At 37.5% G+C, this 72,089-nt stretch overlaps 4 protein-coding genes across 4 annotated transcripts; 2 read left to right on the forward strand and 2 right to left on the reverse strand.

The window, feature by feature from the left end:
* Positions 1-2,557: 2,557 nt before the first annotated feature.
* LOC107830359 (uncharacterized) lies at positions 2,558-5,360 on the reverse strand. Its single transcript, XM_016657888.2, has 3 exons — positions 5,082-5,360; positions 4,888-4,951; positions 2,558-3,170 (listed from the first exon to the last, which is right to left on the reverse strand). The coding sequence occupies exons 1-3, from the start codon at positions 5,153-5,155 to the stop codon at positions 2,883-2,885; spliced, it is 426 nt and encodes a 141-aa protein (XP_016513374.1). The 5' UTR covers positions 5,156-5,360; the 3' UTR covers positions 2,558-2,882.
* Positions 5,361-10,337: 4,977 nt separating this feature from the next.
* LOC107766570 (uncharacterized) lies at positions 10,338-52,342 on the forward strand. The gene is made up of 8 exons (XM_075241737.1): positions 10,338-10,696; positions 48,431-48,661; positions 49,377-49,885; positions 49,937-50,059; positions 50,255-51,276; positions 51,442-51,564; positions 51,652-51,973; positions 52,128-52,342. The coding sequence occupies exons 1-8, from the start codon at positions 10,338-10,340 to the stop codon at positions 52,340-52,342; spliced, it is 2,904 nt and encodes a 967-aa protein (XP_075097838.1).
* An 11,259-nt stretch (positions 52,343-63,601) lies between these two features.
* Positions 63,602-65,978, forward strand: LOC107766568 (uncharacterized). Its single transcript, XM_016585368.2, has 3 exons — positions 63,602-63,814; positions 63,924-63,987; positions 65,380-65,978. Exons 1-3 carry the CDS (start codon positions 63,741-63,743, stop codon positions 65,665-65,667), a joined length of 426 nt encoding a protein of 141 aa, XP_016440854.1. The 5' UTR covers positions 63,602-63,740; the 3' UTR covers positions 65,668-65,978.
* A 600-nt stretch (positions 65,979-66,578) lies between these two features.
* Positions 66,579-67,826, reverse strand: LOC107766567 (ribulose bisphosphate carboxylase small subunit, chloroplastic). Its single transcript, XM_016585367.2, has 4 exons — positions 67,533-67,826; positions 67,305-67,439; positions 67,096-67,148; positions 66,579-66,950 (listed from the first exon to the last, which is right to left on the reverse strand). The coding sequence occupies exons 1-4, from the start codon at positions 67,707-67,709 to the stop codon at positions 66,773-66,775; spliced, it is 543 nt and encodes a 180-aa protein (XP_016440853.1). The 5' UTR covers positions 67,710-67,826; the 3' UTR covers positions 66,579-66,772.
* Between the last annotated feature and the right edge of the window lie 4,263 nt (positions 67,827-72,089).

Consider the following 72,089-nt stretch of genomic DNA (forward strand, 5'->3'; position numbering starts at 1 on the left):
TAAAAATACGAAAACTAACTTTAAAACTGTGCGACTCAAAAATTACATGTCTACAGACGATGTGGAATTCTTACTACAAACGTGTCAGAGTCCTTCAACGGGTTATTGAAGTCGGCAAAGGGATTGCCCGTCACAGCCATGGTGCGGATGTCGTTCAAGCAGATGGCGGAGAGGTTTGTTGAACGGTCTGCAGCTGCAACGGAATTGATGGAGAGGGGTGTTGAATTTATGCCAGTGCCTATGAAGAGATTTGAGAAATACAAACGGCGAGCACATTGGCATTCATTTTTGCAGTATGATAACGAAAGAGGTATTTTTGAAGTTCGCACCGCTATCCATAATAATCGGGGTAATAATATACATACTGTAAATGAATCTGCAAGGTTATGCTCCTGTGGGAAATGGTCCATCTACCACATGCCTTGCTCACATGCCATCAAGTGTTTTCAATTGGTTATCGGTTTATCGATTTTTGTCGATTTTGATTTCGAAATTTTCCTTATCGAGTTATCGAGTTCGATTTCGATTTTGTCCTCTTCGGTTATCGGTTTATCGATAAACCAATAAGATATACTAATAAGACAAATATACCCTTATTCTATAATACCATTTCCTTTACCCTAAGTCCCAAACCCTATTATGTCCTCTACCCATTCTTCAGCGTCGCTTTTACTTTCTCCCTCTCTCCCGCGAACTGCAAACCCAGCAGAGAAAGTGAACTCCGGCGTACTCTGGCGTACTCCGGCGACTTCAATAGTACGTTTCTCCCTCTCTCTCCGTGCCTTTGGTGGCATACATTTGATCCCTTACTTTAGTTTCGTTGCATGTGCTTGTTGACACAATTTTTATGTTATAAACGGTGTTCGTCTTATTTTAGCTTCTTTTTGTCCATATCAGTTAGGCGTGTTTATAGCGATATATTTTCCATGAAATCCCGCAAATTTTCTTATTGATGTAATCGATAAGCCCCAAAAATCGATAAATCGAAACCTTATTGAAACGATAACGATAAGCATATGTACAAATCCATAATCGATAAGGATCAAAATCGATAATCGATAAATCGAATGTACACCCCTATTTTTAAGTATTTCCTTTTTTACAAGAATTTAAGTTACATATACAGATAATGTAATGAATTTTTTGCACAAGTACTGTAATTTAACTTAGTATAACATGTGATTTAACATTTGCTCTAGGTTATTAAATAATGTTATTAAGAAGAGTAAATTTTAATTACTTTTTAAATGACCTGATTGTGTAAATATTTATTATAATGTCAATACTTTAGAAAGGACAAATTTGGAACTGTCTCGAGGCAATATATTTAACTATTGAAATATCTTAAACTTTTCTTGGCCACGTACAATTGTAGAAATTGCAGATAAAAAGGATAAGAATTCAAATAATTTCAAATCAAATACTCATATAATATTATATTACTTGAGCACATTATCCAGAGAAATTTAAAGTGATGCAAACTACAAGAAATTTGAAGGGCTAGATAGGTAAAGAACTAAAACAACAAGTTCTTGGACTTGCATGTTTGAGAGACTCTAATAAGAAGAATAGCTCTCCAATTCATGAAACTCCAGCAATTGTCACAAAGGGTCTCATTTCTCTTTAGCTTGCACAGTGGTATTTATTGCGAAAATAAGTAATTACCAACAAGAATTGTGGTGAAGTAGCAAGTAATCATTCATCCTTAATCAGAGGTCTCGGGTTCGAGCTCCGGATAATAAGTCACATTTGTTAGGAAATGCGATATCCTTCAATGTAGGACTTCTCGATGTGGATCTGAATTCACGCGCACACCGGATGAAAAATCAGAAGAAAAAAAACAAGCGATTGATCCTGGGCAGCGTGGCGTCGATCTTCTTTATTTCACACTCTGAGACACAAGGAGATAATCTAGTAGCTTGTATTTAAGAAATGTGTTAATCTTAGTTAAGAGTTGTACTTGAGTTTAACAAAACAGAACTTTCAATTCAGCTACTGGCAGAGGCGAATCTAGAATTTTAAATTTATGAGTTCTACAATGATCTCAAGTTAAAATACAATGATAATCGAACCAATGAACCGGATTTCAAACTAAATATTCTTATACATTTAATGAATATTTTAGTACAAATATAGGGTCTAAACCAAAAGTTACTGATTTACATGGACGCGTAATGTTTGCACTAGATCCGCCCCTGGCTACTGATGCTGTGGTGTAATGATTATCATGTTGGTATTACACACTAAAGGTCCTCCAATTCAACCCTGGGCAGCATCATGTATGCTCTTAAGCTTTGTTTCTACAGTCTACACCATCTTTCTGGTCATACATCAACTTGGGATTGAGACGTAGCATCAAACAGAGAATGTTTTAACCATGTTTTTGGTAACACATCTACTTAGAATTGAGGCTTAGCATGAAACCGAGATTATTTTCAAGTCAAGCACGAGACTCGTGGAACACAAAATTGATCGATTTTGTCTCTCGTTTCCTCTCACCATTCTACACAAGTCTTTAGAAACTAAAAACACCAAGAATCCAAGATAAGGGAAGAAATGAAATGAAAATCACCACTTCCTATTCAAATTTCACATATATACAATACTACAAGTTTTCAAATTGTCAAAAAGTTTGTGGCACCAAAATCAATTGAGAGCATTTACAGACTAGACCCGAAAACAAAATTATCAGCTCTCAACCACCTTATTTCAAATAAATGTGCAGGAACCACATCGTTGCACAATAATATTAACGAAAAACCAGGACTTTCCCCTCTAACAAATCGCTAATTATACTCCAAAATTTTGTTGTTGTTTTCTAGTCAGATATTCTATATACAGTGTTGAACTGTCGACTTTATATACTGCTCAGTAAGGAAGATTTAAGCCATGGCAGCCATGCGAGCGTTTTGGCAGTCGAAGCCCTCTATTCTATTTGGTGATTGAGTTTGCCCAAGTCTTGCCCTTGAACACCTTCCTTTACAACTTGATGAAGGTGAAGATGAAGCTGAAGTAGATGATCTTGGTGATGATGAAAAACGGGGTTGCTTTTCGTTTGTAAAATGAGCATCACGGATTAATGGATTCATAGCCCTGCAAGGCGGTGAACCAGAGAAGAAAGGAGGGGATGATGACAGATCAGATGTGTATTGTGCTGCAGCCACACCATCCTGTTAGACCATGAAGATCATTTTAAAAAATGGCAGGTTGAATCAGTGGCACATTTTTGAGATAAAGCAACAAAAGAAACAGCCATGTGTGTACATGGGTCACATAGACAAATTGACAGTTGAATGTGATCAGGAGAATGGTCAAATTAATATACAGCCCAAATCAGTTAAACCAACACACTAACAAGAGCATCATACCGCTCCACCGGAGTCAAATTTGCTAAGTGCATTTATCAACATTGCATTTCCAACATATCATTAAACAACACAGAAAGAACAAATAACCAACAAATTAAAAAAATTCTACGTTCTGCAATTGGCATAAGCTAACTTGAATCTATTGACCTTTCTATTTTTTTCATCGGGCCTATTCAAGAATATGTGGCATGGGATTAAATCGTGGTACGCGCTAGGAGAAAGATCGTGCTTTGGGATTGAATTATGCTAGAAAATGCACAAAATCATAATTGTGTTTCCATACGGCCCCTTTTAGAAATATTTGCTAGGGCACATTAAGTATTCTCATAAGGACCTTTTGATATCAAGATGGTTAAAACAATTATGAAGTAAAATAATGTATGGAATGATCGGGGCAGACCTAGCTGGCTGATAGAATATTGGCATGTATTAAAGTGGGATAAACAGAACGACAGGGGCATTGCAATCATTTACCAATTATCATTTGATTGGAGTTTCAACTACTCTCAACTTTCAATTTGTCTCATGAAAACATCAAAATGAGATTGACAAAATTGCAACATGCTGAGAGTGTAAAATTGTGTTATGTCGCTTGGAATTCTACACACACTGCCGGCGATGAGGATGATTTTCATAATGACAGTATGCGAACCGTCTAAGATAATGCAAAGCCAACTAACTCAAACACTGCAAGATTTATAATATAAACATCCTTCATGAAGGCATGAAGTTTATGGGTTTGGGATGCCACTGAACCCACTAATCATTAAGTTACTGGGTTCGAAATTTAATATTTCTACATATTTAGTAGATTTCTTGATACATGAAAAGGGTCTGAGCGCTAAAACTACTTGGTTCGGCCAAACTTGTAGCTTTAAATATACATCAGCTGCTTTTATGTACAGATTGCCATAGATCCTGAAGCTTTGACAAACAAGAAAATGTTGACATCACTACATGCATAAAAGCTACATCCTTGAGAAGTTAAGCCAATTCCTATAGAAACAATATAATTCTACTCAAGCAACTTAGCCCGAAACTAGTCGCGTATCGGCTACATGAATCCTCTGTGTCCATTCTGTTCTATATCATGTTGAATCTAAAGGTCTGCACCTCATGGCAGATTCATTATTCAAAGATTCATCGTAGTTAAGACTATTCCTACATTCTCTGTTAACCTATCCCAATCTTTGCCGGAAAATTATACTTGTGTACACAAGGTCAATTTTCTTTTATATATATATATATTAGATGTTGAATCCCCTTGGCTTTTGTCGCATGTTTACTCTTTTTATTTTTTAAATACTTTTGGTGAAAATACTGCCTCTGTCACTACCACAACCGTCCCCATTTAAAAATACTCACTTTTTGCTTTGATTTGAGCAGGTCTCATATTCATTTATAAAGAAGAAAAAAAATATCTTAAGTAATTAAAATATCCACATAGATTCTCGTCATTGTACTGTGGCTAGATACGTAAACAGGAACAAGGTAAACAGAAATGTGAAGGGAAACATACCTCTTTGAGAATGAGATCAATAAGTTCAGCTCCACCTTTTGAAACAAAGGTCTCAGCTTGATTTCTTTTCCACCATCAAACCAAAAACAAAAAAAACAAAACAAAAAAAAGACCCATTAAAGAGAGGATCATGAACATTAATGGGTCATTAAAATCTTGAAAAATTGGGATTAACAAGGATTAGAAATAATTACCTCAAGGGAAGGCAGTTAGAATGGCTAATGGGATCCCCAAGACGACGAGGTTTGGGACAAATGAGCGAACTCATTGGATTAGTGCCGCAATTCAGTGGGCGTGAGTCGGCTACAACCCAATTTTAGTCCGCACCAAGGGAATGGGAAATCCCTATCACCTCTTGAAGGTGGCGCCGGAAAGAGGAAAACAACAGCTACTATTATTTTTCTCCCTACAATTATGGCAAATGGCCTATTTTCCTGAGATTATTAAAGTCCAGGATTCACAGTATATATTTCCATGGCCCTATATTTACCTCCGTCCCATTTTAGGTAAATATTTATCACAATTTAATGTTAGTACTTAAAAATTAAAGTAACATATCTTGCATTAAATACTCTTTTTGGATTTAATAAGTTTGAACTCAATTTATTATTTTCGGGTCAAGTAGATAAAATTTAAATAAAATTTTATACATAGAGAGAGATCAGAGAAGTTCACTAATTTCTTATTTGATCATGTTTTTGGGAAATCAAAAGTGCTTATTTTTGATAGAACTATAGCTTGTTAGGTCGTGCTTCTTTCTGGTAAAAAAATTTTCGGCCAAAAGTATTTTTATCCAAAGTTAGAGTGATACGTGCGTTGCGCGTGTACCTATATTAATGAATACATAATTTTTTAAAAATTACGTAAATATTATCAAACTATGTATTTGACTAATATGAATTATATAATAAAAGTTAAAGAAATATTCTAGAAAATGCTGAATGTTATTCCCATTTCGTTGGCTCAATAAATGAAGAAATCATGTTCGACATAAGTTTTTAGATGTTTTATGGTGATTTATAAGGAAATATGTGGTCTTATGAAAATTATTGTTATTTTAGTGACTTAATATTGAAAACAAAATATAAAAGAGAATAAAAAAGTTGGTCTTATAGCTCCCAAAAAATTAATATTGAAAATATAAAGTCTAAAAATGACTACCGTTGAATTAATCTTACAATAAATAATTTAATATAAAAAAAATATAGTGAGGCGTCATCATTTGTTGGACTAAATGCAAGAAAAGGAAAAAATGACAACTTATTTACAATACATTTTTTCCCTACTATTTCATCCTTAAATTCTTACAAAAATACATATGATTTATTAGTATAATTTGGATATGTAAATTTCAATATCTTATTTATGCTCATTTAATCTGATTTTCAGACCCCATTTTGTGGAATTTTACTGGATCGTTGTTGTTGCTCACTTATCTGATTGAGTTTGTGCTTTAACATGTAAAAATTCGGCAAAAAATTAAAGTACATTATAGTTATTATTACTATAACTATTATTTTCAAATGTAGTCTTATTATTTGTAAACTTATTTATAGATAATATTTTTACTCGTCCTAATATGTTTATAGCTTTAATTTACGATGTATTAGGAGACTTCAATAGTTGTGAACTTGAAATTACAAAGTCTGAAAAATATTTACGTTTGGGTTAGTATTTGCGATAAATAGTTTAATAAAAAAATATAGTGAGGCTATCATTCATTTGACTGAATGCCAGAAAAGGAAAACATTAAAAATGATGACTTATTTATAATATACTTTATTTTCTACTATTTTATCCTTAAATTTCTTATAAAGAAATACGTACAATATATTACTATTAATTTAGATATATAAATTTCGGTATCTTATTTATGCTTTAATTATCTATTGGGTTTGTGCTTTGATATGTATAAGTTTAACAAAAAATTTAAAATACATTATCATTTATTATTACTATAATATAAGTATAATTATTTTGAAAATTATATTCCTGTCTTTTGTAAACTTATTTATAGATATATATTTTGCTCGTCATGTTACGTCTATAGGTTTGATTTATGATTTATAGGTTTGATTTATGATGTATAGAAAATTTCAATAGTTTTTGAGTTAAAATTAAATCTATTCTTTTATTGGTAAATTTTAATGTACATGTACCCTTTAATTATTTTAAGTTATTTGTTGTAAAGTCGTTGATAGTGAATAACCTTTGGAATATTTACACTGAAAGAGTGACATTTTGAATTTAAGAAAAAAAAAGAATAAGGAGTTCTCACGGCAGGAGACTTTATTTGCTTCCCCTGCTTATTCCCTTCCATTTAATGTCACTTTATTTTTACTAAAATAGTAAAATTCTAAAGAATTAAAGGAGTCCGACTTCTAAGTACACGCTAGCTTCCTACTTTGACTTTCCTAGTATTTCTTTTACATATATGGTATATTATATAGTTAAATAAGGAAAAAGATAATATAAAAAATTTAGGTGATTTTGAAGTCCTTAATATTAGAAAAATAGTTAAATAACTATTCTGTCTAGTGTGTACTCTATTTTTAAAGGTTAAAAAAAGCGAACGACATTTCGCTAAGGGCCTTTGTGCTTTTAATATAGTATAGATTTTTTTCGGCCAAAAGCATTTTTACCCAAAGTTAGAGTGATTGATCAAGCTTTTAGAAGATTAAAGAAAAAAGTTCTTTTGAATAGAAACAAAAGTAGTTTTTAAGAAGCACAAAAAATTAGATTGTCCCAAAAAGTATTTTTCTTAAAAATTACTTTTAAGAAATAAACTTAAAAGCACATTTTAAAAGCTTGGTCAAACATTAATTGCTGCTTAAAAATATTTTTCAAATTGATTAGCGAAAAACAAACTGCTTCTCGCTAGAAGTACTTTTTTGAAAAGCACTTTTGAGAAACACTTTTCGCACAGTCAAACAGGCTATTACAACAACAACGACCCAGTAAAATTTCACAAGTGAAGTCTGGAAAGGGTAGTGTTTACGCAGACCTAATGTAACACCCCGTTAATTCGTCTTAGGTGTGAATGTGTTAAATGAGTGGTAAGGTTATACCTTGAACATGTAAGGTCCCATCGGGATGATTATGGGTGAAAATAGTTATTTCAAAATCAAGATGGAAAGTGAGATGTATAAGATTTGACAAAATCGACTAAGTTTGCAGAAGGTTCGTATTCCAGCAGGTTTTAGTGAAAATAAGTAAGGAATTTGGGAAAACTTAGAGCATGAAAGTTGTAGGCCTTTGAAATAGATTTCCAACTATATATTATGGAGCCCGAACGGATCTCTGTGCAAAAAGTTATACGCGTTCTACAGAACAGTATGTGATATGCGCGCCGGTAGCGCGGCCGCGCTAATTTTGAGGCAGTGTTACTGCCGTTTAGCGCGGGCAGGCCTCCAGATACACGGGCGTGCTAGTGGAGGGGTCGTTTTAAAGCTATATTTCGTCCCCCATACCCCCAAAACATAAAAACTTGCTCTAGAAAGAGGAACTCTCAAAAACCTAACTTCTTAAGGGTCCTTCCACCACCCAAGGTAAGTTCTAATGGTGATTCTAAGTTAATTTTAATTTACCAACATCTTATTAACATGGGTAAACCCTCCATATCATTAGATATTCTATTGGGACATCATTGTCGAGAGAAGGAAGCCTAGAACTCGAATTCAAAGGGTTTGAACTTCAAAAAGGTAATGTCTTCACCCTCTAATTGATTCTAGCATTTGTTTAATGATTATAAACCCTAGTTCATGAGATATGAGTTGATGAGTTTGATAGAAAAGCATGAACGATTATAGGATTGGGGTGTTGAGTGTTGATTATTGGATAAGGGTGTTGTTTACATTATGGGTGATGAAGAATAATGTTGATATAATCATTTGAGACTTTAAAATTTATCTAGGAATAAGAGAATGGGTTGTTTTGTGTAGAGACACCATTAATAAGGACTATGAAGCTTTATTTTGACCAAGTGTTTGATAAAATGCTTAAGTGACCAAAACATGAGCATCATAGCTAATATGGAATCCCTTTGACTTGTATTGCTATAGATTAAAGTTGAAAGGGTTGACAAACATTGTATTACGCTCAAGGGCAGGAAGTTAAGGTATGTAAGGCTAACTCTTTACGTTTGGGAATGTCCATGATTCTCCCTACGTCCCATTCATTATGACCATTACCAGTTTCCTCAGAAAATAACTATGCCTCAGCTCCCTGAATAGTAGTAGAACTTCTATTCTCTAGATGGCATAGTCTCATAATCATTCGATATTCTATGAGTTTCAGTTATGATAAATCAACTTATTATGAATACTCATCTCAGTCAATCCTATCACTAATCCAGTATCATGTAACTTGGTATGGCTCATTATTTCAGTATCATGTATTGTAATATGATTCTCAGTTCCTGATTTTATATTCTTGAATGTTGAACACCTGTATTTGGGCCTGAGGTCACAGTTTATGCTTTATGCATTTTGGACCTGAGGTCGCAGTTATGCATACGTATACATGGGCCTGAGGCCGCAGTTGTGCATATATATATATACATATTGGGCCTGAGGCCGCAGTTTAATATTCAGTTAAACAGGTTGTTCATTATTCAGAAGAGGGAGTATTCACATCCTTACTTCCTTATTCAGTTATCACTTTATCAGCCAGCAGTTCAGTTTCAGTTTCAGTATTTACAGTTCTTTTGTTCAGCTATTTTACATACCAGTACAATTCAAATGTACTGACGTCCCTTTTGCCCGGGGCCTGTATCTCGCGATGCAGGTAACGATTTTTAGGTTGACGATTCTGCTTGCTAGGACATCGTATCAGCTATTGATGAGCCCCAGTCTTCTGAGGCCTTATCTCTCTTTTGTTTTAGTCATTATAGTATTTCAGTTAATAAGGTATACCGGGGACCTTGTCCCGGTAAACAGTTAGTATTTTCAGTATATCTTTAGAGGCTTCGTAGACTATAACCCAGTCAGTCAAATATTAGTAGGCTTTCATGTGTTAGCCTTGTCGGCTACTTGTTTATACTGGCAGACCTTTCAGTATTTTCCGCATCTATGGTATTTCAGTCAGACTCCTTAGTAGATTACCATGTTTTATATTTACCTCTAGCTCATAGTTATACCACATGTTGATCCAGCCATGCAGTTGGTTCGCTCGGTCATATGCAGTTAGGCACCGAGTGTCGTGTTACGCCCAGACCATGGTTCGGGGCGTGACAAAGCTTGGTATCTGAGCCCTAGGTTCAAAAGTCCTATGGATTCTATGAAGTCGAGTCCAGTGGAGTCTCTTTTATGTGTGTGTGCATGCCATGCATGTAAATAGTTGACCACCAAGACATCTAGGATTGTTCCATTTCTTTCATACTCTAGATCGTGCAGTTAGAGCTATGCTTTTAGGAATCTTTCTAACCCGTGCGAATTGCGTATTTCAGAAAAATGCCTGCTAAAAGAAAGTACACCAGGAGGGCCTCAGCTACTAGCCAGGGGCCCACAACTAATGCTGCTCAAGAGGAGGACACTCCGGCCCAGGGGGTTGCACCGGGCTCAGTGCCTAGTGTTTCAGACATGGATGTCAGGGGAGCTATCCAATTGCTCACCCAAATTGTTGCTACTCAGGCTCAAAGGCAAGGAACAAGTGATGTTCATGAGACAGGTAGTTCCAGGTCTAGGGAATTCCTCAACATGAAACCTCCCGTCTTCACAGGGTCCAAAAAGGATGAGGATCCGCAAAACTTCATTGATGAGGTTCAGAAGATATTTCGAGTGATGCATGCTACAGACACTGAGGCAGTAGAGTGTCGACGCCCCCTTTTTCTCTAACCGTGGGGTCAGAAATCGAATATACGATATTAAGAGGACAACTCTATTCCCTTTCGAGAATTGGGTTTAGAAGTTCAAGAGTCGCCACCTAATGATTATAGTGCATTAGGACACTTTTTAGAAGAGCTTGAGTTGGAAAACTAGAGATTAGGGTAAGGGCTAGAATTATCCCGAGGGGAAGGTGTTAGGCACCTCTCAGGATCCACAAGTGTGGTTCTCGACCATGCTACAATTGTGACTTTAAGAAGACAAGTAGAAAAATAAAGCAAAGGGCTTCACATAGTTTTGCAAACAAGTTTAAGAGTTGAAGAAGTAGAGAGTATAGAAAATTAGTTTTAAAAGAAAGCTTAAAGATTAACAAGTAAAGGGGAAAGGGGTCCTAGGTTTGTGATTAATATGGATCACTTCAATGCAATACCCAACAATCACTCCTCAAAAGAGGGGTCGCACGTGATATTAACGCATCGGTCATCATCTCCATATTCTACCCTTACCATCCCGTAAAGGTTATTTAAACGCGTGATTGGATCACAAAAGCTTATTGCGTGTTGTACCTATCCCATCCTATAAGTCCTAGAGGGTATTTAGGACCACTATTCCTACGAGGTAAGGACTAGGCTGAACCCTTAGGTTTAAAGGACAAAATGCTAGGCGACATACATAACAAATAGGACTACACATAAAGGAATCATACAAAGGCGAATAAGTGGCTCACAAATCCCTCCACAAGTAAACATGTAATTAGCATGCCTCAAACACATTTAAGGTCTTAAAGATAAGAGTTTAAAAAAAACAGGAATTGTCGCACCTCCTTTTTCCGCGCCCGCGAGGGGCGTAGGGAGTTTTCTCCAATTAAAGGACAGTCGAAACGGGATTTGTTTGTTTGTTTCAGAGTCGCCACTTGGGATTTTTAAGGCGTCCCAAGTCACCAATTTTAATCCCTGAATCGAGAAGAATATGACTCTGTTTATTATTCTGCGAACCAGAAATCCTGAATAAGGAATTCTGTTAATCCGGAAGAAGGTGTTAGGCATTTCCGAATTCCGTGGTTTTAGCACGGTCGCTTAACTGTTTTTATTCTTGGCTTAATTATCTCGATTTTACATTTTTATTGCATGATTTTGTTACCGCTTCTGTTTAGATTGTTTATAATTAAAGACCATTCTTCGAATCGAATCACGCGTACGTGTATTCGTTTTATATATTATATATTTTTTAACGTGAAAAATCGTGTCACGCGTACATATACACAATGATATTGATAATATAATAATTATTTTTTTCGAATTTTTTTATTATAAAAATAGACTTAAGTTCGAAATTGTGCTTAAAATAAAATTAAGAACGTCTGTCGCTCTTGTATGATTAAATAGTGAACTGCACATCTCGGGTTATATGAAATTAATATTGATATTCTCCGATGAGCCCCCTTTTTATTAAATGTTCGCTCGAAGTTGCGCGAACGCATAATCCGAATTGCTTTTAGAAATATAATCAGGTTACGCGAACGCATCCCTAATCACGCAAAATATTCTTAATATTAGTATAGATTTTCCACAAATTGTTGAATGTTGACCGCAAATTATATTTTTTTTGCGTAAGAATTATATTTCTCCAAGCCATTCAAATTTAAAAGGGTAGAAATAAATGTGGGATTAATAATACTATTTTTCCGTAAATACAATATATGCATACCCAAAAAGTGAATTGCATATAAAACTAGGAAAAAGAATTAATTTGATAAACAAACTAACAGTTTTCGAAGAAATTATATCTCCTTCTCATCTACTTGTTTTTAGTCCAAAGTTATAATTATTCGGTTAATATGCTTATGATGACAGATAAAATCAAACCAATTTTTATTCTCGGCCTACGCATGCTATTTATAGTCACTAAATGTACCTTTGATAAGAATTATTGACATTATTTTTATACATTATTTTTTAAGAAGTGAATTAAAATAGGAGGACCCTTTGTTGGTAAGAAAGAGAATTATTCTACAAGTCGATTCAATAAAATGACATCACATGCAACGTAATGGAAGAAGACGAACCATTCATCATATTCCAAAATCATAAACGGGACGGATTATATCAATTCACATTTCTACCATGGCTATTCATATAACCGTTATTATGCCGTATCTGAACGAAATACCATTAACATTATCTAGCCTTAAACAAAATCTGATATTTGACAAAATAGGCTAATAATATAGTTTTTGATATTTCTACACTATTCTTTACTGAGCTAATGACATCCCAAAATAAAATTAATGGCCAACTTTCTGCCATGTTCCCTATTTTGACAATTCAAATATAACTATACTAATGAGATTTCGAAATGGATAACATTATTACAAAGCTTTTATACGAATTTCAAAATAAGACAATTAACTTATAGCCATCGTGTCGAACTCACTACTAGTTAACCAACATGAAACAAAGCTGAAATTTAAACTAACGAACTTAAATGAGTAAAAGACAAAATTACAATTCGACTTCATTTATTTGTCATGTAGAAAGCTTTGCATGACATGAGTTTATAGATATATACCTGATATTGGAAGGAAAAGAAAATGAAGATGAGAATCAGCAATAGTAATAACAGTACAACAGCAACAACTGCCCAGCAACAGTAACAACCTAGTAACAGACCGGTGGAGTAGTAATCCCAAAAATAAAAGCTTTAAGCTTTGAATGAAACAACAACCATTAATACTAATTTCAAACAAAGAAAGAAAGCAGAAGATTTTTTAGTTTTTATTTTTATTTTGAAAGCTTAAATATTTTTCGGAATTTTTTCTTTCTCTTAAATGTTCAGCTCTTTTTTTTTTCTCTCTTCTATTCTCGGTCCGTTTTTCTCTCTATCTGTATGTGTATTTTTTCTTGTCTGTCTCCCTATTCTGATTTCAAAACTTCTTATAACCCATCCCATAAATCTTTCAATTAATTAAAATCAATACTTTTTCTCTACCCAACCCATTATCTTCTCACTCATCCCCATTACATTAAATAAACATATCACACCACCCCATTATATTTTGTCCCCCATGCCTAACATAAAATAATACAAGATTCCTCCCACTAAATTTTGTCTTGTCCCCCCTTTATATTAAACAACTATATCACAACCCACCCCATTACATTTTGTCCCTCATGCTTCATATAAACAAATACAAAATGTACAATTCCTAAACTACCCCTCCGACCCTATTACAAATTACTATTTTACCCCCGAAAGTACTATAAATTACCAAACTACCCATCAGCTATAACACATCAATTAATCAAACTTAACCAAAATATAGACAATATGATTAATTTCTAACAATGTTCAAACAACAAATTTCATGAACATGATTTCTTCAACATTTCAACAACAAATCACATGAACATGATTTCTTCAACATTTCAACAACAAATCACATGAACACAAATTGAACAACAAAGAACAACTAAAATTTGATTGAACAATATTTTAGCAACAAACAATCCTACTTTCGGATTCAACAACAACAACAACAAACAAGTATATTCAGATTTCTAAATCTAATAATATTGAACTTAAAATCAACTCTAACAACATTACAACAAACAATTCCTATATTAAACTTAAACAAGATTATGAGACAAATTCAAGAAGTAATCATAAATGATAAACTAGAAATCAAACTATACAAATTTCGGATTCAAGATCAACAAAACATAATATGAACATGAATTAAATCTAAAAATAAAAACGACGGATTCAAATGATTAAACCAACATACTTCTCTATTACAACTAAGTTATTTTAGGCAAATAACAAAACAAAACTTAACAATTATGAATTTAAACTTGAACTTAACAATATTAAAAACAAATACATAGAACACATGAAACAAATTAATTAAACTTCACTTTGTATTTAACCAACATTAAACTAACAACTATTTACCTAAACAACAAAACAAACATGAAATAAACATGAAATACAAATTAATTAATTTCCATTTGAAATCTGAAAATTAATTCAACAAAACATATGAACAAACTAGAAAATTATTTTAACGATGAACAACGAACAAAACAAGAATCAAATATTTAGCGATTTTGGATCCGAAAACAACGAACAAGATATGGACAAAAATAAAACTCAAAAACAACTAACCGGAGATGAATCAACGATGAACTTGAACAAAACAAATCTGCCCGGAAGCGATTATCGCACCAAAATCGATTCGAATCTGCCCGGAAACTTAAACAGTAGACGAAGCTCGACGGAGGGGTGTTTGGAAACATGGGGTTCTGAAGCAGCAGCAGTGTCGGAGAAGAAGAAAATGCAACAGCAGGAGGAGAAGCAACTACGGGCAACAATGGTGGCGTAAAAGTTGCTCGACGAATTTGAAAAACGCAGCCATGGCAGCGAGGGGATGTCTTGGGGGTGAGAGTGGTTGTGTTGTGTGTGTGTTGACGTGAGGGGGGCAGGGGTGTGAGGGGGAAGGGCTGCCATGGGAGGAGCTTGGGGTAGGAGGAGAAAGAGAGGAAGAAGAAGAAGATAGGAGGGGTGGGGGCGGATGACTTAGTCTAGGGTTTTCTTCTTTTATTTTTTTTTGTTTTGTTTTTGTTTTGTAAAAAATGAAAGACAAAGGGGGTTTGGGTCTTTTGGGTTATGGACTGGGTCGACCCAGTTCGAAATGGACTGGGTCGTAGGGAAGATTGGGCCATTTTTTGGGCCTGTGGCTTGAAATCGAAGAAGAGGTCCAATTCCGACTTTCCTTATATTTTTGCTCTCTTTTCTTCTTTTATTTCTCTAAAACTAAATTATAAAAATATTTAACTTATTGTTAAGAACTAAATTACGTTATAAAAATGCAAATTAACTCCCAATAACAATTAACGCACAATTAAGTAATAATTAAGCATAAAATTTTATATTTGGACATTAAATGCTAAAAATGCAAACGATGCCTATTTTTGTAATTTTTAATTTTTGTAAAACAAATTTAATTACTAACAATTGTAGAATTAAATCCTACATGCAAAATGCAAGATATTTTTGTATTTTTTTTATTAATTTAGCAAATAAACACGCACAGACAAATACAAATAATTATTCAAAATATCACAAAATTGCACATAAAAAAAAATCATTTTATTTTTGAATTTTTTGGGAGTAATTCTCATATAGGGCAAAAATTACGTGCTTACAGCTGCCCCTCTCTGCCCGGAGACACGAAGGGTTTTCGTGCAAAGATAAAGCGAGCGATTTTTGCCCATCCGAGTACTCCGTTGAAGCATTTTTTGAAAAAGATTTGACCGAACCTTTGCTTCAAAGGTTTCCTACATATCCTGGGCTAAATAGGAATCAGGTCAATGTAGTTCGGGAAATTTTGGTAGCTGGGACTACCGTGGGACTGCATTGTTACTGTTGTTGCATGCTATTACCACTGCTTACCGATCTCCTTGTTACACCATGCTTAAAAGAAAACAAGAAGCTAGGCTAGAGTACAATTTGTTTTTGTTGCCTTGTTACCTTGTATGCTTGCATTTCTTCCGGTGCTTTTCTTCTTTTGACACATGTAATTGAGTTTGTACTGTGACCTCTTGTTGCAACCTTCTGTTTCCCGATGCCGGGGAATTTTATTGTTTCCTGCTGGGGATTCCTATTGTAACCCTCTGTTTTATTGTCCTCTGACTTGATTTTAAAATGTATGCCTCTGTTGTATGGGCGGGCTCCCAACTTCAATACTTGAAAATTAAAGACTGAAATGTATGCCTCTGTTATCTGGGCGGGCTCCCAACTTCAATGCTTGAAATGTAAAGACTGAAATGTATGCCTCTGTTATCTGGGCGGGCTCCCAACTTCAACACTTGAAAATTAAAGACTGAAATGTATGCCTCTGTTCTATGGGCGGGCTCCCAACTTCAACAACAACTTTAAAAATAAATGCCATTCCTCTCTTCAGGCGGGCTCCTGACTTCAACAATAACTTTGAAAATAAACTGCCATTCCTCTCTTCAGGCGGGCTCCTGACTTCAAATACACAACTTTAAAATTAAACGCCATTTCTCTCTTCAGGCGGGCTCCTGACTTCAACAACAAATTTGAAAATAATCGCCATTCCTCTCTTCAGGCGGGCTCCTGACTTCAACCAATACATCGCCATTCCTTTCTTTAGGTTGGCAAGATTTCAACAACTTTTAAAAACGCCTTTCCTCTCTTCAGGCGGGCTCCTGACTTCAACAACAACTTTGAAAATAATCGTCATTCCTCTCTTCAGGCGGGCTCCTGACTTCAACCAATACATCGCCATTCCTTTCTTTAGGTTGGCAAGATTTCAACAACTTTTAAAAACGCCTTTCCTCTCTTCAGGCGGGCTCCTGACTTCAACAACAACTTTGAAAATAATCGCCATTCCTCTCTTCAGGCGGGCTCCTGACTTCAACCGATAAATCGCCATTCTATTCTTCAGGGGGGATCCTGACTTCAACCAATACATCACCATTCTATTCTTCAGGGGGGCTCCTGATTTCTTCAACAACTTTGAAAATAATCGCCATTCCTCTCTTCAGGCGGGCTCCTGACTTCAACCAATACATCGCCATTCCTTTCTTTAGGTTGGCAAGATTTCAACAACTTTTAAAAACGCCTTTCCTCTCTTCAGGCGGGCTCCTGACTTCAACAACAACTTTGAAAATAATCGCCATTCCTCTCTTCAGGCGGGCTCCTGACTTCAACCAATACATCGCCATTCCTTTCTTTAGGTTGGCAAGATTTCAACAACTTTTAAAAACGCCTTTCCTCTCTTCAGGCGGGCTCCTGACTTCAACAACAACTTTGAAAATAATCGTCATTCCTCTCTTCAGGCGGGCTCCTGACTTCAACCGATAAATCGCCATTCCTTTCTTTAGGTTGGCAGGATTTCAACAACTTTTAAAAACGCCTTTCCTCTCTTCAGGCGGGCTCCTGACTTCAACCACTAAATCGCCATTCCTTTCTTTATGTTGGCGAGATTTCAACGACTTTTAAAAACGCCTTTCCTCTCTTCAGGCGGGCTCCTGACTTCAACCACAACTTTGAAAATAAATCGCCATTCCTCTCTTCAGGCGGGCTCCTGACTTCAACAATAACTTTGAAAATAAACTACCATTCCTCTCTTCAGGCGGGCTCCTGACTTCAAATACACAACTTTAAAATTAAACGTCATTCCTCTCTTCAGGCGGGCTCCTGACTTCAACCAATACATCGCCATTCCTTTTCTTTAGGTTGGCGAGATTTCAACAACTTTTAAAAACGCCTTTCCTCTCTTCAGGCGGGCTCCTGATTTCAACAACTTTTAAAAACGCCTTTCCTCTCTTCAGGCGGGCTCCTGACTTCAACAACAACTTTGAAAATAATCGCCATTCCTCTCTTCAGGCGGGCTCCTGACTTCAAACCATACATCGCCATTCCTTTCTTTAGGTTGGCAAGATTTCAACAACTTTTTAAAACGCCTTTCCTCTCTTCAGGAGGGCTCCTGACTTCAACAACATCGCCATTCCTTTCTTTAGGTTGGCAAGATTTCAACAACTCTTTAATAACGCCTTTCCTCTCTTCAGGCGGGCTCCTGACTTCAACAACAACTTTGAAAATAATCGCCATTCCTCTCTTCAGGCGGGCTCCTGACTTCAACCAATACATCGCCATTCCTTTCTTTAGGTTGGCGAGATTTCAACAACTTTTAAAAATGCCTTTCCTCTCTTCAGGCGGGCTCCTGACTTCAACCACAACTTTGAAAATAAATCGCCATTCCTCTCTTCAGGCGGGCTCCTGATTTCTTCTTTAATTATTCATCCTTATTCTCCAGGTGGACGCCTGATTTCTTCTTAATTCTCATCCTCATTCTCCAGGTGGACGCCTGATTTCTTCATCAATTTTTTCATCCTCATTCTCCAGGTGGACGCCTGACTTCTTCTTTTCTTTTCTTTTTCCTTCGCTCTGGTTTGTTCTTGCTTGCTGGGGATAATACCACTGTGGGAGTCTCCTTTATTCCCCTCCTTCAACTTCAAATTCATTTTTTTATTTTTTTTTATTTTTTTTCTCTCAACACTGCTGGGGATAAAAGTGTTATCTTCTTGGGATAACGTTGTTGAGGATAATGCTGCTGGGGAATTTTATCCCTTCAAATCGATGCTTCATTCTTCTGGAAGCTGCTGGGGATGATAATGGTTTTTGCTTTTCTGAGCACAAATGTCATCCCTTTGTTCTGTCTGCTGGGGAACAACTTCCTTCATTGGAAACTTATTATGTCGGGGGCAACACTGGTTCAATGACCACTTCCCTTGAGACTGGTGTTATCTTTATTCTTCCTCGAGTGGGTACCTGACTTCCAGAAAATTTTCCAAATGAAAGGAAAATTTTCTGCCCCAGTTTTATAGTCTCCCTTATGGCATGCATTTCTGTCATCAATGCCATTCCCTTTACCTGTTTCAAATCAAACAAAATTTGTTAGTTTAAAACGTGGTGGTTGGTTGTGATACTCCTACTGGGATGGTTTTCCCTTTTCCCTTCCTTGCTCTGCGTTCCACAACTTGTTGGGGATGATATTATTTGCTGGGGATAATCCTTTTCTGCTGGGGATATCCCTCTTCTTTCGTGGCATGGCTCGGAAACTTGCATTTTCCCGACCTTTTAGTCTCTCATGAATTTCCCAAATCATGCTTATTGTTTTTCTTGTTTTGTCCACGGGCTCTGGTCTTGAGGTTTAATAACCTTTGATTTCGGCAAGGAATATCCCTCTTGACACTCGTCAATCCTTTTGCTGGGGATATCTTTCTTGACACTGGCCTCGCACTTGTTCCTTCCTGACTATATCACTTGGATGTACTAGTCAGATCTTATCTTGGAAAGCTGATGGTCTACTTTGAAGTCATTTCCCACTGGTCTTGACCAAACAGACTCTACTGGGGAAATTTCTATGAAAGGAAAAGATAAAAGGGAACAGAATAAAAGACAAAGGAAAAAAATGACTCTTTAACAAAAGAAACTATAAATAAAAACCTATCAAACGAAAACACTGACTCTAATGGTCATGACATGCATATGTGGCCTATCCTTCGTCATCAATCGTCTTTCGAGGTCTTCCCTTGACTATCCCCCATCTGATTCCCAATCTTATTCGACCTGTAGTGCCCGAAGGGTTTTCACTATCAAGCCTCTCTCATTTTGGTTTTTCTCTCAGCTTTCATCGCCTTATGGTGTCCGTGAAGATTTTCACTGATAAGACACTCTCATTTATATCACTTTCCAGCTGGGGATTTGGAGTGTTGCCGGTATGACTCTCTCTGCTGGAGATTAGAGTCCTTTCTGCTGTGGAACAGAATGTTATGTTCGTCGGTAAGATTCTCATTTGTCTGACTTGGCAACTTTTGCAGACTGATCAGAAGGTCTTTCTTTGGACCGTAATGTGGGTTTTTTGGATAGGCTTAGAAAGAAAGGGTATTAAAGGCTCAAAAACAAATCAATTTGGGATTCAAAATTACAACCTTCGAAATCATATTTGTTTATAACAAGCGCAACCCTTGCCCCAGTTTCTTGCTTGGGGTTATTTATTTATTATATATATTTTTTAAATTTTTTTGTTACACTATGCATATTACGCACATTATGCGCACTATGCACCCTATGACCGAGCTGTGAAGCACCTACGTATCCTCTTTGAGGAATCAGGTCAAACGTAGTTCCCAATTCCTCTTTTCATTTGACTTTCTTTTGTTTTTTTTTTCATTTTTCTTTTTCTTTTTCGTTTTTTATTTTTATTTTTTCTTTACCTTCCAGGATCGTATTTCCTAGTCATTGCTATTGATTCCGAACGAGGGGTATGAAAGAAAATAAATAAGGCTCAAAAGGGGTAACGAAGGATAAAGTGTTTAGGTAGCAGAACAAAATGCCTTCGTCATTCCAGTCTTCAAAACATGCCAAGTGCAAACAACACAATTGAACATAGATTTATAGTCTCTTCCGATGGTGCTGGACTTGACAATTATGTTAAACACTTGCTTTTTCATTTGTCATTTCTAAAGCACTGCTGGGCGACACTCTCACTCTCATGCATGACCCTCATGCCAATTTGGCGAATCTTGCATTTAACGGTTTTCTTTATGTTTTACTTGCCCCAGTTCCACATGGCTCGGGTTTCAAATAATATCAAACTGTTCTTATTTCCCTTAAATGCTTTGATCACCTCTCCAGGGTTTTATGATTAACTTTAAAGACTAGGCCCAAACTGTGTGCGCATGTCATGTCCCTAGAATCGGCATTGAACGAAAATGACAAAAGGACTAAATAAAAAGATGACTGGAAATAATAAAAGACCAGCTTTTGTATTAGACTTCCGGCGAAATGGTTAGAAAAACAAACAAAACAACCAGAATAAAATCTTAACACAACATCAACGAGACTTAAACAAACTGATACGACAAAACTGGAAAGATAAGAAGGTTTGACACAAGACAATATTCGGATTACAACCCTAAGAATAATCCGGATAACAGAAATGACAACAAAATAAACCACCAATAGCTTCTCTCTTGCTAACCAAGGAACGGAGCGTCCTCCCATTTTAGCAAAATTGGCATCTTAGCCACTAAGCTTTGCATTAGTATTGCCAAGACCATTATCAGCTTCCATATCATCAACCTCCGTCAACAAGTTCTCGATAGGGTTTGAGTGCTCCATGTTACTGTTATCGATCACAATCCGCCCTTCTTGGATAATTTTCTCTACTTCCCTTTTTAAATTACGACAACTCTCAATGTTGTGCCCTATGACATTGGAGTGGTACGCGCATTGCGCTGCCGGATCAAAGTTTCTTGCATGTGGATCTGGAGTATATGCGGGGAGCGGCTCAATCAAGCCAGCATGCTTTAGCCTTTCAAACAGACTTGCATAAGATACTCCGATAGGGGTGAGAGCCTTTCCTCGTTTCAGCAACCTTTCGTTCCTAAATGCTTGATTGGGCCGGAAACCTGATCCAGGGGGCTTCCGGTAGGCTTGTGAGGGTGGATAGGCCTTCTGTGGAGCTGGGTATTTGGAAAGTGAAGCCCATCTTTGGGAACCTCGTAGGGAGAAGTAGCATTGGGGAGGGGAGTAGCGTGGACGAGTGATGGAGCTACTCGGGTAGCTAGGAAAGCTGTCATAAGTGGGTTGGGATGGAGAGTATGGGGGATGGGTAATGCCAGAGTTTGAAAAGCTTGGCGGTGGTGGGGGTGGTGCTTTCCCAGTTATCCATGCCTGATACATGTCTGCCACATGTTGTCTAAGCATTTTCACTTCTTCTACCAACCCGTTGTTCTGTTCGACCAATTGTTGTCGGTCATCAGTACCGACCCATCCTGTTTTGATGTTCTGTGTCATTTGCTTTGCAGGGAGGAGTTACCACAACCAACCACTTTTCTATATATGAACACAACAAAAGGAAGCCAGCACATTAGTGTCATGGCATTTGACAGATAATCATATATTAGAGATGCAATGCACCTAAGCAGTTAAACTGTTCTATCAGAAATGCGATGCACTTGCGCTTTCCTTTATTTTTCTTTCTTCCCTTTTTTTTCTTTTTCAGTGGTGGTCGAATCTTATAGAGATTGCCTACGTATCATGACCCCACATGAATCAGACCTTGCGTAGTTCGGACCAATAAAAGATAAGCAATACTAATCATTTTTTTTACAATTTTCATATTGGGTTTCAAAGGTTTAAAAATGACCTACAAACTTGAAAATCAAACGACCCACATATTATAATCAAAAGTTTTACAAAAAACAAACGGCCAGCTTCCTTTCTCCGTTTGACAAATGCAACCAAACGGTTATTTTTGCAAATGTGGCCCTTTCCAAATTTTGAGGCCGGAGAGGATTATTTTATGACACTTTACACACTTGTCCGTTCTTTTACGAAAATAGCCTTTCGACAACTGAAAGATACTCTAAGGCTATTTTGGCAAGAACGGTTTAAGACGCGACCGAAGCTGGCTCGACTTATTTTGACTAAAAAAAACAAACGGTATTCACCTGACCGTTGACTCTTTTTTTCTCAAATTGCAATAAAAACCGGGTGTTGCAAACACGGCCCTTCAGCGCCTCGGGGACGAAGATTTTTAAGGCTGTATGGGTCAACTGGATCAAAAATCCTAAACATGACCCAAGAGGTGGCTGTTTATGCAAAGTCAGCCTTCCAGCGTCCTTTTCGGGAACATTCGGTTATGTCTTGATAAAAGAGCGTCACCCGACTTCTTTATGACGAAATTAAAATTTGACATATATTTTTTTTGGCTATTTTTTAGCAAATGGGGAGGTTGGACACCGCCCGACGTATTTATGACAAAAATTAAAATTTTGACACGTTATTTATTTATTTATTGGTTTTTGGCTATTTTAGCAATAAAGGGGGGTTGGACCCGATGAGGGTTGCCTACGTATCTCACATCCGGTGAGAATCAAACCCGCGTAGTTCGGGCAGATCAAGAATAAGTAAATGAACTAACTTCTTTTTTTTTTTTTGTGAAAGAACTACTTTAAAAGAAGAAAGGAAGTTTTTTTTATTTTCTTTTTAAAAGAAAGACTTCTAAGATATTTTTTCTGAATTTTCATTTGTTTTTTTTCTTATTCTAAAGAAAAAAGAAAATATTTTTCGGAATTTTACCTTTAATTAAAGAAATGCTTCTAAAAATATTTTTTTGAATTTTGAATTTTCTTTTCAATTTTGAAAGAAGAATCAAAATATTTTCGGATTTTTTATTTTATTATTTTTTAAAAAAAAAATTATTTTAAAAAAAAAACTTTCTAAAGAAGTCAATAATGGAAAATATTTTTGGATTTTTTGTTTTGAAAATTGGGGGTCTAAAAAAAAATTTTCTAGACTTTTGGCAAGACAAATATTTTTTGCAACTAATAAAGATATACATATATATTTTGGAAATAAAGAAAAACTTTTTGGACTTATATATATATATATATATATATATATATATATATATATATATATATATATATATATATATATATAATATATATATATATATATATATATATTTGTGACAAATAATGAAAGACTCTTTTTATTTTTTTAATTTTTTTGCATTTTCATAAACAAATAAATAACAAAAAACAAAAAAAAATATTTTTAAAAAATAAGACTCTTTTTTATTTCATTTTCATGGCAAGACAAACTATATATTTTTTCTATTTTTTTTTTTGAAAACAAACAAGACAGAACAACGACTTTTTTTATTTTCCTTCTATTTTTCCTTTGCTTTTTAGTAAAACAAACTAATAAAACATTTTTTTTTTCATTTTTTCGAAATTTCGGCAGAGTTTTGACAATATTTAGGCATTGGTTTTTTTTTTAAAAATAAACAGTCAATTCCCTATCCGCTATTTCTTTTTCTCAATTTCAAAATTTTATTCCTGATATTCAAAAGTTAGTCAACACACAAGTGCGAATCAAATAAATGCGCAAATAGTAGCAAGTAAGATGCATCAGGATGGTCATTTTTATTTTTTGGTACACCTGTCCTAGACAGACCCAACCCCTGTGTTGAGCCTCCAAAGTCAAATGCACATGATGCAAACAAACGTTCCTACTAGGGATCCGGCATGTAGCTGAGTTATTCTAAGTGAAAAACCTGAGGCATATTGTTCTAGCCCTGGCTTACCCAAGTGGACAGCTTGAGCCGAAATGGGGGCAACGTACTGTAGCACGAAAGTCTGCCCGACCTAGTTACTTGTCCCAACTTCGTCTTATTTGGTATGACTTCTAACAGAAAGGTGGGCCACGCGCACGTGTACACCATAAATTTAGAAGACTCAGAAAGAAGAAGGGTTTCGTAGCAATTTTATATACACAATTCAGATAATATTAAAGCGGTAAAAGTATCATTTAGCACATTAAGCATATATCATGTAAAAATCAGATAATAAATAAAGCCAACTATAACAGTTATTTTAAGCTCGAATTCTTGAACCCTGAACCAGTGGTTCTGGATTAACGTCCCCAGCGGAGTCGCCAGAGCTGTCGCACCTCCTTTTTCCGCGTCCGCGAGGGGCGTAGGGAGTTTTCTCCAATTAAAGGACAGTCGAAACGGGATTTGTTTGTTTGTTTCAGAGTCGCCACTTGGGATTTTTAAGGCGTCCCAAGTCACCAATTTTAATCCCTGAATCGAGAAGAATATGACTCGGTTTATTATTCTGCGAACCAGAAATCCTGAGTAAGGAATTCTGTTAATCCGGAAGAAGGTGTTAGGCATTTCCGAATTCCGTGGTTCTAGCACGGTCGCTTAACTATTTTTATTCTTGGCTTAATTATCTCGATTTTACATTTTTATTGCATGATTTTGTTACCGCTTCTTTTTAGATTGTTTATAATTAAAGACCCTTCTTCGAATCGAATCACGCGTACGTGTATTCGTTTTATATATTATATATTTTTTAACGTGAAAAATCGTGTCACGCGTACATATACACAATGATATTGATAATATAATAATTATTTTTTTCGAATTTTTTTATTATAAAAATAGACTTAAGTTCGAAATTGTGCTTAAAATAAAATTAAGAACGTCTGTCGCTCTTGTATGATTAAATAGTGAACTGCACATCTCGGGTTATATGAAATTAATATTGATATTCTCCGATGAGCCCCCTTTTTATTAAATGTTCGCTCGAAGTTGCGCGAACGCATAATCCGAATTGCTTTTAGAAATATAATCAGGTTACGCGAACGCATCCCTAATCACGCAAAATATTCTTAATAGTAGTATAGATTTTCCACAAATTGTTGAATGTTGACCGCAAATTATATTTTTTTTTTTTGCGTAAGAATTATATTTCTCCAAGCCATTCAAATTTAAAAGGGTAGAAATAAATGTGGGATTAATAATACCATTTTTCCGTAAATACAATATATGCATACCCAAAAAGTGAATTGCATATAAAACTAGGAAAAAGAATTAATTTGATAAACAAACTAACAGTTTTCGAAGAAATTATATCTCCTTCTCATCTACTTGTTTTTAGTCCAAAGTTATAATTATTCGGTTAATATGCTTATGATGACAGATAAAATCAAACCAATTTTTATTCTCGGCCTACGCATGCTATTTATAGTCACTAAATGTACCTTTGGTAAGAATTATTGACATTATTTTTATACATTATTTTTTAAGAAGTGAATTAAAATAGGAGGACCCTTTGTTGGTAAGAAAGAGAATTATTCTACAAGTCGATTCAATAAAATGACATCACATGCAACGTAATGGAAGAAGACGAACCATTCATCATATTCCAAAATCATAAACGGGACGGATTATATCAATTCACATTTCTACCATGGCTATTCATATAACCGTTATTATGCCGTATCTGAACGAAATACCATTAACATTATCTAGCCTTAAACAAAATCTGATATTTGACAAAATAGGCTAATAATATAGTTTTTGATATTTCTACACTATTCTTTACTGAGCTAATGACATCCCAAAATAAAATTAATGGCCAACTTTCTGCCATGTTCCCTATTTTGACAATTCAAATATAACTATACTAATGAGATTTCGAAATGGATAACATTATTACAAAGCTTTTATACGAATTTCAAAATAAGACAATTAACTTATAGCCATCGTGTCGAACTCACTACTAGTTAACCAACATGAAACAAAGCTGAAATTTAAACTAACGAACTTAAATGAATAAAAGACAAAATTACAATTCGACTTCATTTATTTGTCATGTAGAAAGCTTTGCATGACATGAGTTTATAGATATATACCTGATATTGGAAGGAAAAGAAAATGAAGATGAGAATCAGCAATAGTAATAACAGTACAACAGCAACAACTGCCCAGCAACAGTAACAACCTAGTAACAGACCGGTGGAGTAGTAATCCCAAAAACAAAAGCTTTAAGCTTTGAATGAAACAACAACCATTAATACTAATTTCAAACAAAGAAAGAAAGCAGAAGATTTTTTAGTTTTTATTTTTATTTTGAAAGCTTAAATATTTTTCGGAATTTTTTCTTTCTCTTAAATGTTCAGCTCTTTTTTTTTTCTCTCTTCTATTCTCGGTCCGTTTTTCTCTCTATCTGTATGTGTATTTTTTCTTGTCTGTCTCCCTATTCTGATTTCAAAACTTCTTATAACCCATCCCATAAATCTTTCAATTAATTAAAATCAATACTTTTTCTCTACCCAACCCATTATCTTCTCACTCATCCCCATTACATTAAATAAACATATCACACCACCCCATTATATTTTGTCCCCCATGCCTAACATAAAATAATACAAGATTCCTCCCACTAAATTTTGTCTTGTCCCCCCTTTATATTAAACAACTATATCACAACCCACCCCATTACATTTTGTCCCTCATGCTTCATATAAACAATTACAAAATGTACAATTCCTAAACTACCCCTCCGACCCTATTACAAATTACTATTTTACCCCCGAAAGTACTATAAATTACCAAACTACCCATCAGCTATAACACATCAATTAATCAAACTTAACCAAAATATAGACAATATGATTAATTTCTAACAATGTTCAAACAACAAATTTCATGAACATGATTTCTTCAACATTTCAACAACAAATCACATGAACATGATTTCTTCAACATTTCAACAACAAATCACATGAACACAAATTGAACAACAAAGAACAACTAAAATTTGATTGAACAATATTTTAGCAACAAACAATCCTACTTTCGGATTCAACAACAACAACAACAAACAAGTATATTCAGATTTCTAAATCTAATAATATTGAACTTAAAATCAACTCTAACAACATTACAACAAACAATTCCTATATTAAACTTAAACAAGATTATGAGACAAATTCAAGAAGTAATCATAAATGATAAACTAGAAATCAAACTATACAAATTTCGGATTCAAGATCAACAAAACATAATATGAACATGAATTAAATCTAAAAATAAAAACGACGGATTCAAATGATTAAACCAACATACTTCTCTATTACAACTAAGTTATTTTAGGCAAATAACAAAACAAAACTTAACAATTATGAATTTAAACTTGAACTTAACAATATTAAAAACAAATACATAGAACACATGAAACAAATTAATTAAACTTCACTTTGTATTTAACCAACATTAAACTAACAACTATTTACCTAAACAACAAAACAAACATGAAATAAACATGAAATACAAATTAATTAATTTCCATTTGAAATCTGAAAATTAATTCAACAAAACATATGAACAAACTAGAAAATTATTTTAACGATGAACAACGAACAAAACAAGAATCAAATATTTAGCGATTTTGGATCCGAAAACAACTAACCGGAGATGAATCAACGATGAACTTGAACAAAACAAATCTGCCCGGAAGCGATTATCGCACCAAAATCGACTCGAATCTGCCCGGAAACTTAAACAGTAGACGAAGCTCGACGGAGGGGTGTTTGGCAACGTGGGGTTCTGAAGCAGCAGCAGTGTCGGAGAAGAAGAAAACGCAACAGCATGAGGAGAAACAACTACGGGCAACAATGGTGGCGTAAAAGTTGCTCGACGAATTTGAAAAACGCAGCAATGGCAGCGAGGGGATGTCGTGGGGGTGAGAGTGGTTGTGTTGTGTGTGTGTTGATGTGAGGGGGGCAGGGGTGTGAGGGGGAAGGGCTGCCATGGGAGGAGCTTGGGGTAGGAGGAGAAAGAGAGGAAGAAGAAGAAGATAGGAGGGGTGGGGGCGGATGACTTAGTCTAGGGTTTTCTTCTTTTATTTTTTTTTGTTTTATTTTTGTTTTGTAAAAAATGAAAGACAAAGGGGGTTTGGGTCTTTTGGGTTATGGACTGGGTCGATCCAGTTCGAAATGGACTGGGTCGTAGGGAAGATTGGGCCATTTTTTGGGCCTGTGGCTTGAAATCGAAGAAGAGGCCCAATTCCGACTTTCCTTATATTTTTGCTCTCTTTTCTTCTTTTATTTCTCTAAAACTAAATTATAAAAATACTTAACTTATTGTTAAGAACTAAATTAAGTTATAAAAATGCAAATTAACTCCCAATAACAATTAACGCACAATTAAGTAATAATTAAGCATAAAATTTTATATTTGGACATTAAATGCTAAAAATGCAAACGATGCCTATTTTTGTAATTTTTAATTTTTGTAAAACAAATTTAATTACTAACAATTGTAGAATTAAATCCTACATGCAAAATGCGACATACTTTTGTATTTTTTTATTAATTTAGCAAATAAACACGCACAGACAAATACAAATAATTATTCAAAATATCACAAAATTGCACATCAAAGAAAAATCATTTTATTTTTGAATTTTTTGGGAGTAATTCTCATATAGGGCAAAAATCACGTGCTTACAGGAATGCCAGAAAAAGATAAGCTTCAGTGAAAGTAGAAGGTTTAATAAAAAAAAAACTGAATGGCCCAAAGAATGTTTGACTTGCAGAAATACAACTAAGAGGGCAACAGTTGAGTAAGTAAAAGGTAAGGGAATTGTTAAAACATCGTTTGAAGAAAGTAAAGATCTGAAAATACAGCAGTTTGAAATAACACGTTCCTGGACAGAAAGATAACCTAGTAGCTCGAAAGCTTAATAGGGCGAGACTCAGAAAATTAGTGAGAGTGTATAAATATGAAACTGGTTTCCAGATAGAGAGATTTTCAAAGAAAGAGTGAACCTTAGAAAGGAAAACGAGAAACAAAGTTCAGAAAGTTAAAAGAGGCTGAGTAGTCTGAAACTGATAAAACAAAATCAATCAATTTTTATTAGGCCTAAAGTTTGCCTAGGCGTCGTATGTATTGCCTACTTGAAAAGGTGAACATGCATATTAATTCCAATTTTTTAAAGAGAAGACGCAGTTTAGCCCGAACTTGTGTTATTAAATTAAACAACTGGCGAGGTGTTCAGCAATTGCAATTTAGATGAAATAAAATCCTAAGCAACATGATGTCTAATGCACATAAAGCTCTTAAAACATGATCTCTAAATGCAGTAGTAATTTTTTATAATAGTTGTTTGTTGGTTACTAATCGTGATTATAAAATGAGTATAATAACAATCTGAAAGTAAAGAGCCTAGAGCAGGATTTCTATATGTAAGATGCATGTCCTATACATGGTTTCTATTGCACAAATAGGTAAGTAAAGCCCTATAGACATGTTTTCTACCCATTACTTAAACTAAGCATGCGTAATCCCACCCAATTCCACTATAGCCCAAATCAGTTGTTTACAAGTTATTACTAACCATGATAGTTGAATTACATAAGTAAAGAAAAATAAGAAATTACTCTATAGGGAGCCTTTAACCAGGCCCAATCTTCCAACCTCACTTCTTTCGAGTTTTACAACCTTTGCCATGGTTTGGGTGCGGCAAAGCTCCCTAAGGGTCCATTGAGATCCTTGGCCAATACCAGCACCCAAACACTACCAAAATGTTGAACAAGTGTAGTGTGGGATTACCAGCCTTGTGCATCAAAGTTCAATGAGTACTCAAGGGTACCCAAGGCAATGCTTACACGAAGGGGGTAGAACCTAAACTCTAGGATTAGTGAGAATGCGTGACATAGCTTTTAAAGAAATTGAGTTGAAAAACAGTTTAAAAAAAATGATCCATGTAGAACAAGTTTTGAAAGAAAACAATGTGACAATTTTGACAATCTCAGAGCCAAAATACCACATATAGTTCAAGGAAGTAAACACAAATAGGGAAAAAGGGAAGTGGGGACAAGTAGTTCACATGTAAGAGCACAGACATCAGAGAAAACACTTCAGCCTTCAACAGTCATACTCCCTCCCAAAGAGATTTAGGATTATTTAATAGCTAGGAAGGGTTATGAATACAGACTGATAACGTATTGGGGTTAGGGGGTAAGGAAGAAATGTATTAACAAGTAAAGGAAACATAGACAAGCTGAACTATAGGAAAGATGATCACATCAATGAATTAGCAAAAAAGCATGCTAATTGCAATGAAGACAGCAGAACCATAAGTAGAAGCATGAAAGAAATAAGATAAAGTGCAGTATGTATAAAAACATATTGTTTTGGAAGTTGTAAATCAAATAGAGGGCATACCAGTCGAGGATGAGATAATATAGAGCAGTAGTGTGCAGAGAAGTAGAGCAGTAGTATGCAGACCAAGCAAGTAGCAATGTATAGAGCAGTAGAATAGTAGAGCAGTCCCAAAATCACTCAGTCTTGGCTTTCAACCGACTGAGTAATCAGTAGTCAACAGGGGAAGTGAGAGAGGATGTGTAGAGAAACAAGAGAGAACAATGAGTATGCTTATGTGTGTAAGAGAGAGTTCAGAACACTGAATCTCCTTTTTGCTAAAGAGAGGGTAGAGTACTTATAGTTCTCGAAAATAAGTGGAAAATAAGGTAATACGTATAGACTGATTATAATTATAGAAAGAATACTTATTAGAATCAATTAAAAACTCGGATTTCCTTCAATTAGGGAGTCATATCTCAAACGGTACAAATTGCATCAAATAAGAAAGATGTTTGCAAGACTAATATTTCCTTAACAGGAATAGCATGAAGCATGTAATAGGGACTAAGTACAAAATAATTACAAGTAAGGAAAGTAAAATAAAAGTATATTATGCACATAAATAGACGGATTATAGACGAATAAAAAAATTGGTTTAGGAAGTCACAGACGAGATTGAAAATCATAGGGAATCAACACTAAGTAAGGAAAGCATCTCACAAACAAGGAAGTGACTCAAATCAGTGGAAAACCTCCAAAGAAATCACATACAAAAAATCAGGGATTCGAAGAGATGCACAGAATCGGCAGAACATTTAGTAAATAGAAAACAATTAGACCTATTTAAATACAGTAGGCACAAAATCAAAGAACCCTAAGTAAGAAATCACAGAATCAGTGGAACGTTAGAACAAAATTAACACATAAAAATCGGGAAATAAACCAGAAGATTACGCAAACAAGCAGAAATACCAACACAAACATACAGTACTAAAAAAATTAGAAGATATAGTGATTTCGAAAGAGGTTCAGAAACCCTAGTTTTAAAAGAAGAACAAGGCGTTGAAAACTTGAGCACTCGTATAGATCGAGTAGAGAGTAGTGTAAAACACAAAAGAGTAAAATAAAAATCGTTAAAAAGATAGAGATTTAAGAGGTCTAGGTAGAAATTAGGGTTTCGTAAAACTAGTGAGAGGTAAGAAACATGGCTGTGCAACTCGTCAATAATGGTGTTCGTAGCACCATCGGACCAAAACCTATCGGGAAAAGGGCGGAGACAAACCAGGCAAAGCTTCTGGTGACCATCTTGTGTGGTGGGGGCTTCTGGGGTCTCGACGGTAGAGGGAATCAACAAGACAAGGTTTCATGACGGCTAGTGGTCGAGAGAGGTGAGGCTGGAGGTGGCTGGAGAGGCGGTGGATTCATCGGAGAGAACCAGAAGTTCTAGAGGGAAGGGAGAGCAAGAGTCAGTATAGAGAGAGAGAGAGACCGTCTTGGAAATGAGGGGTCTGGGGGGGTTGTTAGGATTTAATTTAGGAAATAAAATCTGGGTCGTTGATCTCATTTGATCAACGACTCAGATTAGATCGGAGCTGGACCGGGTAATTGAATTGGGTACGGGTCGGGTTCCAATTGAAATGGGGCTAGAAATTGGGGAGTTTGGATTGGGTAAATTGGGGGTTGAAATTGAAAACCGAATGGGCTATAATTGTAATGAAATGAGGCTAAAATGTTAAATAGCCAATTTTTCCTTTTTATTTTATAAAAATAATAAAAAATGATTTTGAAAGCAAATTAAAAGCACTGGATCCGTTAATAGTATATAAATATCAATTTAAAAATATTGGAACCAATTTCATAATTATAAAATGCTATTAAATCCTAAAGTAGGCTAAAAACAGCAATTATATGCAATTTAGCCTTTAAAATACCAAATAAATTTGTAAAAAATATACAAATATCACCTTAATTATATTTTGGTGTAAATATGAGAAATAAATAAATTGTTTACCAAAATGATAATTTTGGAAATAATTATTGAATTTTGCACTGCTAAAATAGACAATAAATTGGTTTTGTAAGTCTTTAGAAATTTGGAAAAAATACCAAAACACTTGGGCATGCTTATGTATGCACATATATGTTATTTTGAAAGTATTTTGAGTGTAAAAAAATACTTAGGGAAAAATTGGGTATCAATAGCTGCCCCTCTTTACCCGGGAAGTATGAAAGAGTTGTCGGGTAAAGATACGATGGCCAATTTTGCCCGAAAAGAAACGATTTGAAAAGTTTTGCTCGAGCTCTGGTTCCTGAGCTGCCTACATATCCCTGGTCTTACAGGAACCAGGCCACGTGTAGTTCAGGATCTATTGACGGGATATGCCGATGGAGATTTTGAAAAGAACGGACGTGATGTTTGGTTGAGAAAAGTGGTTGAAGTCTGATAGGCTGCGGGAACTGGAGCGGGATCGCTCCTGCTGAGGTGACTGTTGATAGTCGGTGTACCTGCAAATGAATAATACCAACATACATTGTGCATAAATTTAAACGTGATGCAAGTTCCCATCGGACCATGAATGTTGTCTTTGGACAGTTAGGATGATGTCCTCAGATCATGATGTCCTGGGTCATGAAGCGTATAATAAAGTATTCGCAGGCTATGAAATGATGTTCTCGAGTTATGCAAATGGTACCTTTGAACAATGACGCCTTTGGACAATTTGGCGATCTTTCAGCCCATGAAATGTAGAAGGTGACGATCTTTCATCCCATGAAATGTAGGATTTGGCGATATTTCAGCCGATGCGAGGCGTAAAAGGTGGCGATATTTCAGCCATGCGAGAGAGATAAGGTGGCGATCTTTCAGCCGATGCAAAAAAATAAAGTGGCGATATTTCAGCCATGCAGGATGGAAACAGAGCTTAACCTCGAAAGGCAGAAAGGTAGCCTTATGCAAAATGCAGATGGAGACAGAGCTTAGCCTTGGAAGGCAGAAAGGTAGCCTTATGCAAAATGCAGATGGAGATAGAGCTTAGTCTCGAAAGGCAGAAAGGTAGCCTTATGCAAAATGCAGATGGAGACAGAGCTTAGTCTCGAAAGGCAGAAAGGTAGCCTTATGCAAAATGCAGATGGAGACAGAGCTTAGTCTCGGAAGGCAGAAAGGTAGCCTTATGCAATGTAGGAAATGCAGATGGAGACAGAGCTTAGTCTCGGAAGGCAGAAAGGTAGCCTTATGCAATGCAGAGAAATGCAGGATGGAGACAATGCTTAGTCTCGGAAGGCAGAAAGGTAGCCTTATGCAAAATGCAGGAAATGTAGATGGAGACAGAGCTTAGTCTCGAAAGGCAGAAAAGGTAGCCTTATGCAATGCAGAGAAATGCAGATGGAGGTAGAGCTTAACCTCGGAAGGCAAAAAGGTAGCCTTATGCAAAATGCAGATGGAGACAGAGCTTAGTCTCGAAAGGCAGAAAGGTAGCCTTATGCAACACAGGAAATGCAGATGGAGGTAGAGCTTAGTCTCGAAAGGCAGAAGAGTAGCCTTATGCAAAATGCAGATGGAGACAGAGCTTAGTCTCGGAAGGCAGAAAGGTAGCCTTATGCAATGCAAGAATGTAAAAGGATGATCAGTAGTAAAATCTCTTAGCTGATAGGATTATGACAATATGACTGCTGGGGAGATTGTGTACGGATAGCAATTGCGGGCAAGTGATGATTCTGAAAAGTTACATTCTTGGGAGAGTATGCGTACATAAATATACCAGAAGATATTGCAAGTCGAGTGCCTGCATCCAACGAAAATCGTGAGTTCTGTGAGGGGAAAGGTTAGTTCGTCCCCCAGGCTCTTGACGTTGTGTGTCATTGGGGTAGCGTCGCTAAACAACAGCAATTTGGATAATAGTTATGCATGTTTTAGCAAATATATAATCGAAAATAGTTTTCTTTAGATGAACCAATGACTGCGACGTGGTTCAAGTCATTGCAACCTCTTTCACTCCGGAATTTTGAGGGTCCTCCTCAAAATTCTGCCCCAGTTTGCTAAGCAGACATTTCTGACGGCTGTGCTGAATGACTAAAAAAATCATCTTCAGAATTTTGAGGGTCCTCTTCAAAATTCTGCCCCAGTTCACTGGGCTGGCGCTTCTAGCGATGCATGGACTAAAATCAACTTCGAAATTTTGAGCGTCCTCCTCAAAATTCTGCCCCAGATCCAATAGTGGGGGAAAATAGGATTTTTATTAAATTATGACCGAACCCATAGGGCTGCCTACGTATCCCCTCTTAAACGGGAATCATGTTAGGCGTATTTCAAATTACATCATTAAGGGAATCATAAGCGGTTACACATAATATCGTTTCACTGCATCTGAATTGATTGGCTTCGGCCAGACTTATCCATCCATCTCTGCAAGAATAAGGGCTCCTCCAGTTAGAACCCGGTGAACCATGTATGGACCCTGCCAATTGGAAGAGAACTTCCCCTTAGCTTCATCTTGATGTGGGAATATTTTCTTCAACACTAGCTGCCCCGGTGTAAATTTCCTTGGCTTAACCCTTTTGTTGAAGGCTCTGGACATTCTGTTCTGATACAACTGCCGTGGCAAACTGTATTCATCCTTTTCCTATCTATAAGGGCTAACTACTCGTAGTGACCTCTTACCCATTCTGCATCATCTAACTCTACTTCTTGTATGATCCTTAAGGAGGGAATTTCTACCTCGGCGGGGATGACCGCCTCTGTACCATAAGGGCTAACTACTCGTAGCGACCTCTTACCCATTTTGCATCATCTAACTCTACTTCTTGTATGATCCTTAAGGAGGGAATTTCTACCTCGGCGGGGATGACCGCCTCTGTACCATAAACCAGCATGTAGGGAGCTTCTCCAGTCGATGTGCGGACTATAGTGCGGTATCCCAATAAGGCGAATGATAGTTTCTCATGCCATTGTTTGTGCCTTTCGACTATCTTCCTTAGTATCTTCTTGATATTCTTGTTGGCTGCTTCCACATCTCCATTCATCTGAGGCTTGTAGGCTGTAGAGTTCTTGTGTTTGATCATGAAAATTTCACACATCGCTTTCATCAAGTCGCTGTTGAGATTGGAACCATTATCGGTGATGATATTCTGGAACTCCGAACCGACAAACAATGCGGTCGCGCATGAAACCCGCCACAACCTTCTTAGTGACCACCTTGTATGATGCTGCTTCGACCCATTTGGTAAAATAATCGATTGTCACTAAGATGAACCTGTGCCCATTTGATGCGACAGGCTCGATAGGTTCGATAACATCCATTCCCCAAGCGGCGATTGGCCACAGTGAGCTTGTTGCAGTAAGCTCACTTGGAGGTGCCTTTATCATATCTGCATGTATCTGACAGCGATGGCATTTGTGAACATATTGGATACAGTCTGTTTCCATAGTCATCCAAAAATACCCTGCTCGGAGTATCTTCTTCGCTAAGACAAAACCATTCATGTGCGGCCCGCAGGTCCCTGCATGCACTTCGTCCAATAGCCTGGATGCTTTTTTTGCTTTGAAACACCTTAGTAAACCCAAATCGGGAGTCCTCCTATACATGATTCCTCCACTGTGAAAGAAGTTGCTGGATAGCCTACGAAGTGTGCGCTTCTGAGTAGCGTTGGCAAGTCCTGGATATTCCCTTGTTGTCAAGTACTCCTTGATGTCGTGGAACCATGGTTTTCCATCCGCTTATTCCTCAATGTGGGCATAATAAGCTGGCTGATCATGAATCTTTACTGGGATGGGATCAATGAAATTTGTATCTGGATGCTGGATCATGGACGATAAAGTAGCTAATGCATCAGCAAACTCGTTCTGGACTCTGGGGACGTGCTGAAATTCTGTCTTTGTGAACCTTTTCCTCAACTCCTATATATGATGCAAGTAGGGAAGTATCTTAGAGTTCTTGGTTGCCCACCCTTCTCGAACCTGATGTATGAGCAATTCTGAATCCCCGATCACTAGCAACTCCTAAACGTTCATGTCAATGGCCATTTTGAGCCCCAAGATGCAGGCTTCATATTCGACCATATTATTGGTGCAAGGGAACCTGAGCTTGGCAGATACCAGGTAGTGTTGGCCGGTTTCTGATACTAGGACTGCTCCTATGCCAACTCCTTTGAAATTTGCAGCTCCGTCGAAAAACAGCCTCCAACCATCATAGGATTCAGCAATATCTTCTCCTATGAAAGATACCTCTTCAATCGGGAAAATACGTTTTTAAGGGCTCGTATTATCCGTCTACGGGATTCTCGGCGAGATGGTCCGCCAAGGCTTGCCCTTTGATTGCTTTTTGGGTCACGTAAACAATGTCGAATTCAGTTAGCAGGATTTGCCACTTGGCGAGCTTGCCAGTGGGCATGGGTTTCTGGAAGATATACTTTAGAGGGTCCATTCTGGATATGAGATAAGTAGTGTAAGCACAGAAGTAATGCCTCAACTTCTGCGCGACCCAAGTCAGAGTACAACAAGTGCATTCTAAAAGAGCATACCGGGCCTCGTACGATGTGAACTTCTTACTGAGATAGTAGATGGCTTGCTCCTTTCTCCCTGTTTCATCATGTTGTCCCAGAACACAACCGAATGCTCCATCCAATACCACAAGGTAAAGCAATAGGGGCCTTCTTGGCTCAGGCAGAACCAAGACTGGCGGCGTTGACTGGTATTCCTTAATTCTGTCAAAAGCTTTTTGACAATCATCAGTCCACTTGGTAGCAGCATCTTTTCTCAACATTTTGAAGATAGGTTCATAAATGACAGTGGACTGAGCTATGAACCGGCTGATATAGTTGAGTCTCCCCAGGAAACTAATCATGTCCTTCTTGTTCTTTGGCGGCGGAAATTATTGGATAGCTTTGACCTTTAATGGATCCAATTCTATTCCTCGACGACTCACGATGAAGCCCAATAATTTTCCAGCAGGAACCCCGAATGCACACTTGGCGGGATTTAGTTTCAGGTTGTACCTCCTCAGTCTGTTGAAGAACTTTCTTAGATCTTCCATGTGATCCCTGGCTTTCTTGGATTTGATGATGACATCATCCACATATACCTCGATCTCCTTGTGTATCACGTCATGAAAGATGGTAGTCATGGCTCTCATGTAAGTGGCAACAACGTTCTTCAAACCGAATGGCATCATTTTGTAACAGTACATTCCCCACGGCATGATGAAAGCCATTTTCTCTGCATCTTCCTCATCCATCCATATCTGATGATACCCAGCAAAACAATCAACAAAAGACTGCAACTCGTGCTTGGCGCAGTTGTCTATAAGAATGTGTATGTTGGGCAAGGGGAAGTCGTCTTTGGGACTGGCCTGATTAAGATCCCGATAGTCAACACAAACTCTAACTTTCCCATCCTTTTTTGGTACTGGCACGATATTGGCTAACCATGTCGGATACTCTACTACCCTGAGAACCTTGGTTTTGACTTGCTTGGTAACCTCTTCTTTGATTTTCAAACTCATGTCAGGTTTGAATTTCCTGAGCTTCTGCTTTACCGGCGGGCATGTTGGATCTGTTGGCAGTTTGTGAGCTACAATGGATGTGCTGAGACCAGTCATATCATCATATGACCAGGCGAATATGTCTTCATATTCCTTTAGGAACTCTGTGTACTCTTTCTTTTCTGATGGTGACAGGTGAACACTGATGCACATTTCTTTGACATTCTCTGTATCTCCCAGATTAATGACCTCAGTTTCATCCAAGTTAGACTTAGGCCTATTTTCAAAATTCTCAACTCCTCTAACGACCTCTTCTGGCATATCATCTTCTTCTGAGTCCGTATCAGTTTGTTGCATTGTCTCGTTGCAAGTCACAATCGTTGGTTCATCGTCAAGGCAAGTAATAGTAATGTTGTGTAAAATAAAATGATAGAAAAATAATAAGAGCGAGATATAAACTGAAATGCTTCGATTAAATTCGCAATTGTTTTGAGTATGAAAGCTTTTTTCAGAATTAAAGACAATGCGGAAATAAAATCAGCTAGTAAAAAGTAAAATATGATGCATGGTGCTTTTGTTTAGCCTTGGTACCCCGAAGCTTTCCGGGTCCTAGTGGTTCTGATTGACCAATTGCTGAGGCGCTCTCCTCGGTTCACAACTTGTATAGAAGGGCCTTCCTCCCCTTCCTCCCTCGAAGATAACACAACAGTCCATATCATCATCCTCCAGGAACAGATTCCTCACGGCTGCCAATGCTTCATCTTCCTCCGACCCATATACAGTATCTGCCGGCTGGAAAGTCTGCTCCAGGTGAGGTATCGGATGCTCCAGTGGTTAGTAAGGACCGCGCCATGGTGGCGACCAGTGATTGAACTCCTCCCAAGTGTACTCATACCCCAAACCAAATGTAGTGCCATGTTTCTTCAGCTTGATGGGTTTGGCGATTCCCTGGAGGTTTTCGCCGAGTCCCTTTCCAGGTTCGTATCCACACCAATTCAGGATACTTTCAATCTTGTTATCCCACCATTTATCTTTGTCTACAGTGTTGACTCTTTCAATGTGGTGGTATGTTTCTCCGCCTATTCTCCTTCTGCCTCCAATCATCGGGATGGTCTGGCGACTATATATGGGGTTGCTACCATCGCCATGAATAATCACCTCTTGGTGATTCCATTCGAACTTCACTGCCTGATGCAGGGTTGATGCCACAGCTCCAGCGGCGTGGATCCATGGTAGTCCCAACAACAAATTGTAGGATGTTGGGACATCTATCACTTGAAAGTCAACGTCGAACCGGTTGGCCCCATTTGCAAGCATATGCTGATCTCTCTGATAGTAGACCTTTGGGACCCATCGAAGGCTTTGACATTGATGGCCCCATCTTTGATCTCGTGCAGGCTCTTTCCCAATGTTCTTAGAGTTATCAACGGACAGATGTTGAGGCTGGAGCCTCCATCGATCAAGACTCTAGTGACGAAGTAATCCTCGCATTGTACGGTGATGTGTAGGGCCATGTTGTGACTTAGTCCTTCCGGCGGCAGCTCATCTTCGTCTAAGGTGATTTTGTGGCTTTCCAGTATTTGTCCTACTATATTTGCCATTTCGCCCCCAGTTATATTGCTGGGCACATAAGCTTCGCTCAATATCTTCATCAAGGCATTTTTGTGTGCATCAGAGCTCTGTAGAAGAGCTAGGATGAAGATCTGTGCTAATGGTTTTTTCAACTGCTCAACGACCGAATACTCCTTAGCTTGTTTTTTTCTCCAAAGATCATCGGGACCAGTTTTAGTAGTCCGTCCTGAGGCTTGCTTACTGGACTCAGCTAGGTGCTCTGGAGTGTAAACCCTGCCTGTTCTGGTCATACCCTGCACAACAATTGCTTCTCCCGTCTTGGTCTTTCCTTTCCTCATTGCCTCAGCTGTGTAATCCCATGGTATGACATTTGAGTGGAACGGTGTTATATCTGACATTGCTACAGGAATGGGTACCCTCGGTGGTAACACAACAACTTCAAAGGGTATAGGTGCCTTTGGAACCCCAAACTCAACCTCAATTGGCCCGGCCACCTTCACAGAAGAAGGTGCTTCAAATTCGAGAGGTATAGACATGTTTACTTTATCGCCCCTGGAGGGCTGGTTCTGCACAACAATCGAGTTAAGTGTGACTGCTGGTTTCTTTGGCTCATCATCCTCAACAATCAGTCCTATCGATCCCTTGGGGTCCCAGTCATCTTCGATCTCGATCATGTGAATGTCCCCACCTCTGTGATCAGGCAGAGGGTTGTTGCGGACATTAGGAGTAGGCTCCTTTGCTACGATAACCTTATTGTCGATCAGAGTTTGAATCTTGTCCTTCAACGAGTGACAATCATCAATGGTATGTCCCTTCATGCTGGAGTGGTACGCATATGTCTTATTAGGGTTGACCCACTGGGAAGGATTTTTTGGAGTTATGGCAGGGATAGGGGAGACGTAACCAGCAGCTTTAAGTTTCTCATACAGTTGGTCAATTGGCTCAGCGATGGCTTTATATTGTCTGGGTGGTCTGCGGTCAAAATTTGGTCTGGGTCTAGGGAAATTTTGGCGAGTGGGAGGTGATTGGTAGTGAGGGGGTTGGGCATTATAAACTTGGTAAATGGGTGTAGGTTGAGAGTATTTGGATGAAGTGGGTTGATATGTGGGGGGTGGAGATGATTGGTAAACGGGTGGTGGATTTTGGTAAGAGGGTGCGGGTACTTGGTAATTCGGGATAGGCTGATATGTAAGTGGAGGTGACGGGTAAGTGTGGTATTTTAGTGGTGATTTGGCTCTCTGTGCGACCATCACGGCATTGACATCCTTCTTCTTGGCCGTGCCACCACACTGTAAAGCCTTGTTGGTGTCCTGCAATGCTTCAAGATTAGTAACCATACCATTCTTAATGTCTTCCTCAATTCTTTCTCCCAGCTTGATGATACCGGAGAATTTCTGGCCCTCGATCAGCATCAACCTCTCATAATATTGTGGGTCCTGAGCCCGGACGAAGAATCTGTTCATTTGTTCCTCTTCTAAGGCCGGCCTGACCTTAGCAGCCTCTGATCTCCAACGAGTAGCATACTCGCGGAATGTCTCAGTAGGCTTCTTCTTCAGATTCTGGATGTTGAATACATCCGGTGCATTCTCTATATTGAATCAGAACCTATCCATGAAATCTGATGCCATACCTACCCAGCTTATCTATTTCTTGGGGTCCTGACTGATGTACCAGGATAAAGCATCCCCCTTCAGGCTTCTCATGAAGAGTTTCATACGAATTTTCTTATTCCTTCTGACTCCGACCAGCTTATCACAATATGTCCTTAAATGGACTCTGGGATCTCTCGTGTCATCAAACATTTCGAACTTGGGAGGTTTGTATCCCTCCGGAAGTTCAACATCTGGCTGAATGCAGAAGTCCTCATAATTCAGCCCCTTTATGCCTCTGTTTCCTTCCATGCCCTGGACTCGGCTGGTCAACTTCTTGAGTTATGCTGCCAAGTTTCTGATAAGAGTGTACTTGTCATCAGACTCAGGTGCACTTGAGATTGGTTGAGTATAGTGGGGGTATGGTATCTACATAGATGAGAGTGTTGTGGGGGTGGTCGTTTGTGGTGTTCAGTGGTTCAGGAATGAGTAGCGGAGTGTGGCATGTGTTGCAGTGTTGAGCATGAGTGGGTTGCATCTGTGGTTGTGGGGTGTTCTGTGGAGGTGCGAAGTTTTGAGCATTTGGAAAGTTGACATCAGGAGCGGTGAGAGTGAATGATAAATTTGCCAAGTTTCGCACTTGATCCAGTTCTTCTTGGAACTTCAATAGTTTCTGCTCAAGTTGGGTAGCAGTTTCCTTAGCAACTGGGGTACCCTGAGGAATCTCAATTCTTTCAATTTCCTTTCTGGCGCTTGAATCTCCCATTCTACCTTTGTTCTTGTTCCGGATAGGACTCGGAGTAGGAGGAGGTAGAGGGCCCTTGGATCTCGTATTGTATGATGATGGTGCCAGAATACACGAACTAACCTTTGGGGAGGGGAATAAAAATAAAGAAAAACAAAAAAGTAACAAGTTAGTGCGGGTTATGAGAAGAAAATGTTGCAATATTTAAACACATTGTGCAAGAATATAAATCGCGTCATAATTTGGGTGCCTTATTGTGCCTGAGGTAGGCCTAGCGGCAAATTAACTCGGAGAACTTAAATGCTAAATGCCTCATTTTATTGATAAAAATAAGACGAATCCAAAACGACGCTAAATAATAAAATGTCACTAGTGGTCATTGGCCTTATTACATCATTGAAAGCAAAATAAAAGACTCCTAACTACTTGGTCCCAGAAGGACCTTCCCCAGATTCGGTATCTTTATCCCTCTCGAACAGCTTCACTAGCTCGCGCAGTCCTAGCAGTAGATAAGCTTGGGCTAAATGTCCGCCTGCATTCCCTTCAGCGTTTAGACAATCTTCAATCCTCTTGAGGAACTTTCCTTCTAGCTCCACTAGACCCCGCTCCAAATACCCTAGTCGCTTGTTGGCGCTGACAGCCATATCCTTCCATTCCTCGATCAACTTCTGATGGGCTTCTTGTATTTCCCCATGCTCACTTTCACACTCTCGAATCCTCTTGCGCAGTTGATTGTACTTAACCCATGCTTCAGCTTTCTCGTCGATGATTCTGTGTCCGTGAATGAACCCGGGATGACCCATACCATTATGATTATCTTCCAACCAACCCGAATAGTGCGGAACGCAACCAGCATGATACCTGTCTGGCTCAATAAATTCTTTCCCCAAAACGACCTTGCAATGCCACAAGTGTTGAGCTTGGCATTTGTGAGGGCTATCATCGTCCTGGAAATTAGCCCTAAAGTAACTCATTTTGTCGACCCTTGGTATGATTTTCTTTCTTACCTCCTGCCTCATGGCTCGGAGGGGAACATAGGGATAAGTTCCTCTTAGACAAATGAGTATGAGAAATGGTGCATCTCGGGATCGAACAATGAATTCTTCCGTAGGGAACCATTCGACCATCCACTGTACCTGGTCTTCTTTTAGATTCTCGAATAGCTCCACCCATCTTCCAGCATCCTCTGGCTGAGCGAACATGTTAGGCATTTAATTCATATGCCTTGGCTGGTGGAAGGCAATGTGATCATCCCAGTCTCTGCGTAAGATCTCCTGTCGGTATTCTCCTTTCTAGAGGTGCTCTATAAGCCAGAGCTGAAGTAATAAATTGCATCCCTCAAAATGACTGGCCTTTCGCTGACAGTTGTCCAGAGCCCGGTATATCTCAGCAACAATCATGGGCACTATAATGAAAGGCTGTCCGCCAATTCCTTCCATCAGAGTCTTGGTTACCATGGCCAGTCTTGTGTGGATCCTAGCCTTCTTCATAGGGAACACTATCATCCCCAGGAAACAAAACATGAATATGAAGACCCTTCTGTGAATATGCCCCAGTGAGGTGAGGGCAAATTCATCTGAGTAGGTGCGGTATGACTTGCTATGGCCATACCTCTCGTACAGATAGTCGAATGAGATGTAGGAGTCTTTCAAACAGGTCAAGTCTGGGTTCTTCTTCAGTCCCATCATCTTAAGGAAACCCCTACCCTTGTGATTCTCTAGCATAAGCAAACCCGGAGTCTCCCAAGGAATACCAGCTAAGCCTCCTATTTCTTCGAGCAAAGGAGTCATTTCAAGGTCCCCGAAGCGGAACACGGACCTGTCACTATCCTAGAACAGAGTTGCAGCCTCTATGATTTTGTTGTCAGGCTGGATTTCTAAAAGAGAAGGAAGATTCCCTAAGTATTTTCGGACGAGTGTCTGATCACTGGAGTGGAGATCTTCCCACCAATTTAGCAGCCTTGGATGAATGTTGGTTACCATGCCAAATTTGGGGACTTCGTGCCTCATTTTCTGCAAAACAGAGTGTTAGACCCTTACCCCGCCAAACTCGACTATTTAAACCAATAATTAGCATAAAAAGCATTTAGTTCTCCAAATAAATGCACAGAACATGTAGGTGTCCGTTTGGGTTTCAGGGAAACCCGATGGACTTTGGACAAGGCTATCTTAATGAGTCATTATGTGGACAACATAACCAACTCGACTAGGTTTGACCATGATGCATGCATAGTTAGACAGAGTAAGGTTTCTATCGGGGTGTTAGACAGGTACCCTTGAGCGGACAACTCAAGAGGGAAAGGCACGAAACCGTCGACTGCACCGCTGATCGACTGGTTTTACCGCAAATACGCCTTTGCCGAATTTAAAGGGTGATAATATTGGAAGAGCGCAACCACTCATTATAAGCGTTGCTATGATATTTGTTTGGCACAAGTGGAATATGATGTTGAAGATGTAGTTTACAAGACTGAAACAAATTGACATGTATTTTCACGTTCATAAGATAAATGATCACACTAATTGCAGTAATTACAATAGTATTGAAATAAAGCAGTAAAGGAAAGCAACTAAAGGAAAGAAAAGACATGAAGAGCCAAGTTAGTTTCGTAGTGAAAGAATAAAAGACAGTAAATAAAGCAATTAATGAGATAGTAAAGTCACAAGCAATATGCGATGGTAAAAGCCTAAAGAAGATCCCCAGCAGAGTCGCCATGCTATCGACGCCCCCTTTTTCTCTAACCGTGGGGTCAGAAATCGGGTATACGACATTAGGAGGACAACTCTATTCCCTTTCGAGAATTGGGTTTAGAAGTTGAAGAGTCGCCACCTAATGATTATAGTGCATTAGGACACTTTTTAGAAGAGCTTGAGTTGGAAAACCAGAGATTAGGGTAAGGGCTAGAAATTATCCCGAGGGGAAGGTGTTAGGCACCCCTTAGGATCCACAATTGTGGTTCCCGGCTATGCTACAATTGTGACTTTAAGAAGACAAGTAGAAAAATAAAGCAAAGGGCTTCACATAGTTTTGCAAACAAGTTTAAGAGTTGAAGAAGTAGAGAGTATAGAAAATTAGTTTTAAAAGAAAGCTTAAAGATAAACAAGTAAAGGGGAAAGGGGTCCTAGGTTTGTGATTAATATGGATCACTTCAATGCAATACCTAGCAATCACTCCTCAAAAGAAGGGTCGCACGTGATATTAGCGCATCGGTCATCATCTCCATATTCTACCCTTCCCACCCCGTAAAGGTTATTTAAACGCGTGATTGGGTCACGAAAGCTTATTGCGTGTTGTACCCATCCCATCCTATAAGTCCTAGAGGGTATTTAGGACCACTATTCCTACGAGGTAAGGACTAGGCTGAACCCTTAGGTTTAAAGGACAAAATACTAGGCGACATACATAACAAGTAGGACTACACATAAAGGAATCATACAAAGGCAAATAAGTGGCTCACAAATCCCTCCATAAGTAAACATGTAATTAGCACGTCTCAAACACATTTAAGGTCTTAAAGATAAGAGTTTAAAAAAAAACAGGAATGCCAGAAAAAGATAAGCTCCAGTGAAAGTAGAAGGTTTAATAAAAAAAAACTTAATGGCCCGAAGAATGTTTGACTTGCAGAAATACAACTAAGAGGGCAACACTTGAGTAAGTAAAAGGTAAGGGAATTGTTAAAACATCGTTTGAAGAAAGTAGAGATTTGAAAATACAGCAATTTGAAATAACACGTTCCTGGACAAAAAGATAACCTAGTAGCTCGAAAGCTTAATAGGGCGAGACTCAGAAAATTAGTGAGAGTGTATAAATATGAAACTGGTTTCCAGATAGAGAGATTTTCAAAGAAAGAGTGAACCTTAGAAAGAGGCTGAGTAGTCTGAAACTGATAAAACAAAATCAATCAATTTTTTTAGGCCCAAAGCTTGCCTAGGCGTCGTATGTATTGCCTACTTGAAAAGGTGAACATGCATATTAATTCCAATTTTTTAAAGAGAAGACGCAGTTTAGCCCGAACTTGTGTTATTAAATTAAACAACTGGCGAGGTGTTCAGCAATTGCAACTCAGATGAAATAAAATCCTAAGCAACATGATGTCTAATGCACATAAAGCTCTTAAAACATGATCTCTAAATGCAGTAGTAATTTTTTATAACAGTTGTTTGTTGGTTACTAATCGTGATTACGAAATGAGTATAATAACAACCTGAAAGTAAAGAGCCTAGAGCAGGATTTCTATATGTAAGATGCATGTCCTGTACATGGTTTCTATTGCACAAATAGGTAAGTAAAGCCCTATAGGCATATTTTCTACCCATCACTTAAACTAAGCATGCGTAATCCCACCCAATTCCACTATAGCCCCAATCAGTTGTTTACAAGTTATTACAAACCATGATAGTTGAATTACATAAGTAAAGAAAAATAAGAAGTTACTCTATAGGGAGCCTTTAACCAGGCCCAATCTTCCAACCTCACTTCTTTCGAGTTTCACAACCTTTGCCATGGTTTGGGTGCGGCAAAGCTCCCTAAGGGTCCATTGAGATCCTTGGCCAATACCAGCACCCAAACACTACCAAAAAATTGAACAAGTGTAGTGTGGGATTACCAACCTTGTGCATCAAAGTTCAATGAGTACTCAAGGGTACCCAAGGCAATGCTTACACGAAGGGGGTAGAACCTAAACTCTAGGATTAGTGAGAGTGCGTGACATAGCTTTTAAAGAAATTGAGTTGAAAAACAGTTTTAAAAAATGATCCATGTAGAACCAGTTTTGAAAGAAAACAATGTGACAATTTTGACAATCTCAGAGCCAAAATACCACATATAGTTCAGGGAAGTAAACACAAATAGGGAAAAAGGGATGTGGGGACAAGTAGTTCACATGTAAGAGCACAGACATCAGAGAAAACACTTCAGCCTTCAACAGTCATACTCCCTCCCAAAGAGATTCAGGATTATTTAATAGCTAGGAAGGGTTATGAATACAAACTGATAACGTATTGGGGTTAGGGGGAAAGGAAGAAATGTATTAACAAGTAAAGGAAACATAGGCAAGCTGAACTACAGGAAAGATGATTACATCAATGAATTAGCAAAAAAGCATGTTTTGGAAGTTGTAAATCAAATAGAGGGCATACCAGTCGAGAATGAGATAATATAGAGCAGTAGTGTGCAGAGAAGTAGAGCAGTAGTATGCAGACCAAGCAAGTAGCAATGTATAGAGCAGTAGAATAGTAGAGCAGTCCCAAAATCACTCAGTCTTGGCTTTTAGCCGACTGAGTAATCAGTAGTCAACAGGGGAAGTGAGAGAGGATGTATAGAGAAACAAGAGAGAACAGTGAGTATGCTTATGTGTGTAAGAGAGAGTTCAGAACACTGAATCTCCTTTTTTCTAAAGAGAGGGTAGAGTACTTATAGTTCTCAAAATAAGTGGAAAATAAGGTAATACGTATAGACTGATTATAATTATAGAAAGAATACTTATTAGAATCAATTAAAAACTCGGATTTCCTTCAATTACGGAGTCATAGCTCAAACGGTACAAATTGCATCAAATAAGGAAGATGTTTGCAAGACTAATATTTCTATAACAGGAATAGCATGGAGCATGTAATAGGGACTAAGTACAAAATAATTACAAGTAAGGAAAGTAAAATAAAAGTATATTATGCACATAAACAGACGGATTATAGACGAATAAAAAAATTGGTTCAGGAAGTCACAGACGAGATTGAGAATCACAGGGAATCAGCACTAAGTAAGGAAAGCATCTCACAAACAAGGAAGTGACTCAAATCAGTGGAAAACCTCCAAAGAAATCACATACAAAAAATCAGGGATTCGAAGAGATGCACAGAATTGGCAGAACATTTAGTAAATAGAAAACAATTAGACCTATTTAAACACAGTAGGCACAAAATCAAAGAACCCTAAGTAAGAAATCACAGAATCAGTGGAACGTTAGAACAAAATTAACACATAGAAATCGGGAAATAAACCAGAAGATTACGCAAACAAGCAGAAATACCAACACAAACATACAGTACTAAAAAAAATTAGAAGATATACTGATTTCGAAAGAGGTTCAGAAACCCTAGTTTTAAAAGAAGAACAATGCGTTGAAAACTTGAGCACTCGTAAAGATCGAGTAGAGAGTAGTGTAAAACACAAAAGAGTAAGTTAAAAATCGTTAAAAAGACATAGATTTAAGAGGTCTAGGTAGAAATTAGGGTTTTCTAAAACCAGTGAGATGTAAGAAACCTGGCTGTGCAACTCGTCAATAATGGTGTTCGTAGCACCATTGGACCAAAACCCATCGGGAAAAGGCCGGAGACAAACCAGGCAAAGCTTCTGGTGACCATCTTGTGTGGTGGGGGCTTCTGGGGTCTCGAAGATAGAGGGAATAAACAAGACAAGGTTTCACGGCGGCTGGTGGTCGAGAGAGGTGAGGCTGGAGGTGGCCGGAGAGGCGGTGGATTCATCGGAGAGAACCAGAAGGTTCTAGAGGGAAGGGAGAGCAAGAGTCAGTATAGAGAGAGAGAGACCGTCTTGGAAATAAGGGGTCTGGCTAGGGGGGGTTGTTGGGTTTTAATTTAGGAAGTAAAATCTGGGTCATTGATCTCATTTGATCAACGGCTCAGATTAGATCGGAGCTGAACCGGGTAATTGAATTGGGTACGGGTCGGGTTCCAATCGAAATGGGGCTGGAAATTGGGGAGTTTGGATTGGGTAAATTGGGGGTTGAAATTGAAATCCGAATGGGCTATAATTGTAATGAAATGAGGCTAAAATGTTAAATAGCCAGTTTTTCCTTTTTATTTTATAAAAATAGTAAAAAATGATTTTGAAAGCAAATTAAAAGCACTGGATCCGTTAATAGTATATAAATATCAATTTAAAAATATTGGAACTAATTTCATAATTATAAAATGCTATTAAATCCTAAAGTAGGCTAAAAACTGCAATTATATGCAATTTAGCCTTTAAAATACCAAATAAATTTGTAAAAAATATACAAATATCACCTTAATTATATTTTGGTGTAAATATGAGAAATAAATAAATTATTCACCAAAATGATAATTTTGGGAATAATTATTGAATTTTGCACTACTAAAATAGACAATAAATTGGTTTTGAAAGTCTTTAGAAATTTGGGAAAAATAGCAAAACACTTGGGCATGCTTATGTATGCACATATATGTTATTTTGAAAGTATTTTGAGTGTAAAAAAATACTTAGGGAAAAATTGGGTATCAACACAAAGCTTGTTGTGTACCAGCTGAAGGATGTTGCCAACACTTGGTATGAAACATGGGAAGAGTCCCGAGGTGAGGATGCGGATCCTGCGACTTGGAAGGAGTTTGCAGATGCGTTCTTTGAGCACTTTATACCCATTGAGGTCTTGGAAGCTAAAGCTTTGGAGTTTGAGAGACTCAGACAGAATGATATGAGTGTGAATGAGTACTACCTCAAGTTCGTCTCTTTGGCCAATTATGCTCCGGAAATGGTACGTGATATGAGGGCTAGAGTTAGGTGGTTTGTGTTGGGGCTTTCAGATGATTTGTTTGATGATGCTAGTATAGCTACTCAGAATAATGACATGACCATCACTATGATGGTTGCCTTTGTTCAAGGGAACGAAGACAGGTTGAAGGAAGAAGAACGTCTACGGAGAGAGAAGGAGAGGGAATTCAACAAGAGAGCTAAGTCTGCAGGAAATTTCAACCATGGGGGATCTCAAGTAGGAGGCAATCGCTAGTTTTTCAAGAAATCAAAATTAGGACCTGCTCCATCTTCAGCTAGTGCACCGGTTCAGAGGTCAAAGTTTAACAAGAAAAACCAGAATTTCAGAACAGCAGACTCACAGTCACAGGCTAGTGTGGGTTACAGAGTCCCTAGTTACCCTATTTGCAACACGTGTGGTAAGAGGCACCCAGGGTTGTGTCATTTGGGCACAAATGGTTGCTTTGGGTGCGGTCAGCAAGGCCACTTTTTGAGGGATTGTCCATCGGCAAAGCAGAACAATGGAGGAAATGTAGCTTAGTCCACTAATTCAGTAGCCCATAATAACTCTCATGCCCAACAAGGGCACGGTGCAGTAAAGTTTAATACTGCAGGCGGTGGTCGAAACTGCTTGTATGCACTGGCAGACCGTCAGGATACAGAGGCTCATGGAGATGTTGTCATAGGTATGCTAAATATATTCAGTTTTGATGTCTATGCTCTTATAGATCCGGGATCCACCCTATCTTATATAACCCCATATATTGCAAAGAAATTTGGGATAGAACCAGAAAAGTTGGGTGAACCCTTTGAAGTATCCACTCCAGTTGGAGAATCAGTTATAGCAAGGTATATCTATAGGGGATGTCCAGTCAAAGTGCATCATCGTCTTACTGTAGCAGACTTAGTAGAATTGGAGATATTAGACTTTGATGTGATCATGTGCATGGATTGGTTAGAGTCATGTTATGCCAAAGTGGGTTGTAGAACCAAAATAGTAAGTTTTGAATTTCCCGGTAAACCAGTCTTAGAATGGAAGGGTGATGTAGTAGCACCTAAGGGTAGGTTTATTTCCTATCTTAAAGCTAGAAAGATGATCTCCAAGGGATATATCTATCACCTAGTTCGAGTTAAGGATGCAGACGCTCAGATCCCCACTCTCCAGTCGGTACCAATTGTAAATGAGTTTCCAGAAGTGTTTCCCGAAGATCTCCCTGGAGTCCCTCCCCATATGGAGATTGACTTTGGAATTGATCTACTTCCATGCACTAAGCCGATATCTATTCCGCCTTATAGAATGGCTCCAGCAGAGTTAAAAGAGTTAAAAGTCCAGTTGAAAGATCTTCTAGATAAGGGATTTATAAGGCCAAGTGTCTCACCTTGGGGCGCACTGGTCTTGTTTGTCCGAAAGAAGGATGTGACTTTGCGTATGTGCATTGACTATCGCCGGTTGAATAAAGTCACCATCAATAACAAGTACCCTCTTCCCGGAATAGATGATTTATTTGATCAACTTCAGGGTGCCCAGTGTTATTCCAAGATTAACCTCAGATCGGGATACCATCAGTTGAAGGTTAAGGAAGTTGATATTCCAAAAACAGCTTTTAGGACTCGATATGGGCATTTCGAATTCCTGGTAATGTCATTTGGTTTAACGAATGCACCAGCAGCTTTCATGGACCTTATGAATAGGGTCTTCAAGCCTTATCTTGATTTGTTTGTTATTGTGTTTATTGATGACATCTTGATTTATTCCCGTAGCGAGACTGACCATGTAGAACATCTTATAATTGTGTTGCAGATACTGCAGGATCACAAGCTATATGCAAAATTTTCTAAGTGTGAATTCTGGTTGAAATCAGTAGCGTTTTTGGGCCATGTCATCTCAGGGGAAGGCGTGAAGGTGGACTCTCAGAAAATAGAGGCAATGAAGAATTGGCCTTGACCCACCTCAGTATCCAATATAAGAAGTTTCTTGGGTCTAGCGGGCTATTATAGGCGTTTCGTATAGGGATTTTCTTCTATATCGTCCCCTTTAACTAGATTAACTCAGAAGAAAGTCAAGTTTCAATGGTCAGACGCGTGCAAGAAAAGTTTTGAGGAGTTAAAGAAAAGGCTGACTTCAGCTCCAGTCCTGACACTACCAGAAGGAACCGAAGGGTTCGTTGTTTATTATGATGCCTCAGGGGTTGGTCTTGGGTGTGTATTAATGCAGCACGGTAAAGTCATAGCCTACGCGTCGAGACAGCTCAAGGCTCACGAGAAGAATTATCCGATTCATGACCTTGAATTAGCAGCTGTGGTGTTCGCGCTTAAGACTGGCGCCATTATCTGTATGGGGTACATGTTGACATTTTTACAGATCACAAGAGTCTCCAGTACATCTTCAAGCAAAGAGAATTAAATCTACGTCAGAGAAGGTGGCTCGAATTACTTAAAGATTATGATGTTATATCATCTATCATTCGGGGAAAGCAAATGTTGTAGCCGATGCTCTCAGTCGGCGTTCTATGGGCAGCTTAGCTCATGTTGAGGCAGACAAGCAAACTATGATGAAGGAAGTCCACCGCTTAGAAAATCTAGGTGTTCGACTTTTGGACTCCGAAGATGGTGGCGTTGTTCTCCAGAACAGGGCTGAATCCTCCTTAGTAGCCGAAGTAAAAGAAAAACAGTTCAGTGTTCCCTACTTATTGCAGCTTTAGGAAGGAATTCACAAACACAAGACTATGGCTTTTGAACAACGGGGAGATGATGGTACTTTGAGATACTATACGTTCCAAACGTAGATGGGCTCAGAGAGCGGATTATGTCAGAAGCCCAAAATTCCAGGTATTCTATTCACCCAGGTTCCTCTAAGATGTATCACGATTTTAATGAGGTTTATTGGTGGAATGATATGAAAAAGAGTATAGCAGATTTCGTGGCTAGGTGTCCAAATTGCCAACAGGTGAAAGTCGAACACCAGAGGCCTGGCGATTTAACTCAGAATATAGAAATTCCCATTTAGAAATGGGAGATGATAAACATGGACTTCATAACAGGTCTACCTCGCTCGTTACGGAAGCGCGATTCGATTTGGGTGATTGTAGACCTACTTACCAATTCAGCTCACTTCTTGCCAGTGAAGAATACATATTCGACCGAGGATTATGCCAAGTTGTATATTAAAGAAAATTGTCTGATTGCATGGGACTCCTTTGTCCATTATCTCAGATCATGGTGCTCAGTTCACAGCAAACTTTTGGAAATCCTTTCAGAAGGGATTGGGCACAAGGGTGAACCTCAGCACCGCTTTTCATCCTCAAACAGATGGACAGGCAGAACACACCATTCAAACTCTGGAGGATATGTTGAGGGCATGTATTATTGATTTTAAAGGTAATTGGGACGATCATCTACCTCTCATTGAGTTTGCTTACAATAACAGCTATCACTCTAGTATCAAGATGGCACCGTACAAAGCTCTGTATGGTCGAAGGTGTAGATCACCAATTGGTTGGTTCGAAGTCGGAGAAGCGGAGTTGTTAGGACCCGATTTGGTCTATCAGGCTATGGAGAAAGTCAACTTGATACAAAGGCATTTGAAGACGGCTCAAAGTCGCCAAAAGTCCTATTCGGACGTACGGCGTAGAGACTTAGAGTTTCAAGTTGATGATTGGGTGTTTCTGAAAGTATCGCCCATGAAAGGCGTTATGGGAAGAAGGGGAAGCTTAGTCCCCGCTATATTGGTCCATATAGAATTTTTCAAAGGATCGGACAGGTGGCTTATGAGTTAGAATTGCCACAAGAACTAACTACTGTACACCAGTGTTTCATGTGTCCATGTTGAAGAAATTCATGGGAGACCCGTCACTTATGGTTCCTACGAAGATTATAGGGGTTAAAAACAGTCTGTCTTATGAGGAAATTCTAGTGGCTATTCTTGATCGACAAATCCACAAGCTCAGAACTAAGGAAATTGCTTTAGTAAAAGTGCTTTGGAGGAGCCAAAAGGTTGAAGAGGCTACATGGGAAGCCGAGGAGGACATGAAGTCAAGATATCCCCATCTCTTTAAAGAGCAAAAGGAAAATATAGAAGGTAATTAACCTTTTCATTCAGGCCTTCTATTATAATCTCCATGTCTTTTAGTATTCACTCAGCTTAGTATTTAGTGCTCACGTGCTCGTTCAGTTTGATATACATGTATTCATGATATTTCAGTATCCTCATATCCCCATCACACCTGTTTAATGTCCATAGATAGCCGTAGTTGCAGCCAGGACCATCATTCGAGGACGAATGATTCCAAGGGGGAGATAATGTAACACCCCGTAAATTCGGCTTAGGTGTGAATGTGTTAAATGACTGGTAAGCTTATACCTTGAACATGTAAAGTCCCACCGGGATGATTATGGGTGAAAATAGTTATTTCAAAATCAAGATGGAAAGTGAGGTGCATAAGATTTGACAAAATTGACTAAGTTTGCAGAAGGTTCGTATTCCAGCAGATTTTAGTGAAAATAAGTAAGGAATTTGGGAAAACTCAAAGCATGAAAGTTGTAGGTCTTTGAAATAGCTTCCCAACTATATATTATAGAACCCGAACAGATCTCTGTGCAAAAGGTTATGCGCATTTTACAGAACAGTATACGATATGTGCGCCGGTAGCACGCCCTTAGCGGGGACGCGCTAATTTTGAGGAAGTGTTACTGCCGTTTAGAGCGGTCAGTAGCGCGGGCAGGCCTCCAGATGCACGGGAGCTCTAGTGGGGGGTCGTTTTAAAGCTATATTTTGTCCCCCACAGCCCCAAAACATAAAAACTTGCTCTAAAAAGAGGAACTCTCAAAAACCTAACTCCTTAAGGGTCCTTCCACCACCCAAGGTAAGTTCTAATGGTGATTCTAAGTTAATTTCAATTTTCCAACATCTTATTAACATGGATAAACCCTCCATATCATTTGATATTCAATTGAGACATTATTGTTGAGAGAAGGAAGCCTAGAACTCGAATTCAAAGGGTTTGAACTTCAAAAAGGTAATGTCTTCACCCTCTAATTGATTCTAGCATTTGTTTAATGATTATAAACCCTAGTTCATGAGATATAAGTTGGTGGGTTTGATAGAAAAGTATGAACGATTATAGGATTGGGGTGTTGAGTGTTGATTATTGGATAAGAGTGTTGTTTACATTATAGGTGATGAAGAATAATGTTGATATAATCATTTGAGACTTTAAAATTTATCTAGGAACAAGAGAATGGGTTGTTGGGTGTAGAGACACCATTAATAAGGACTATGAAGCTTTATTTTGACCAAGTGTTTGATAAAATGCGTAAGTGACCAAAACATAAACATCATAGCTAATATGGAATCCCTTTGACTTGTATTGCTATAGATTAAAGTTGAAAGGGTTGACAAACATTGTATTACGCTCAAAGGCAGGAAGTTAAGGTATGTAAGGCTAACTCTTTACGTTTGGGAATGTCCATGATTCTCCTTACGTCCCATTCATTATGACCATTACCAGATTCCTCAGAAAATAACTATGCCTCAGCTCCCTGAATAGTAGTAGAATTTCTATTCTCTAGATGGCATAGTCTCATAATCATTCGATATTCTATGAGTTTCAGTTATGATAAATCAACTTATTATGAATACTCATCTCAGTCTAATCCTATCACTAATCCAGTATCATGTAACTTGGTATGGCTCATTATTTCAGTATCATGTATTGTAATATGATTCTCAGTTCCTGATTTTATATTCTTGAATGTTGAACACCTGTATTTGGGCCTGAGACCGCAGTTTCATGCTTTATGCATCTTTGGGCCTGAAGCCGCAGTTATGTATACTTGGGCCCGAGGCCGCAGTTGTGCACATATATAGATGTATATACATATTGGGCCTGAGGCTGCAGTTTAATATTCAGTTAAACATGTTGTTCATCATTCAGAAGAGGGAGTATTCACATCCTTACTTCCTTGTTCAATTATCAGTTTATCATCCAGCAGTTCAGTTTCAGTATTTAGAGTTCTTTTGTTCAGCTATTTTACATACCAGTACAATTCAAATGTACCGACGTCCCTTTTGCCCGGGGCATGTATCTCGCGATGCAGGTAACGATTTTCAGGTTGACGATTCTGCTTGCTAGGACATCTCGTATCAGCTATTGGTGAGCCCCAGTCTTCCGGGGCCTTATCTCTCTTTTGTTTTTGTCATTATAGTATTTCAGTTAATAAGGTATACCGGGGACCTTGTCTCGGTAAACAATTAGTATTTTCAGTATATCTTTAGAGGCTTCGTAGAATACAACCCAGTCAGTCAGATATTAGCAGGCTTTCTTGTGTTAGCCTTGTCGGCTACTTGTTTATACTGGCAGACCTTTCAGTATTTTTCGCATCTATGGTATTTCAGTCAGACTCCTTAGTAGATTACCATGTTTTATATTTACCTCTATCTTATAGTTATACCACGTGTTGATCAATCCATGCAGTTGGTTCACTCAGTCACATGCAGTTAGGCACCGAGTATCGTGTTACGCCCAGACCATGGTTCGGGGTGTGACATACCCTTACCCCGATGATGTAGAGAGATTATTTTCAAAAGACCATCGGTTCAAAAAGACAAAAAAAGACAATATAAATACCACCAACAGATACCATAGGAAAAATAACATCATCATGAAAACCAAAAAATAGATGCAAAGCAAAAGAGATAGCCATTAAATAGACCCGACACTATGAAAAATGAAAGAGTAGTAAGACACAATATTAACCACTAGCAGTCTCAGATAAAAATCCTATCAAACTAGCCTCGGAAAGGTACGAAGTAAGAAAGACTCAACTACCTCCTAGCCTATAACCCTAATACTCGACCTCTACAGCTTCCTATCAAGGGTCATGTCCTCGGAAATCTGAAGCCTCACCATGTCCCGTCTGATCACCTCTCCTCAATATTTCTTAGGCCACCCTCTACTTCTTCTCGTGCCCTCCAAAGCCAATCGTTCCCACCTCTTTACCGGAGCATCTGGGCTTCTCCCCTATACGTGCCCGAACTATGTGAGCCTCGCTTCCCGTATCTTGTCATCAATGGGAGCTACACCTACCTTCTCCCGAATATCACCATTCCTAATCCTATCCATCCTAGTGTGTCCGTATATATACATCAACATTCTCATTTCTACTACTTTTTTCTTCTAAATATATGAGTTCTTAACAGGTAATACATCATGACCGGTCTAACTACCGCTTTATGAAACTTACCTTTGAGTATCAAAGGCACTCCTTTGTCACACAGGACTCCAGATGCTAAACTTCACTTCATCTACCCCACCCCCAATACGGTGTGTGACATCCTCGTCGATCTCTTCTTCCCCATGGATAACCGACCCAAGGTACTTGAAACTGCCTCTAGTCGAGATGACCTTTGATTCAAGCCTCACATCCATGCACCACTACCCTCGGCGCAGCGGTGAACTTGTATTCCAAGTATTCCATCTTAGTCATGATCAGCTTGAAACTCTTAGACTCAAGGGTTTATCTCCAAACTTCCAGCCTCTTAGTAGTACCGGTTCGCGACTCATCTATCAGAACAATGTCGTCAGCGAATAACATACACCATGTCACCTCCCCTTGAATATGGGTATGTTAGTGCGTCCATCACTAGGTCAAATAAGAACGTACAGAGCACAAAACCTTGGTGTAACCCCATAACAACCGAAAAATGCTTTGAGTCTAGGGGTGCTTATCGGGCAGATTAGGCGGATAATTACGCTTAACGGTTCGGCTTATTGGTTATCGAATTATAAATACAGTAATTCGCTAGCCATCTAATAAGACAACGGGCATATTGGTATTGGATTAATAATTATCGGACAGTTAACTTACGGTTTATCGGCTAAACCAAATAGAATATCAAAAACATATTGTAGAGAAACTATTAGCCAAGTCAAAAATCACAAAGATAGCAGGTAAAATGAGATTTTGTAGTTACCCACCTAGTCTCTTGGACACACACTATATTGACCCCCCTCTTCCGGAGGATCTTTGCCAATTCTATAGACTTACCCGTCAATGTTCCTACAATCCACGACCCAATTCTTAACCTATAGGCACCTTTATTGCCCTTACTTCCCTTGCCTTCCGAACCACTCCCTAACCCCTGCCCCACCTCCCGCCCACCCCCTCCCTCCGAGGACATGAAATCACTCGACCATCCCAAACTGCAACCACTAAACCTACGACAAACTAAGGGAACTCACTAACACACACTAGGCAACAAACCAAACTAGAAAAAGACAAGTTGCAACTACAGACACGCTAATATGATGATTAAACTAATACGAAATAAGATGGAAATAATTTAAACACAACAAAGGGAAACAGGAAAATCGGAGGTACCAACTCCCGCGAGTAGAACTTGAGAATTGTCTTGGTGTACACGACAGTGTTGCGGCCACCTGGCACGTTCATGTCCAACTCTCATCGCCCCTTGATGACACTCTCTTGGGCTATCTCCATTATTTGAACATGCGCGTCCCGTTCGTCGTCACCAATAGCCACCGACCCAACCTGAAATACACACAAACATGCTATTAGTTGGGAAGTTTGCCTAAGGGTCTGTTTTGAAAGCCAGTCGGTAATTGAAATTGATGTAATTACTAGAGTAGTAATTACACAGCTAGTAAGTACACAATTTAGTAATTATGATGGCCTGTTTGTTTGTCATAATATAAATATAGTGGAATTACAAGTGTACTGTTTGATTGGACAAGTGTAATTACACAATTAGATTAAATTTTAAATGAAGTAATTATCAAAACTTAAAAGTTAATATAATAAATCCTATAAATAATTTTTTATAAGTATAAATGGTATTAGATTATTAAGATGCATATTTTTTCTTGAATACACATTAATTAGTAATCATATATTTATAATTAATATTGTAAAATAATTTATATATGTTTTTCAAATTAATAATATTTAGTTTAATTAATTATAAAACTAAAAATATTATTTAGTAAGAACATCATGGACTGAATGTTTGAAAAAATATATTAATATTTATAGATATAATGTCATAACACAATTTAACATATGCAAATTTCAAAATATTAATATAACGCAATTTAACATATTAATATAACACAATTTCAAAATACAAAAAAAAGAGTTTAACATATGTCAAATTCCAACATAATAAAATAAAAGATAAATAATGTACAAAAAAATATTTTTTAAAATTTCAAAAGCAATAAAAATAAAAACAAAGTTAACAAATTAAAAGAATAGAAATAAAAAGTTATAAAGAAAATAAATTAAAATAAAAACAAAAAGAAAAGAAACTTAAAAGCAACCTATAATTACACAGTATAATTACTACTAAATCCCACCTCCCGAAAATTAGAGAGTATATTACACCTCTCTAATTACACCCAATTCCATGATGATCAAGTAATTACTTGGCCAAACAAACATTTCAAACTATGTAATTACACCCAAATCCAATTCCTAGGTGGCTTTCCAAACATGCTCTAAGTGTTTAGAAGAAAACTATTTTTGAATAGTAAATAGTTTGCAAACTTTCAAAATCTACTTATTTTGAAAAGTATTTTTAATCGGAAGTATAGTAATCGCTTATGTTTGGCTAAATGAATTTGAAAGCAGTTTTGATCCACAATAAGGGGTCGTTTGGTAGGATGCATTAAATAAAATAATGCATCCATTAGCTTTGTATACTCACAATACCTTGTTTGGTATACTTTTTGAACCTATGCATTAGTTATGCAAGCATTGATTATACACCTTATTTGATATTATCCTATGCATAACTAATGCATAAGAAACCACAGTATTAACAATGGAATAAGTTTTAATGCATGCATTAGCTTAGTTAAAGACAAAAATGTCCTTCAAATAAAATACTTAATTAAAATATGTTATTATATTAATGCAAGTTTGAAATAATCCAAGAAAGGGAAAAATAAAGTTATATCCCTAGTAAATAAATAAATTCTTTGCATATTTTCTTTTTTATAAATAACTATCTAGTTTTATACTACAATATAGGTGTAATGACCCGACCGGTCGTTTTGAGCTTTTGCACCTTGCTCGTCAGTTCTCGGGCATGACTTGCCCCGTATGATGTGTTATGACTTATGTAAATCGTTGATTTTGGTTTTTAGGATAATCGGAATAAATTTGGAAGAACAATTCTCAGTTTGAAGCTTAAAAAAAATTGAAAGGTTTGACTAAGTTTTGACTTGTTAGTGTATGATCTCGGATCAGAATTTTTATGATTTAGTTAGCTCCGTTAGGTGATTTAAGACTTAGAAGCGTCATCGGAATGCATTTTAGAAGTCCGTGGAAAGTTTAGGCTTGAATTGGCGAAATTGAGATTTTGGCGTTTTCTTGTTGATAGGTGAGATTTTGATATAAGGATTGTAATGGAATTCCGGAAGTTGCACTATCTTCGTTGTGTCATTTGTGACGTGTGTGCAAAATTTCAGGCCATTCGGACGTGGTTTGGTTGGGTTTTTGATCAAAAGCGTAATTTAGAAGTTCTTGAAATTCTTAAGCTTGAATTCGATGCAAATTTGGTGTTTTAAGGTTGTTTTGAGCGTTCTGAAGGTTGGAACAAGTTTGAATGATGTTATGGGATATGTTGGAATGTTTGGTTGAGGTCCCGAGGGCCTCAGGTGAGTTTCGGGTGGTCAATCGAACTATTTCATGCTGTGAAATTACAGAATTGCTGCTGTTGGTGTTGCAGGTTTTTGACCTTCGCATTCGCGATGCATGTCACGCGTTCGTGAAGGGTTAAGGTGCGAGGCTGTGGAGTTTGCCTTCGCGTTTGCGAAGATGGTTCCACGATCACGAAGGTGTGAGGTCTTTGGTCATCGCGTTCGCGAGGTTCAGGTCGCGTTCGCATAGAGGAGGAAGGATAGCTGGGTCCTCGGTGCATTTGTTCTACGCATTCACGTAGTTGGGGTCGCGATCGCGAGATGTTGAGTGTGTTGTGCATCGCGTTTGCGAGAGCTTTCTCGCGTTCGCATAGAAGAGATTCTGGTCAGTGAAGCAGTGTGCTTCGCGAACGCGAGGGATATGTCGCGTTCGCGATGAAGAAATGTCTGGGTAGACAGTTTATATTTTTAAATTGAGGGTTTACGTCCAATTTCATAAAAACCATTGGAGAGCTCGGGAGAAGGTGGAATTTGAGAAGATTTTCAGTGGAGCTATTGGGGTAAGTATTTTTCACTCATATTTGGTTTAATTCCATGATTTGGTCTTGAATTTTATCATTTAATTGAGAAATTAGAGTGAAAATTAGGGAAAAATGGAAGAAAAGTTTGAGATTTCTTTTGGGGATTTGAATGGGCAATTGAGATCGGATTTTGACGAATTTGACATGGGTAGACTCGTGACTGGATTTTATTGATGTAATTTTTATCGGATTCTGAGACATGGGCCCGAGGGGTGGGGGGCCGGGTTTGAGAAATTTCGGGATTTTTTTATGTAAATTGGATATTTTTGAGTGGGCTTTGTTCCCTTAGCATATTTTAATAGTTATGTACTGATTGTGGCTAGATTTGGAGCATCCAAAGGTCGATTCATGAGGGGAAAGACATCACGAGCTAGAGTTTGGACCGGATCGAGGTAAGCAATGATTGTAAATGCTGTTCTGAGGGTTTGGAACCCTTGATTTCATATCGTTATGCTACTTTGAGGTGACACACACGCTAGATGACGAACGTGGAATCGTGCACCGTTGGGGATTGAGACTTGGTTTGTACCGTACAACTGTTAAGTGTGTATTTAATTTGAAATCTTATGATATTCCATGTTTTAGAGATTGATATTATATTTTGGATTGTATGTCATGTTTGAGGCCTTGTGCCCTGTTGAGATCCTTAGGGGCATTTTTACTATTGTTTCTCACTCTATTTGTTCCGAAAGCATATCCTCAGTCATGATTTACCTGTTTTATTGTCTAAACCTGGTTTTTATCACTTAAATTCTTAAAATGTGAAAATTGTTTGGGCTGAGTTCCCTGTTTTACTGATGGTCCGAGTGATCGTGAGGTTGATGGCTGAGATAGACCGAGGGTCTAATTGTGAGGTTGATGACTGAGATAGACCTAGGGTCTGATTGTGAGGTTAATGACTGAGAGAGGCCGAGGGCCTGGTTGTGAGGATTATATATCTATGGATCGGGCTACACGCCGTAACATATATATATATATATATATATATGTATATATATATATGTATGTATGTATGTATGTATGTATGTATGTATGTATGTATGTATGTATGTATGTGGATCGAGCTGCACGCCGCATCAATACGTTGGGTCGGGCTGCACGCCGTAGTGATATAGCGCTTGGGTTGTAGGAGCCCCTCCGGAGTCTGCACACCCCAAGTGAGAGCAATCAACTATATATATGGATCGGGCTGCACGCCGCAATGATATATGGATCGGGCTGCGCGTCGCAGCAGTTACTATATGGTACTTATTGAGTGTGAGTGCTGAGTGTGAGCGCTGACTGATGAGAGTTGAGTTTCGAGTGACTGAGGCTTGCCCGAGGGGCTGTATACATATATGAGTGATGCTTTGCCCGAGGGGCTTGTTTGATATAATTGCTATTTTCACTCCTCTTTATACTGAGCCTCTGTTAAAAATGTTGAACAAATATTTTTAAACAAATTTTCATTTAAGCTGGAGTTTTTACGAGTTATTCGGTACTTAATCACTGATTTTGGCTTTGTTATTTCCACTGAGACTTTTATGATATGAGGTGTTTACGATTCCTGTTTTGCCGAGGGGCTGTTTACGAACTATATTTTGCCCGAGGGGCCGATTATGGCTTTCATCTCGTTTATTATAAATGGTATTGAACCCCTACTGAAACTGTTGGAAGGTATCTTTAAATGATTTTACCAAAAGCTAGATTTTAAATGAGACGGCTGACTCGTATTCTGATTTGAAAGCCTGTTGTACTTATTGAGTTTATCATAAATGTGGTTTCATCGTTTCCTACTGCTCAGTCTTTATTTACTCTTATTACTTACTGGGTTGGAGTACTCACATTACTCCCTACACCTCGTGTGCAGATTCAGGTATTTCAGAACCCGGTAGCTGATGTTGATTGCTCAGACGCGGAGTCATTAGAGTTAGCAAGGTGGTTGCACGACGTTCACAACACTGGTTCCTTCCTCTCATTTTTATTATTGTGTCTAGTACATTTTTAGACTCTTGTTGTATTTAGACCTTGATAGATGCTCATGACTAGTGACACCCCGATGTCGAGCTTGTGCAATTATTCTGTACTTTTCTTTTAAATTTTCATTATGAGATTATTGGTTTATAAATGGTATAAAAATAACTTTTATTGAAAAATGGTTGATTCGGGAGTTGTGTCGACTGACCTAGTTTCACGATAGACGCCATCACGATCGGGTCGGTTTTTAGGTCGTGGCAATAGGTAGACAAATCAAATAATTTTTTTAAAACCTTGTTCATATAAAAACATTGCTCAACATATATTTCCTTTAAAAAAATAAAGTGATGGACTAGTTATGAAAGTATTTTTGTAAACAAATAATTCTTTTAAAAATTGTGATAATTTAATACATCAAATCAAATAATGGATAAGAAATCAGCATAACTACTGTGGCATAACTATTTCCCTGATAATAAAAATTTAAATTATAAAAAAAAATACATTTATGTATTCAAAGAAAAATATCAGCATAACTAATGCAATCATAACTAATATCAACGTTATTAATACACTATATTATGCATTATTCTTATATACCCTGCCAAAGGAACCCTTAAAGTTTGGCAAAGCTTTTACCAAAAAGAAAGAATTAACGTAAGATCAATATGCGTTTTGTAGAGGCCCTATTCATCTAAAACGGGACGGAGGTAAATATAAGACCTACAAATATGGAACGAAACGTATATTCATCTTAGCAAAATAGGCATTTGCCAAAATCGTAGGAATAGCTTTTTCTTTTCCCTTTTCCGGCCACCTTCAAGAGGTGATGGGGTTTCCCGTTGCCTTGGTGCGGACTGAAGTATTGGGGTTGTAGCCGATTCACGACCGGCGCTAATCCAATGGGTTCGCTCATTTGTCCCAAACCTCGTCGTCTTGGGGATACCATTAGCCATTCGAACTGCCTTCCCTTGAGGTAATTATTTCTAATCCTTGTTAATCCCAATTTTTTAAGATTTTAATGACCCATTAATGTTGATGATCCTCTCTTTAATGGGTCTTTTTTGTTTTTGATGGTGGAAAAGAAATAAAGCTGATGCCTTTGTTTCAAAAAGTGGAGCAGAACTTACTGATCTCATTCTCAAAGAGGTACGTTTCTATTCACATTAGAATTTTTTTTTTGTAACCGAGAAATCGTCGAGGGCTTCAAAACTCTGTGGATAATGGACTCGCTCCTTTACTCTGTTTTTGTTTACTTTGTTTTTCTTCTTTATGGATGAATGTTGTCAAAACAAAGTGCACAAAAAGGAAAGATTTTTGAATAAGGGGTCGTAGTAGATTGATGGTCAATGTAGAAATAGTCTTGACTATGATGAATCTTTGAATTGACATTACTACCCAGGGATGAAACTTATCATTTATAGCTTTTCTGCATACAATTATGTCAACATTTGTTGTTTGCTAAAGCTTCGGAATCTAAAGCAATGTATACATGAAGGCTGTTTACATGATAAACCTTGCACATTGTGTTAGTAGGTTGGTGTTGCATCTTGCATTAATCTTTATAATCAGAAATATCTTGGACTTTTTGCATATAGTTAATATGAAAAGCATCCTCATCATCGGAGAGTGTAGAATTACAAGCTACATAAGGCAAGAAGTAGCTTTGATGCTTAAGTGATTTTAAGGTGTAAAGGTAATCAGTGGACAGAAAATATTCAATCCATAGGAGTAGGTAGTATGGGTTTTCATGAGACAAATTGAAAGTTGAGGTAGTTGAGAGTCCAATCAAATGATAATTGGCAAATAATTGCAATGTACGTCCCTGTCTTTCTGTCTATCAGTCTATCCCCATTCCTTAATACATGTCAATATTCTATCAGCCAGCTAGGCCTGGCCTCATCGATCCATACATTATTTTACTTTCTAATCCTTTTAACTTTCTTAATATGGAGCTCTTATGAGAATCCTAAATTTGCCTTAGCAAAATATTTTTAAAAGGAGCCTTATGGAAACACAATTATGGTTTTGTAGATATTCTTAACGAAGCATAATTCTAAAAGGAGCCTTAGGGTGTACAGTGATTAATCCCATGCCACATATTCTTGAGTAGGCCAGACGAATAGAAAAATAGAAAGGTCAATAGATGTTCAGTTCAAGTCATTTTTTTAGCTTGCATCAATTGCAGAAGGTAGAAGAGTTGTATTTGCTGATTATTTGTTCTTTTCTGTGTAGTCTAATGATAGTCTGCAAATGCAAGCTTGCGAGATGCACTTAACCAATATGACCTATGTAGTGATATGATGCTATCTTTAGCATATTGGTTTAATTAATTTTGGACTATATTTTTTTGTTTTTGTTTTTTGTACTGCTCTAGTGATCATATTCAACTGTCAATTTACCTGTGTGACTTATGTACATGCATAGCTGTATCGTTTGTCGATCTATTTCAAAATGTGCTGACTGTTTAAGAACAAAGTTAATAAAACATTCCACTGATTCAACCTGCCATTTCTTAAAATGATCTTCATGGTCTAACAGGATGGCATAGCTGCAACACAATACACATCTGATTTGTCGTCATCCCCTCCTTTCTTCTCTGGTTCACCGCCTTGTAGGGCTATGAATCCATTAATCCATGATGCTCGCTTTACAAATGAAAAACAATCCTGTTTTTCATCATCACCAAGTACATCTACTTCAGCTTCATCTTCTCCATCAACAATTTGTAAAGGAAGGTGTTCAATGGCAAGACTTGGGCAAACTCAATCACCAAATAGAGTAGAGGGTTTTGACTGCCAAAACTCCCACATGGCTGCTATGGCTTAAAAATCTTCCTTACTGAGAAGTATATAAAGTCGGCAGCTCAACAATGTATATAGAATATCTAGAAAAGAAGAGAAGATTTTGGAGATATTAGCTATTTATTAGAGGGGAAAAGTTCTGGTTTTTCGTTAATATTATTGTGCAACGATGTGGCTGTTGCACATTTATTTGAAATAAGGTGGTTGAGAGTTAGTTTTGTTTTGTGCTGTCACTCTCGATTGATTTTGGTGCCACAAATTTTTGACAATTTCAAAACCTGCAGTATTGTATATATCTGAAATTTGGAATAGGGACTGGTGATTGAGTTTCTTTTTCTTTTTCTGAGAGTATCCTTAATCTTGGTGGTTTCTGTTTCTAAAGAGTTGAAGATTTTTGATGTGTCTCACATATCTATTAGTTATGTAACACACAAGTTGGAGGATTCCACACAAGGTACATGCTTCAGTCATATAAATACCCTCACATAAGTTACAATAGTTAGAATACAGCCAAATTTCTTGGAAGAGTTGATGTCATGAAGTTGGAAGTATTCTATAGATATAATGATATGAGAACCTTTAACCAAACTTCTATTGTGACTTAAGTATTTGCAAGTGATATGATGATCATACACCCAAAAATGAAATCTTATCCTTTATGTCTCCAGTTTCTACAACTGTGGCCATGAAAAAGCTTGAGATATTCAATAACAGATATTGCCAAATTTGCAGCCCATACAATTCAATAGTAGATAAGGCAGCCCATACAAATGAAGCACAATAACTTTTTGGGAAGTGAAGGAATGATTGAATAACTTTCATATTCTAGAAGTGGTTGGGATGAGGGTGAATGTGTGGACCATAATTTGCATTTAAGATTTGCAGATATTATCAAGATGAAACTCATATACGCCACACGAATGTGAAACAACAAAATTTACAAACAAAGCACCAAATCATAATTATTATTAGTTCTCATAACTTGGTAGGAATCCAAAAACATACACCGAATAGAAAGTAGGAAACATAAACAATTTTTGTGGGAAGAAGAAAAAAAAAGAAGCTAAGTAACATTTCAAACAAACTGCCCCTAAAGTCAGACAATAGGGTAAGTTGTCCTAATATGAAACTTAGTAGCCTTCTGGCTTGTAGGCAATGAAACTGATGCACTGCACTTGACGCACGTTGTCGAATCCAATGATACGGATCCAGGCCTGTGGGTATGCCTTCTTCGCCTCTTCCACCTCAGCCAACACTTGGGTGGCATCAGTGCATCCGAACATAGGTAGCTTCCACATGGTCCAGTATCTGCATCAGTACCAGATTCAAGATTTAAAATTCAAGATTTCGTTCTTCTAAAACATGGTCTCGAAACATGATTTTTGTACTTCTTTTTAAGATCTGCGTACATATATCTATGATTTAACTAAAATATTGTGGATTTGGTACTGACCTGCCATCATAGTATCCTGGTGACTTGTTGTTTTCACGGTAGACAAATCCGTGCTGCACATGCAAAATAACATATTAAAGTTAAAAGTTAAATTTTTTCTAAATATATAAATATGTCGTCTTCTTCTTCTTTTTTTTTTGGAACAAATAGAAGGAAAAAAATGTCGCATAAAATTGAAGGAGTATGCAAAATTTAGAACAGATATTGACCTCAGTCTCGAATTCCAAGCAAGGAACCCATCCATTTTTCAAAAGGTACTCAACTTCACTAAGCAATTGCTCCTGGCTCAAATCAGGAAGGTATGAGAGAGTCTCGTACTTCTTCTTGTTAATTGGTGGCCACACCTATATTCCACCAAAATAGAATTTTTAGCTATGACATGTTAAGATGCATTAATTGTATCAAAATTTTTTGCACTGTCATTGTATATAAATTACCTGCATGCATTGCACTCTTCCGCCGTTGCTGGCAATGGAAGTGATGTCAAGGTTTTGCTTCCTTGAAACAGGGAATGAGGCAGCTGACTTAAGGCCAGTGAAAGGTGCAACCATGTTAGCTTGAGCAACATTGCTGCGGGTGGCAACTGCTGCAGAGGAAAGAACTGAGGAAGCCATTGTTAATTACACTTAGACAGAAAGATTTCTCTTTCTCTCTTTTCCTTTAACTTCCAATATGGTCATTGCATAGTTGCCCACCACCCTATATATAATGATAAGGTTTTACATATTTCCTATATCTGACGGACAAAAATCAACAACCCCCTCATCTTGGAATAAAGCTAACCATTGGATTATGTGGTTCTTGATTCACTACACAAAACTTAATATCCACACATGAAAGGTTGGAAAATTATATTTTGAGCTAAGCCACTCTTCATTTAGTCACCACAATGGAGGTGCCACGTGTAAGCACCTCAGTAATCTTATCTCATCCTAGATGGGGTAGGAAGAGGATATGAATGTGTGATTGAGGTTGGTTAATTTTTTTAGAGTCCCTTTTCCTTGGGCTTTAGCCGTATTGTTTATGTATATTTGTTTTGTTTCTTGTTTTTCCTAATATTCATGGTTTAGAAGTGGAAACTAATTTGATAGCTAGAGTACTGTTTGCTTCCTTATATTGTCCATAACTTGATGCAACACCACTATTTCCTTTACAATTAACTTGGAAAATTCTCGTGAAGATGATACCAGGTAGCCGCTTTTAAATATATTATTTAAAAATGTATCCACAGTTTACAAGTATTTAAAGATTAGCCAGTTCACTCAAACTTCAAGACGCTGCATCTTGAAGTTTAGATCTCAAGATTCAAACTTCAGGACATCGTGCCCTAAAGTTAAAAAATTATGTCTGAAAATTCAAATCTTATGTCCTGAATTTTAAATTAGCAGTTCAAAAATTCATGTCACTTAGTCTTGCATTTCGAATAAGCAGTTCAAAAATTCAAAACACTTAGTCCTGAATTTCAAATTAGCGGCTCAAAAATTTAGGACATTAAGTCCTGAGTTCCAAATTAGTAGCCCAAAAATTCAGGATACAAAAATTCAAGATACTTAGTCCTGAATTTTGGACGAATTGACTAATCTTCAAATACATTATAAATTGTGGATATATTTTAAATAGCAGGCTACTAGCGCACTTCGCCCTTATCTCGTTCCCACAAGCTTTCCAACAAACACAACTTCTTCTCTTTTCATGAATACTAATTTTAGGATACGCGCTTTGCGCGTGTACCAAATCGATAAATATATATTAAATGGCCAAATATATCCTTGTACTAAGAGAAAGGGTTTAAATATACCTTCGTTATACTTTGGGTCCAAATATACCCCTGTCGTAATACTATTGGTTCAAATATACCCCTCTTCTGTTAAGTTTGTCCAAAGTGGACATCCAATCTTACGAGGCATTGATGTTTGATGAAGGATGTCACATGACATGCCACCTCAACGCTCCTAATCCATATATAAAAGACTAAAATTTGAAATCCAATAGTTTTCATGGTAGCGGTAATTGTAGCAATAGTGGCGAAGGGGAAGGAAATTTTAGTGGTGAAAAAAAAAATAGAAGGGAGGGGTAAAATAGGTTAGGGCGCTTAAGTGGCAAGCCGTGTGACATCCACCTCATCAAATGTCAGTGCCACGTAGGATTGGACGTCCACTTTTGACAAACTTAACAGAAAAAGGGTATATTTAAACCAATAGTATAACGATAGGGGTTTATTTAGACTCAAAGTATGACGATAGGAATATATTTGGACTCAAAGTATAATGAGGGGCACATTTAAACTTTTTCTGATAGTACAAGGGTATATTTGACCCTTTTCCAGTTATTAAGGAATATGTTTAAGTTATTAAATAAAATTTTAACAAGAAAATGTAAGTTCCAAAAAACGATGAATATTGATCCCATTTAACTAACTCAATAAAGAAAAATTTCAATTCTACATAAGTCCTCAATGTCTTGTTGTGTTTGTCAAATATCGAAAAATTTAATTTTATAATCTTTTAGAGATTTGGGAATAAAGAAGTTCGGTCTTATAACTCCTAGGAAAAAATTGATAAGTTATAATAAAAAGTTTAAAAGTAATTAATGTTGAGTTAATATTTTACGAAAATAACATAAACACGAATGCGTAAGCACCGATGGTTTTCTTGGACTCCACCAACTCTAACTTGTGCTAGAAGTACATGTACAGAGATACTCAATTTTATACAAATTACTGTATATACAATAGTTTAGATATTTAATTTGGAACAAAAGTGCACATCCAATGGAACTTTAAAATTCTATATCAAATTATATTTACCTTCCTAATTAGTATGTCTAGTTACAAAAATATGTTATAAACGAATTGTTTGATATTTATTTAGTTGATTTTAAATCCTAAAAATTAAGATTTTACATAGTGATTTAAATAAGGAAAGCTTTAATATTTAAAGTTTTAATTGATTTCAAACTCCTAAGTATTAGGAAAATAATAAAATGATTATTTTTATATATTAGAAAAATAAGTTAAATTACTACTTTGTCCAATGTAAACTTTATTTTAAAAGTATAAAAACGACGAAAGACATTTCACTTAGGGCCTTCATGCTTTTAATATAGTATAGATATAGATATAGATAGATAATCAAAGTCTTCTCTCTTTTGCAACCAATTCTTTTTACGGAAAAGGGCCTGATATACCCCTCTACTATGACATATTGTTCAATACCGTCCCCCATTATACTTTTCGTCCCTTAAAGCCCTTACCGTCCAACAAAGTTTTATATATGCCCCAATTTTAACGGCTGGGACATGTGGCACGCTCTGAGAAGACCAAAAATCACCTACACTAAATAAAACCAACCCGCCCCAATTCCACTGCCCCGCCCGCCCGACTCATAAACCCGACCAACTAAGTAAATACACTAAAATCACTGTAAATAACACAAACAAAAGATCAAAAACACTGAGAAAAAGAATCGACGAACGGGATGGGTTCCATCAGTGACAAAATTGCAGATTTGAGACTCAAAAAGGTGAGTTATTTCTTAAAATATTTCATGATTCAGCTAAGTGGTGTTTCTGCTAATTTTGTTAAAGAATGTGCGATTTCTACCTAATGTTTCGAGCTAGGCTTTTTTTTTTTTGCGGAAAATGTGCATATTTCTATTATTATACATGCTTATTACTTTGTAGTTTGTCGATTTAATGTTATTTTGTCGTGCATGTGCATCTTTTGAGGTGGTCCTTTAATTTCTGATTTCTGATGGTCTATATTTCTGATGGTCTATTATTGCTTGGAGTTGTGTCTTTTTGCTCGTGTATGATCGAATGGGGTCCAAATATACCTTATGCATGTGATTAAGTATATTGGAAAGTGGTAGCTATGCATTCTTTATTGTAATGTTCTGCATTTTTTACTGCTTTTTTCCAATGTTCTGCTTTCTTTACTGTTTTTCCCCATTCTTTATTGTTTAATTTCTGATTTATTTATTAAGTGGGGTCCATTTTGTATAAAGTATTACTTTATGGTCATAAATATTTTTACACTGTCTTATTTATGTTTGTAGATGGTTCTTGTTGACCTAGTTTTTAATTATGGGGGTGACTAGATTAACGAGCCACACCTAGTCTATTCAAAGATATTGGTCCACATTTGGAAAGATAAAGATTCTAACCTATTGTCCTTTAAAGATATAGTAGATGAATACATTCTTCTGTTAGGGTATATAGGGGTACAACAATTAATAATTGCTGGCCCATCTGGTAAGTATTATGAAGTTGAAGGAGATATAGGGATTAGACAGCTTTTATGCCTTGTATGTGATGAATTTAAGGTACTAAATGTCTATGCTGTAGATGAGTGTCAAGAAAGTGTTTGTGTCCCAAACATTGTCAACCATACTGAGGCTTATATATCTCAAGTATTAGTTGAAACTGATGATAGTAGTAGTGAAGATGAAGATGAAACTGAAGATCAGGCAGGTTCTGATGGTCTGGCCTATGATTCTGAAGAGTTAGAACAATTTGAGGCTCAAAGGAAAAAGCATCCTAGTGAAAACCTTAATGAATACAAAGAGATTTACAAAGGCATGTCTTTCAAGGACATTCCTGAAGCTAGAAAGTTCATGAACCTTTATTCATTGGTTAATCAAAAGAAATTAAAGCTGGTGAAAAGTGACAAAATTAGAGTAAGATATAAGTGTGTATTGGGCTGCCCATTTAAATGTCTCATTTCCATTGAAAAGGGCAATTAGGGGTATAGAGTGAAGACACTAGATCCAAAACATGACTGTAATACTGCTTTTGATAATAGTAGGGTTGAATATAGCACTATAGCTTACTACTTCAAGAAGAAGTTGCAAGACAATCCTAAGTATAAGGTGAAAGAAATGAGGGCAGACCTGAAGAATTCATTTCAACTTAATGCTAGTAAATCTAAGGTTAAAAGGGCAAAGAGAATGATATTGGAGAAGTTGGAAGGGAGTTTCACTGATGATTACAACAAG

The sequence above is a fragment of the Nicotiana tabacum genome, chromosome 21, assembly GCF_000715075.1.
Source record: "Nicotiana tabacum cultivar K326 chromosome 21, ASM71507v2, whole genome shotgun sequence".
Taxonomy (NCBI): domain Eukaryota; kingdom Viridiplantae; phylum Streptophyta; class Magnoliopsida; order Solanales; family Solanaceae; genus Nicotiana; species Nicotiana tabacum.

Bases quoted from the DNA above. Each gene is read 5' to 3' on its own strand.
- LOC107830359 (XM_016657888.2), bottom strand. From the start codon at position 5,155: ATGAGTTCGCTCATTTGTCCCAAACCTCGTCGTCTTGGGGATCCCATT. The intron at 4,952-5,081 runs GTAATTATTTCT...ATGGTGGAAAAG, and splicing joins TCTAACTGCCTTCCCTTGAG to AAATCAAGCTGAGACCTTTG. The intron at 3,171-4,887 runs GTATGTTTCCCT...ATGGTCTAACAG, and splicing joins TTGATCTCATTCTCAAAGAG to GATGGTGTGGCTGCAGCACA.
- LOC107766567 (XM_016585367.2), bottom strand. From the start codon at position 67,709: ATGGCTTCCTCAGTTCTTTCCTCTGCAGCAGTTGCCACCCGCAGCAAT. The intron at 67,440-67,532 runs GTAATTTATATA...GGTGGAATATAG, and splicing joins GAAGAGTGCAATGCATGCAG to GTGTGGCCACCAATTAACAA. The intron at 66,951-67,095 runs GTCAGTACCAAA...GTACTGATGCAG, and splicing joins CCAGGATACTATGATGGCAG to ATACTGGACCATGTGGAAGC.
- LOC107766570 (XM_075241737.1), top strand. From the start codon at position 10,338: ATGCCTGCTAAAAGAAAGTACACCAGGAGGGCCTCAGCTACTAGCCAG. The intron at 48,662-49,376 runs GTATAGAGAGAG...AAAAATACTTAG, and splicing joins GGAAGGGAGAGCAAGAGTCA to GGAAAAATTGGGTATCAACA. The intron at 51,974-52,127 runs GTATGGGGTACA...CAAATGTTGTAG, and splicing joins TAAGACTGGCGCCATTATCT to CCGATGCTCTCAGTCGGCGT.
- LOC107766568 (XM_016585368.2), top strand. From the start codon at position 63,741: ATGGGTTCGCTCATTTGTCCCAAACCTCGTCGTCTTGGGGATACCATT. The intron at 63,815-63,923 runs GTAATTATTTCT...ATGGTGGAAAAG, and splicing joins TCGAACTGCCTTCCCTTGAG to AAATAAAGCTGATGCCTTTG. The intron at 63,988-65,379 runs GTACGTTTCTAT...ATGGTCTAACAG, and splicing joins CTGATCTCATTCTCAAAGAG to GATGGCATAGCTGCAACACA.